The sequence below is a fragment of the Drosophila sechellia genome, unplaced genomic scaffold (genome assembly GCF_004382195.2).
Source record: "Drosophila sechellia strain sech25 unplaced genomic scaffold, ASM438219v1 Y_423, whole genome shotgun sequence".
In the NCBI taxonomy this organism is placed as follows: Eukaryota; Metazoa; Arthropoda; class Insecta; order Diptera; family Drosophilidae; genus Drosophila; species Drosophila sechellia.
Genome location: NW_022611424.1, coordinates 1 through 64,877, shown reverse-complemented (window position 1 = coordinate 64,877; position 64,877 = coordinate 1). Strand labels below are relative to the sequence as shown.

At 41.5% G+C, this 64,877-nt stretch overlaps 5 non-coding genes and 3 pseudogenes across 5 annotated transcripts; all 8 read right to left on the bottom strand.

The window, feature by feature from the left end:
* Positions 1–7,162: 7,162 nt before the first annotated feature.
* Positions 7,163–14,717, bottom strand: LOC116803506 (annotated as a pseudogene).
* Positions 14,718–15,111: 394 nt separating this feature from the next.
* On the bottom strand, positions 15,112–15,290 carry LOC116803510. The gene has a single exon (XR_004363629.1). It is a non-coding gene; the product is annotated as a 5.8S ribosomal RNA (ribosomal RNA).
* Positions 15,291–15,977: 687 nt separating this feature from the next.
* On the bottom strand, positions 15,978–17,972 carry LOC116803512. The gene has a single exon (XR_004363631.1). It is a non-coding gene; the product is annotated as a small subunit ribosomal RNA (ribosomal RNA).
* An 18,778-nt stretch (positions 17,973–36,750) lies between these two features.
* Positions 36,751–39,498, bottom strand: LOC116803508 (annotated as a pseudogene).
* Positions 39,499–39,892: 394 nt separating this feature from the next.
* On the bottom strand, positions 39,893–40,071 carry LOC116803509. The gene has a single exon (XR_004363628.1). It is a non-coding gene; the product is annotated as a 5.8S ribosomal RNA (ribosomal RNA).
* Positions 40,072–40,758: 687 nt separating this feature from the next.
* On the bottom strand, positions 40,759–42,753 carry LOC116803511. The gene has a single exon (XR_004363630.1). It is a non-coding gene; the product is annotated as a small subunit ribosomal RNA (ribosomal RNA).
* Positions 42,754–52,950: 10,197 nt separating this feature from the next.
* Positions 52,951–62,334, bottom strand: LOC116803507 (annotated as a pseudogene).
* Positions 62,335–62,727: 393 nt separating this feature from the next.
* Positions 62,728–62,905, bottom strand: LOC116803505. Its single transcript, XR_004363627.1, has one exon. It is a non-coding gene; the product is annotated as a 5.8S ribosomal RNA (ribosomal RNA).
* Positions 62,906–64,877: the final 1,972 nt, after the last annotated feature.

Here is a 64,877-nt window from a genome sequence, read left to right as displayed (position 1 = left end):
CAATAAACATTTTACTGCCACCATGAATGAAGGCTACATAAGCTTCAGCACCATAATCCTGAAGATATCTATTTAATATATTTGAGTCTCGTTCGTTATCGGAATTAACCAGACAAATCACTCCACGAACTAAGAACGGCCATGCACCACCACCCATAGATTGAGAAAGAGCTATCAATCTGTCTTACACACTTATGTCGGACCTGGTAAGTTTTCCCGTGTTGAGTCAAATTAAGCCGCAGGCTCCACTCCTGTGGTGCCCTTCCGTCAATTCCTTTAAGTTTCAGCTTTGCAACCATACTTCCCCCGGAGCCCAAAAGCTTTGGTTTCCCGGGAAGCGACTGAGAGAGCCATAAAAGTAGCTACACCCAATTGCTAGCTGGCATCGTTTATGGTTAGAACTAGGGCGGTATCTGATCGCCTTCGAACCTCTAACTTTCGTTCTTGATTAATGAAAACATCTTTGGCAAATGCTTTCGCTTAAGTTAGTCTTACGACGGTCCAAGAATTTCACCTCTCGCGTCGTAATACTAATGCCCCCAAACTGCTTCTATTAATCATTACCTCTTGATCTGAAAACCAATGAAAGCAGAACAGAGGTCTTATTTCATTATCCCATGCACAGAATATTCAGGCATTTGAAGCCTGCTTTAAGCACTCTAATTTGTTCAAAGTAATAGTACCGGCCCACAATAACACTCGTTTAAGAGCACTAGTGCAGGTTTTTAAATAGGAGGAACATATGAAAAAATACAAGTATTTAATCACATATAAGAACTCCACCGGTAATACGCTTACATACATAAAGGTATAGTACTAACCACAATTGTAAGTTGTACTACCCGTATGAAGCACAAGTTCAACTACGAACGTTTTAACCGCAACAACTTTAATATACGCTATTGGAGCTGGAATTACCGCGGCTGCTGGCACCAGACTTGCCCTCCAATTGGTCCTTGTTAAAGGATTTAAAGTGTACTCATTCCAATTACAGGGCCTCGGATATGAGTCCTGTATTGTTATTTTTCGTCACTACCTCCCCGAGCTGGGAGTGGGTAATTTACGCGCCTGCTGCCTTCCTTAGATGTGGTAGCCGTTTCTCAGGCTCCCTCTCCGGAATCGAACCCTGATTCCCCGTTACCCGTTGCAACCATGGTAGTCCTAGATACTACCATCAAAAGTTGATAGGGCAGACATTTGAAAGATCTGTCGTCGGTACAAGACCATACGATCTGCATGTTATCTAGAGTTCAACCAATATAACGATCTTGCGATCGCTTGGTTTTAGCCTAATAAAAGCACATGTCCCATAAGGTTCATGTTTTAATTGCATGTATTAGCTCTAGAATTACCACAGTTATCCAAGTAACTGTTAACGATCTAAGGAACCATAACTGATATAATGAGCCTTTTGCGGTTTCACTTTTAATTCGTGTGTACTTAGACATGCATGGCTTAATCTTTGAGACAAGCATATAACTACTGGCAGGATCAACCAGAATAATGTTTTTCCTTCATATTCCATTCATATTTTTTGAATCGAAATAAGCAATATAATAGATATATAGATTTTTCACTTTATATAATTCCATGATTTTTATTATATTGAATAAAATTCAATATTTCGCCTTTGGGTAAAATTTTAAATATATAAATATAAGTAAAAAATCTATTCGATTACGGCCATTTTTATATAGCATTCGTAATCCATATTTTCATTTTTAATTTATACTTGTTTTACCAATATAACAAGAATTTCATATAATTATTGTAATATATATGTTTCTATAATTTTATCTTTTTATATATACATATTTCATTATAAAATATCATTTTATTTCCAACATACATAATTATTGTATCCACACATGTACAATTTTTGTTTAACCAATATAAATATTAAGTTAAATCATTTGCATTTTGAAGATAAATTTAAAATTTATCTCTTTTCATATATCTCTCTGGTAATATATAACATAAAACCAAGCGCATATGATAATATTTCCACATTTAATATATAATTTTATATTTCTTTCATAAGAATCCATATTTGTATTATACCGTAACGATATAATAATCCAACTATACGGCAGGTAATAAATTAATATTTGCCTGCCTCCAAAAATTAACGATAATATATGGAAACGATTTGTTATTCTATATATAATAGAAACTTGACTTTTGTTTCAACGATATTATCTAAAAAGCGTATATTCCTATTATCCGCGGAGCCAAGTCCCGTGTTCTATAGAACTGAGAAACAAATTTGTACGGATAATAATATACTTTATTTTATGTAACCAATATAAACATAATCCGAAATAAATATTTCGAATAATGCGGGAGGTCGGCAACCACTGCCTACCTATAGTAGTTTTTGAACCCGCTGTCCTCAAAGCGGGTATTTTCAATTCCGTTTGCCACCCAACATACGGTCTATTCTCTTATATATTAAGAGATTATAGGAACATTTCATTTTTTTTCCATTATTCATATATAATATGATTATTTTTTTTTTATACATATAATAAATATTAATTTTTATATGTTTATTATTTAATTTACTCATATAATTGCCAAATTCATATGAATACATAAGTTTTGAACAATATGAGAGGTCGGCAACCACTGCCTACCTATAGTAGTTTTTGAACCCTCTGTCGTAATTCCGGTCGTTTACACTACTATACCCTCTCACTATAATGGCTTTTCTCTATAATACTAAGAGAATATGGGAATATCTCAGCATTTTTTCCCATATACATATAATAATTAACCATTTTCATATGTATATTATTTAATTTAATCATATAATTGCCAAAATCATATGAATACATAAGTTTTGAACAATATGAGAGGTCGGCAACCACTGCCTACCTATAGTAGTTTTTGAACCCTCTGTCGTAATTCCGGTCGTTTACACTACTATACCCTCTCACTATAATGGATTTTCTCTATAATACTAAGAGAATGTGGGAATATTTCAGCATTTTTTCCCTTATACATATAATAATTAATCATTTTCATATGTATATTATTTAATTTACTCATACAATTGCCAAAATCATATGAATACATAAGTTTTGAACAATATGAGAGGTCGGCAACCACTGCCTACCTATAGTAGTTTTTGAACCCTCTGTCGTAATTCCGGTCGTTTACACTACTATACCCTCTCACTTAAATGGCTTTTCTCTATAATACTAAGAGAATATGGGAATATCTCAGCATTTTTTCCCATATACATATAATAATTAACCATTTTCATATGTATATTATTTAATTTAATCATATAATTGCCAAAATCATATGAATACATAAGTTTTGAACAATATGAGAGGTCGGCAACCACTGCCTACCTATAGTAGTTTTTGAACCCTCTGTCGTAATTCCGGTCGTTTACACTACTATACCCTCTCACTATAATGGATTTTCTCTATAATACTAAGAGAATGTGGGAATATTTCAGCATTTTTTCCCTTATACATATAATAATTAATCATTTTCATATGTATATTATTTAATTTACTCATACAATTGCCAAAATCATATGAATACATAAGTTTTGAACAATATGAGAGGTCGGCAACCACTGCCTACCTATAGTAGTTTTTGAACCCTCTGTCGTAATTCCGGTGGTTTACACTACTATACCCTCTCACTTAAATGGCTTTTCTCTATAATACTAAGAGAATATGGGAATATCTCTGCATTTTTTCCCATATACATATAATAATTAATCATTTTCTATGTATATTATTTAATTTACTCATACAATTGCCAAAATCATATGAATACATAAGTTTTGAACAATATGAGAGGTCGGCAACCACTGCCTACCTATAGTAGTTTTTGAACCCTCTGTCGTAATTCCGGTCGTTTACACTACTATACCCTCTCACTTAAATGGCTTTTCTCTATAATACTAAGAGAATATGGGAATATCTCTGCATTTTTTCCCATATACATATAATAATTAACCATTTTCATATGTATATTATTTAATTTAATCATATAATTGCCAAAATCATATGAATACATAAGTTTTGAACAATATGAGAGGTCGGCAACCACTGCCTACCTATAGTAGTTTTTGAACCCTCTGTCGTAATTCCGGTCGTTTACACTACTATACCCTCTCACTATAATGGATTTTCTCTATAATACTAAGAGAATGTGGAATATTTCAGCATTTTTTCCCTTATACATATAATAATTAATCATTTTCATATGTATATTATTTAATTTACTCATATAATTGCCAAATTCATATGAATACATAAGTTTTAACAATATGAGAGGTCGGCAACCACTGCCTACCTATAGTAGTTTTTGAACCCTCTGTCGTAATTCCGGTCGTTTACACTACTATACCCTCTCACTATAATGGATTTTCTCTATAATACTAAGAGAATGTGGGAATATTTCAGCATTTTTTCCCTTATACATATAATAATTAATCATTTTCATATGTATATTATTTAATTTACTCATAAATTGCCAAAATCATATGAATACATAAGTTTTGAACAATATGAGAGGTCGCAACCACTGCCTACCTATAGTAGTTTTTGAACCCTCTGTCGTAATTCCGGTCGTTTACACTACTATATTACTATAATGTTTTTTATATTTTTTTTTTTTTTTTTTTTTTTTTTTTTTTTTTTTTTTTTTTTTTTTTTTTTTTTTTTTTTTTTTTTTTTTTTTTTTTTTTTTTTTTTTTTTTTTTTTTTTTTTTTTTTTGAACAATATGAGAGGTCGGCAACCACTGCCTACCTATAGTAGTTTTTGAACCCTCTGTCGTAATTCCGGTCGTTTACACTACTATACCCTCTCACTATAATGGATTTTCTCTATAATACTAAGAGAATGTGGGAATATTTCAGCATTTTTTCCCTTATACATATAATAATTAATCATTTTCATATGTATATTATTTAATTTACTCATACAATTGCCAAAATCATATGAATACATAAGTTTTGAACAATATGAGAGGTCGGCAACCACTGCCTACCTATAGTAGTTTTTGAACCCTCTGTCGTAATTCCGGTCGTTTACACTACTATACCCTCTCACTTAAATGGCTTTTCTCTATAATACTAAGAGAATATGGGAATATCTTAGCATTTTTTCCCATATACATATAATAATTAACCATTTTCATATGTATATTTTTTAATTTACTCATATAATTGCCAAAATCATATAAATACATAAGTTTGAACAATATCAGAGGTCGGCAACGGTCTTTCCTCTATAATACTAAGATAATATGGGAATATTTCATCATTTTTTCCCTTATACATATAATAATTAATCATTTTCATATGTATATTATTTAATTTACTCGTATAATTGTCAAAATCCTATGAACACATAAGAGAATACAATATGAGAGGTCGGCGCAACCATAATATAGTAGTTGATGACGAGGTGTTTGGCAACTTGACACATTCATTAAATTTATATTTTATATTAATTATATGCGTATATTGATGAGAGTGTTTGATTGATAATTTTTAAAGTCTTTATAAAATTATATATAAAATATCATATGGTCACTAATTGATGACGAGGTGTTTGGCAACTTGACACAATCCATTAAAGTCTTTATATTAATTATATGATAGGGACAATATCATATGCGTCACTAAATTGATGACGAGGTGTTTGGCAACTTGATACAATTCTTTAAAGTCTTTATATCAAAAATTATATGATAGGGACAATATCATATGCGTCACTAAATTGATGACGAGGTGTTTGGCAACTTGACACAATTCATTAGAGTCTGTATATTAATTATATGATAGGGACAATATCATATGCGTCACTAAATTGATGACGAGGTGTTTGGCAACTTGATACAATTCTTTAAAGTCTTTATATCAAAAATTATATAATAAGGACAATATCATATGCGTCACTAAATTGATGACGAGGTGTTTGGCAACTTGACACAATCCATTAAAGTCTTTATATTAATTATATGATAGGGACAATATCATATGCGTCACTAAATTGATGACGAGGTGTTTGGCAACTTGATACAATTCTTTAAAGTCTTTATATCAAAAATTATATGATAGGGACAATATCATATGCGTCACTAAATTGATGACGAGGTGTTTGGCAACTTGACACAATTCATTAAAGTCTGTATATTAATTATATGATAGGGACAATATCATATGCGTCACTAAATTGATGACGAGGTGTTTGGCAACTTGATACAATTCTTTAAAGTCTTTATATCAAAAATTATATGATAAGGACAATATCATATGCGTCACTAAATTGATGACGAGGTGTTTGGCAACTTGACACAATCCATTAAAGTCTTTATATTAATTATATGATAGGGACAATATCATATGCGTCACTAAATTGATGACGAGGTGTTTGGCAACTTGATACAATTCTTTAAAGTCTTTATATCAAAAATTATATGATAAGGACAATATCATATGCGTCACTAAATTGATGACGAGGTGTTTGGCAACTTGACACAATTCATTAAAGTCTTTATATTAATTATATGATAGGGACAATATCATATGCGTCACTAAATTGATGACGAGGTGTTTGGCAACTTGACACAATCCATTAAAGTCTTTATATTAATTATATGATAGGGACAATATCATATGCGTCACTAAATTGATGACGAGGTGTTTGGCAACTTGATTCAATTCTTTAAAGTCTTTATATCAAAAATTATATGATAAGGACAATATCATATGCGTCACTAAATTGATGACGAGGTGTTTGGCAACTTGACACAATTCATTAAAGTCTGTATATTAATTATATGATAGGGACAATATCATATGCGTCACTAAATTGATGACGAGGTGTTTGGCAACTTGATACAATTCTTTAAAGTCTTTATATCAAAAATTATATGATAGGGACAATATCATATGCGTCACTAAATTGATGACGAGGTGTTTGGCAACTTGACACAATTCATTAAAGTCTTTATATTAATTATATGATAGGGACAATATCATATGCGTCACTAAATTGATGACGAGGTGTTTGGCAACTTGACACAATCCATTAAAGTCTTTATATTAATTATATGATAGGGACAATATCATATGCGTCACTAAATTGATGACGAGGTGTTTGGCTACAGGAAAAAATCATTTATTTATCGAATCATCAAGCAAAGGATAAGCTTCAGTGGATCGCAGTATGGCAGCTGCTCAACCACTTACAACACCTTGCCTGTTACAAAAGTCGTTTACAATTGATTCTAGGCTTTGTCATTGTATTAAATAATGCTTTTATATGTAACTAGCGCGGCATCAGGTGATCGAAGATCCTCCTAATTTACTATGTTACAAATTACATTGGCATCACATCCATTGTCGTTTATAAAATAAATTATAAACTTTAAATGGTTTAGAAGCCATACAATGCAAATTGCCCCTTATTTATCATTGCAGTCCAGCACGGATACGACCTTAGAGGCGTTCAGGCATAATCCAACGGACGTAGCGTCATACCACTGTTCGCTCGAACAAGTATTGTGCCATTGGTCCGTACCTGCGGTTCCTCTCGTACTACGCAGGAATGCTGTCGCAACAACGTTTTGTCATTAGTAGGGTAAAACTAACCTGTCTCACGACGGTCTAAACCCAGCTCACGTTCCCTTGCATGGGTGAACAATCCAACGCTTGGTGAATTTTGCTTCACAATGATAGGAAGAGCCGACATCGAAGGATCAAAAAGCGACGTCGCTATGAACGCTTGGCCGCCACAAGCCAGTTATCCCTATGGTAACTTTTCTGACACCTCTTGTTAAAAACTCTTTAAACCAAAAGGATCGATAGGCCGAGCTTTTGCTGTCCCTGTGTGTACTGAACACCGAGATCAAGTCAGCATTTGCCCTTTTGCTCTATGTGTGGTTTCTGTCCGCACTGAGCTGGCCTTGGGACACCTCCGTTATTATTTGAGAGATGTACCGCCCCAGTCAAACTCCCTACCTGGCAATGTCCTTGAATTGGATCATACCTGAGTAATTGGAGTTATACCAAATTTTCAAATCAAAAATACATAAATGCATCGTTTTATTAAAGAATTTGTTTGCGATTATATAACAAACTCGTGATACTTTGATCAAGAAGCTTGCATCAAAACCCAATACCATAAGATATAATAAATATATCCGTATAATGGCTAGGAAATGATACACGTTCCATTTAATCAAGTAAGTAAGGAAACAATAAGAGTAGTGGTATTTCATTGACGATACCAAACCGAGGTCTAATATCTCCCACTTATTCTACACCTCTTATGTCTCCTTACACTGCCAGATTAGAGTCAAGCTCAAAAGGGTCTTCTTTCCCCGCTAATTATTCCAAGCCCGTTCCCTTGGCTGTGGTTTCGCTAGATAGTAGATAGGGACAGTAGGAATCTCGTTAATCCATTCATGCGCGTCACTAATTAGATGACGAGGCATTTGGCTATTTTTTTTTTTTTTTTTTTTGATCGCGGAGGTATGGAAATCTATCGAAAGATACTAGGTCTGTCAACACTTCAGTTTCCTAGCATGCACGATTCATTGCTCTATCTGAACCGAAGTTCCGCAACGCCTACGTACTAAAACCATCCTCATAGCCAATTTATATATTACCATTATTTGCGATGTTTATGCCTTTATTGATGTTATGCCAAGACAGCAAGCAAATGTTTTGAACCAAACGTTTTAGCTAAGTCCAATCTCGGGAAAACCCGCTCAGGTACATGAACTGTTTAAAACAACCGAGACTGCCTCTCATAACCTGGACGCTAATGATATGACTATCATATTTGCTGAGGAGACCCTTCGCTATCAATCTTTTAACGGATTGACCACTCCAGATCCCCCTCCAGTTCAGGGTGGCAGAATGGAATTCAATGTCACCTGCGGCTTCGAATCTGCGACGCAACTCAGTTCGTATGTCCGGTCTGTCGTATCTATTGATTTTGCGCTGGTGTGCATCATCCATAGAGTGTCCGTCTGTCACAATTTGTATGTCGATCACATCAATGTGATTTTGTCGTAGTGCCACCAGGTCTGGTTTATTAAGACCGGATTCGCACTGCAGACTTGGTTCAACAATGACTACGCAGCCTCTCTCCTCAAGTCCCCGCTTGATTCGATTTACTACGCAGTTGTGTCTAGCTATGCGCCTCCCATGCGATCGGTAACATTTTTGCATAATATGGTTTGTTGTTTCGGGAGCGTCACATCCTGCACGACACTGTCGTTCCAATTCGTGCCTTCCCCTTGTAGTACGAGACTTCGTGGGTAGGGCATTTATCCGCAGACGAATACCGTCTATATATTCCTTTCCTGTTAGTAAACGCGTGGGTTGATTAACCCACCCGTGTTGCGGGCCCCAATGGCCTGCTTCACGGAGTCCGCTACCATCAACTGAGAGGTACAATTTGTTCGCCCAATATTTTTCTATTGCCGGACGCGATAACAATTCATTTTGTTCTGCTAATAATCTATCTCGGGCCCGTTGTTTTTCTGCTTCGAGGAAAGAGCTGGCTACCTCGTTTTGCGTGAGGTGAGGCCATTTAATATTACTCAAACGTCTTAGCCTTAACATTGGAGCTACCCATCTAAGTGATGGAATTCCGAGACCTCCACTTTTTGGGGGTGCGTGAATGAATGCTATCGGTATATCCAGCGGAAGATTTAGCCATCTTCGCACATAGTATCGTATTAGTTTGTCAGTTTTTCGTAGGATGCCTATCGCCACACTCCCAAGGGCTAACTTGTGATAGAGCTGTGGGATAAGGACAGTCCTAAGGGCGAACATCCTCTGTTGTGGTTTGAGGGGGGCCTTTGTCAATCTTTGTAGCTTCGGACCAATGTCCTCGGCCGGATTGCATCGAACCCTCCCGGTTGCAGTGAAGTTGATGCCTAAGTACTTCCACTCGTCCGTTCGCTTCAATGATGGAATCTCCCTTGAGCCTACGTAAAAGCTCTGTGCCTCTAGCACGGTACACTTCTGTTTCGGCTGGCCCTTAATGCCAACGGTAAAACATTTGTCGGCATTAAGTTTGAGGCCGACGAGAGATAGAAAATCCAACGTTCTGTCCAACAATACTTGAAGTCCCATTCGAGTTTCAGCAAATAGTACCAAATCATCTGCAAACGCGGCCGCGTTAGTAATGGCATTTCCGACTCTGGCACCAATTTCGCTGGGTAGGTTTCTAAGTAACCTGTCCATTACCAAGTTAAATAGAATAGGAGACAAAGGGTCACCCTGCTTCACTCCTCTAGCAGGGACGAATTCCTCTGAACTCCAACCGTCCCCATTGAGACTGGTACCGCCACCCTCGTACGTATTCTGTACGTAGTCAACGAAGCCCTTTGGCGCACCATAAGCACGTAAGGTGTCATATATAGATGCATGCGATAAAGAATCGAATGCCTTGCTTACATCTAAATTTGCAATGTAGCAAGATCTAAAGTGCTTATGGCTATGCCTCAAGACTAAGTCAACTATCGTCGCGTTATCGGCACATCCGTCGGTAGGTAAGAAGCCCCGCTGGCGCGGGTCCCAATTGATTGATGAGTTCAACCGGGTTGCCAATATTGCATTTAGCTGTCTTACCAGGACTGAAGGCACCGATATTGGACGAAAGTCTTGCGGTCGCTTCGCCGTCACCGTCTTCGGGATGAAGACGGTTCTGGCCAGTCGGATAGAGTGTGGTAGATTGCCGCACCATAGAATTAGGTTCATTATTCGCAACATAATACCTGACGGCACCTCCCTGGCTGTTTTTGGAGTTATCCCGTCAGGCCCCGGAGATGAAGATAATGAGATTCTTGATGCCCGAAGGTCGTGCTCTGTAATAGCAGACCAAACCCTCTCAAGCGAGTGATCCATTTGTATCACTTCTCTACTGCAAGAGCTTGGGCTAGGCTGAGTCATTACTTCTCTCCAGTAAGGAACCATTACTTCTTGGCTTGGCATTACCGACTCATCAGTTCCATTTAGCAAGGACTTGATGCATCTTCCTTTATGCTTATCCCAGTTACGCTGGACGACAGCATACTGCTGCCTTCTGCTTTCTCTCCTATTTCGAGGCCTCCGAGGAGGTCTCGTCAGAGTGTGACGTACACCCTGTGCCGGAAAAATTCCTAGGAGATATAGCGATAAGCATTGGAGAGTGGTTTCCTTTCCCTCGAGCTCTGCCCTGTCAATGATCGTTTGTAGCTCTTGGGCTCTCCATTTGGAATGGCATTCTACGGGGCTATACCCACGCAGTGTCCGCAAAATTTCCCTGTTCGACTGTTCGAAGGGTGTGATTGGAGTTGTTTCTGATGTTGTTACTTGGTGGTTTTGCTCACTTCTACTAGGGCGGCGCCTTATGGTTAGATTTGCAACTTCCGGGACGAGAGCTGATTGCCTTCTTATCTGCTCTATTTTCTCCTTATAATCGCCCCTTTGTCTTAGCTTTTTGATGGCTTCGACGCTGCGGTTTGCAAAATACACCGCTAGTTGCTTGTTTATGTGTTTATGTCCATTTGCTGTGAGCTCAACCTCCTTTCTCGCCATCATCCACTTCTCTTCCTCACTCCACCTTGCCTTTATATCGACACGTCGACGTTCTTCATCAAGTTCGTCTGGGTGCCGAGATCGCATGTGAACACCGAGTCCTCTCTTGCTGTTAAAGGACCGGCCACATACTGTGCAGGGTACCCTAGATAGAGTAGCCGCTGCGTTTGGTTCATATTGGTCCTCCGGGAAGATGTCCACGGAGGGTCGGGTCGTCATCAGATTGCGTAAATTGCTCCGAGGCTCGTTATTTCTATTTGTAGTTCCAATATGAATAAATTTCCTCTGGGGAACCAACCCATCGGAAAAGTTTTGCCGCTCAAATTAGCTGCTAAACAAGTTTAGCATTACCGGGGACCACCACGAGGAGGTTTTGAGTCGACTTGAGTAAAGGAGAGACTTGTGAGTTACAGAGTAAAATTCCCCTTCCGCACACCATATGATATGACTTACGAATTACAGAAAAATACTCCCCCTCTGCTCGCAATTACCCCTGATCCCCTTAAGAGAGTCATAGTTACTCCCGCCGTTGACCCGCGCTTACTTGAATTTCTTCACTTTGACATTCAGAGCACTGGGCAGAAATCACATTGTGTCAACACCCGCTAGGGCCATCACAATGCTTTGTTTTAATTAGACAGTCGGATTCCCCAAGTCCGTGCCAGTTCTGAATTGATTGTTAATTGATAATCGTTATAATTGATAAGAACTAATTGGTTTAACCCAAATAGTATTCTTAAAAATTTTAGCAAGAAAGTTCCACAATTGGCTACGTAACTAAACTATCCGGGGAACAAGTAACTAACATAAATGCTAGAAACTCTATTTACCCAGAACGAGCACATAAACCATGTTATTGTTTCCCAATCAAGCCCGACTATCTCAATCTTCAGAGCCAATCCTTATCCCGAAGTTACGGATCTAATTTGCCGACTTCCCTTACCTACATTATTCTATCGACTAGAGACTCTTCACCTTGGAGACCAGCTGCGGATATTGGTACGGCCTGTTGAGAAGTTTGCGTGTCCCCACCATAAATTTTCAAGGTCCGAGGAGAAAATATCGACACAACAGTATATGTCATGCTCTTCTAGCCCATCTACCATATCTCTCTGCGAAAGACTTCCATGGTAGTACGGCTATAAAACAGAAAAGAAAACTCTTCCGATATCTCTCGACGGCTTCTTTATGGTCGTTCCTGTTGCCAGGATGAGCACGAGGCCCATATTTAATAACAAACGGATACTCAACAGGTTACGGAATTGGAACCGTATTCCCTTTCGTTCAAAATTATTCAAGTGTATTATATTCGCTTTGTTTATATAGTTAGGCATTTTTGTTTTACTTGAAAATTTTCGGCTTTCGCCTTGAACTTAGGACCGACTAACTCGTGATCAACCACTGTTCACACGAAACCCTTCTCCACTTCAGTCCTCCAAGGTCTCATTCGATTATTTGCTACTACCACCAAGATCTGTACCAATGGCAGCTCCATGCAGGCTTACGCCAAACACTTCTACGCATACCATTGTACCTTCCTACTCACTAAAGTTTCAAAATTTATATCACAAGTAATATAAATCATCTACTTTAGCGGTAATGTATAGGTATACAACTTAAGCGCCATCCATTTTAAGGGCTAGTTGCTTCGGCAGGTGAGTTGTTACACACTCCTTAGCGGATTTCGACTTCCATGATCACCGTCCTGCTGTTTTAAGCAACCAACGCCTTTCATGGTATCTGCATGAGTTGTTAATTTGGGCACCGTAACATTACGTTTGGTTCATCCCACAGCGCCAGTTCTGCTTACCAAAAGTGGCCCACTGGGCACATTATATCATAACCTTGAACTTCATATCAAGAAAGTTAAGGTTCTTACCCATTTAAAGTTTGAGAATAGGTTAAGATCGTTTCGACCCTAAGGCCTCTAATCATTCGCTTTACCAGATAAGATTATTTTATATAATATTAAAATGCACCAGCTATCCTGAGGGAAACTTCGGAAGGAACCAGCTACTAGATGGTTCGATTGGTCTTTCGCCCCTATACTCAATTCTGACAATCGATTTGCACGTCAGAACTGTTTCGGTCTTCCATCAGGGTTTCCCCTGACTTCAACCTGATCAAGTATAGTTCACCATCTTTCGGGTCACAGCATATATGCTCAAGGTACGTTCCAGTTAGAGGCATAAATAATATAAATATACATTATACATAACTATATAGAACGCCCCGGGATTGTGTTAATTAGCTATAAATAGCTAAAAAACTAATCCCATTATTAGTCAAGTTAATTACGCTATTAGGTTTACATCCCAATAACTTGCACATATGTTAGACTCCTTGGTCCGTGTTTCAAGACGGGTCCCGAAGGTATCCTGAATCTTTCGCATTGTTAATCATACAAGAGCATATAATAAACACAAAAATCAATGATAATTATGCCATTATATAATTCCGAAAAATTAACGCTCTGTAATAATATAAATCTATCAGCACTTTATCAAATTAATAACATTTATTCTGTGTTAAAATGCAAGCAATTTAATTGGAATAAACTATAAGTTATATTTTATGATAAATTTGGGATATGCTAATAGATTACAATGTCCTTATATGGAAAAAATGCACATTATTCTTAATAATATTATTTAAATATTACAATTTTAATGATGAATTTTCCATAACGGATATTCAGGTTCATCGGGCTTAACCTCTAAGCAGTTTCACGTACTGTTTAACTCTCTATTCAGAGTTCTTTTCAACTTTCCCTCACGGTACTTGTTTACTATCGGTCTCATGGTTATATTTAGTTTTAGATGGAGTTTACCACCCACTTAGTGCTGCACTATCAAGCAACACGACTCTTTGGAAACATCATCTAGCAATCATTAACGTTATACGGGCCTGGCACCCTCTATGGGTAAATGGCCTCATTTAAGAAGGACTTAAATCATTAATTTCTCATACTAGAATATTGACGCTCCATACACTGCATCTCACATTTGCCATATAGACAAAGTGACTTAGTGCTGAACTGTTTTCTTTTCGCTCGCCGCTACTAAGAAAATCCTTGTTAGTTTCTTTTCCTCCCCTAATTAATATGCTTAAATTCAGGGGGTAGTCCCATATGAGTTGAGGTTGTATATATAACTATATTTTGCCATAAATTCTTTATATATAAATGATAAAACAATCAATTAAATTCGTTATAAATAGTTCCAATAGTTCTTGTAAGCAAAGTCATTTTTATCCATTTAACGAACCAACGAAGAATAATAACAAAACCAAGATTTTTCTTTTTCCGAATCATTAATAAGAGACAATTCTAGATGAAAAATATTTCAATTTTTTATGCTAGACATTTCTCAGTATTATTTGATTGAAAAAGAAAATATTTCTCTTCGTTTTTCACATTCAAATGTGAGATAATGTTTTTCATTTCTTTTTTAATATTATGAATAAAATCATTATTTAATCCAATAATATACCATATGCTTATAAAAAATTTATAAACAACTTAATTAGCATAGTCTTACAACCCTCAACCATATGTAGTCCAAGCAGCACTATAAAATTAATTAAAGTACATAACAGCATGGACTGCGATATGCGTTCAAAATGTCGATGTTCATGTGTCCTGCAGTTCACACGATGACGCACAGTTTGCTGCGTTCTTCATCGACCCATGAGCCGAGTGATCCACCGCTTAGAGTTTTATAATTCAATTTTATATAATGTCAATATTGTTTTTATTGAAAGAAATTAAAAATACACCATTTTACTGGCATATATCAATTCCTTCAATAAATTTATTTTTATACCTAAAATAAATGTTGCGAAATGTCTTAGTTTCATATAAGCATTATGTATCATAATAATCTGGTTATGGTTTGCTATTTTGGGTGACACATACTGCAAAATTTATATAAAACATTAACCTGATGGATGACAGGTACAAACATTGTATATTTTAGGTTGTTGCATTAGCCAACGTATGCTCATAACATAGATGAACAATACATATTCGCAACGCGTGTATATTATGGTCCATATACACACACACTTATTTTGATTACCACACATTCAAAATTATTTTTATTTTAATTCGACTTCTACTTTCGAATTTAGTTTAGTTTCTTCGATTTCCATTTTCGAGAATTTGTTTTTATAGGAAACGCCGTTGTTGTAGTAAGTACTGCCACAAATACGCACAGCAACATTAATAATGTTAAAGTCTTTTTATGAGGTTGCCAAGCCCCACATATAAAATAAAAGCCATCTTCATTTTATTTTGACTTTAACTTTTGATTCCGTGGAATCATTTTGTAATATTTTTATTTTGGTAAATTGTATTTATTTGTATTATAACAAATATTTATTAACGATAAGGATATTATACAATAATGATCCTTCCGCAGGTTCACCTACGGAAACCTTGTTACGACTTTTACTTCCTCTAAATAATCAAGTTCGGTCAACTTTTGCGAAACAACCGTAACACGCAAGGCGTCACAGTGATCACGTCCGGAGACCTCACTAAATAATTCAATCGGTAGTAGCGACGGGCGGTGTGTACAAAGGGCAGGGACGTAATCAATGCGAGTTAATGACTCACACTTACTGGGAATTCCAAGTTCATGTGAACAGTTTCAGTTCACAATCCCAAGCATGAAAGTGGTTCAGCGGTTTACCCGGACCTCTCGGTCTAGGAAATACACGTTGATACTTTCATTGTAGCGCGCGTGCAGCCCAGGACATCTAAGGGCATCACAGACCTGTTATTGCTCAATCTCATTATTGCTAGACGCAATTTGTCCATTTAAGAAGCTAGTGTCCTTATAATGGGACAAACCAACAGGTACGGCTCCACTTACATAAACACATTCAAACACAATAAACATTTTACTGCCACCATGAATGAAGGCTACATAAGCTTCAGCACCATAATCCTGAAGATATCTATTTAATATATTTGAGTCTCGTTCGTTATCGGAATTAACCAGACAAATCACTCCACGAACTAAGAACGGCCATGCACCACCACCCATAGATTCGAGAAAGAGCTATCAATCTGTCTTACACACTTATGTTCGGACCTGGTAAGTTTTCCCGTGTTGAGTCAAATTAAGCCGCAGGCTCCACTCCTGGTGGTGCCCTTCCGTCAATTCCTTTAAGTTTCAGCTTTGCAACCATACTTCCCCCGGAGCCCAAAAGCTTTGGTTTCCCGGGAAGCGACTGAGAGAGCCATAAAAGTAGCTACACCCAATTGCTAGCTGGCATCGTTTATGGTTAGAACTAGGGCGGTATCTGATCGCCTTCGAACCTCTAACTTTCGTTCTTGATTAATGAAAACATCTTTGGCAAATGCTTTCGCTTAAGTTAGTCTTACGACGGTCCAAGAATTTCACCTCTCGCGTCGTAATACTAATGCCCCCAAACTGCTTCTATTAATCATTACCTCTTGATCTGAAAACCAATGAAAGCAGAACAGAGGTCTTATTTCATTATCCCATGCACAGAATATTCAGGCATTTGAAGCCTGCTTTAAGCACTCTAATTTGTTCAAAGTAATAGTACCGGCCCACAATAACACTCGTTTAAGAGCACTAGTGCAGGTTTTTAAATAGGAGGAACATATGAAAAAATACAAGTATTTAATCACATATAAGAACTCCACCGGTAATACGCTTACATACATAAAGGTATAGTACTAACCACAATTGTAAGTTGTACTACCCGTATGAAGCACAAGTTCAACTACGAACGTTTTAACCGCAACAACTTTAATATACGCTATTGGAGCTGGAATTACCGCGGCTGCTGGCACCAGACTTGCCCTCCAATTGGTCCTTGTTAAAGGATTTAAAGTGTACTCATTCCAATTACAGGGCCTCGGATATGAGTCCTGTATTGTTATTTTTCGTCACTACCTCCCCGAGCTGGGAGTGGGTAATTTACGCGCCTGCTGCCTTCCTTAGATGTGGTAGCCGTTTCTCAGGCTCCCTCTCCGGAATCGAACCCTGATTCCCCGTTACCCGTTGCAACCATGGTAGTCCTAGATACTACCATCAAAAGTTGATAGGGCAGACATTTGAAAGATCTGTCGTCGGTACAAGACCATACGATCTGCATGTTATCTAGAGTTCAACCAATATAACGATCTTGCGATCGCTTGGTTTTAGCCTAATAAAAGCACATGTCCCATAAGGTTCATGTTTTAATTGCATGTATTAGCTCTAGAATTACCACAGTTATCCAAGTAACTGTTAACGATCTAAGGAACCATAACTGATATAATGAGCCTTTTGCGGTTTCACTTTTAATTCGTGTGTACTTAGACATGCATGGCTTAATCTTTGAGACAAGCATATAACTACTGGCAGGATCAACCAGAATAATGTTTTTCCTTCATATTCCATTCATATTTTTTGAATCGAAATAAGCAATATAATAGATATATAGATTTTTCACTTTATATAATTCCATGATTTTTATTATATTGAATAAAATTCAATATTTCGCCTTTGGGTAAAATTTTAAATATATAAATATAAGTAAAAAATCTATTCGATTACGGCCATTTTTATATAGCATTCGTAATCCATATTTTCATTTTTAATTTATACTTGTTTTACCAATATAACAAGAATTTCATATAATTATTGTAATATATATGTTTCTATAATTTTATCTTTTTATATATACATATTTCATTATAAAATATCATTTTATTTCCAACATACATAATTATTGTATCCACACATGTACAATTTTTGTTTAACCAATATAAATATTAAGTTAAATCATTTGCATTTTGAAGATAAATTTAAAATTTATCTCTTTTCATATATCTCTCTGGTAATATATAACATAAAACCAAGCGCATATGATAATATTTCCACATTTAATATATAATTTTATATTTCTTTCATAAGAATCCATATTTGTATTATACCGTAACGATATAATAATCCAACTATACGGCAGGTAATAAATTAATATTTGCCTGCCTCCAAAAATTAACGATAATATATGGAAACGATTTGTTATTCTATATATAATAGAAACTTGACTTTTGTTTCAACGATATTATCTAAAAAGCGTATATTCCTATTATCCGCGGAGCCAAGTCCCGTGTTCTATAGAACTGAGAAACAAATTTGTACGGATAATAATATACTTTATTTTATGTAACCAATATAAACATAATCCGAAATAAATATTTCGAATAATGCGGGAGGTCGGCAACCACTGCCTACCTATAGTAGTTTTTGAACCCGCTGTCCTCAAAGCGGGTATTTTCAATTCCGTTTGCCACCCAACATACGGTCTATTCTCTTATATATTAAGAGATTATAGGAACATTTCATTTTTTTTCCATTATTCATATATAATATGATTATTTTTTTTTTTATACATATAATAAATATTAATTTTTATATGTTTATTATTTAATTTACTCATATAATTGCCAAATTCATATGAATACATAAGTTTTGAACAATATGAGAGGTCGGCAACCACTGCCTACCTATAGTAGTTTTTGAACCCTCTGTCGTAATTCCGGTCGTTTACACTACTATACCCTCTCACTATAATGGCTTTTCTCTATAATACTAAGAGAATATGGGAATATCTCAGCATTTTTTCCCATATACATATAATAATTAACCATTTTCATATGTATATTATTTAATTTAATCATATAATTGCCAAAATCATATGAATACATAAGTTTTGAACAATATGAGAGGTCGGCAACCACTGCCTACCTATAGTAGTTTTTGAACCCTCTGTCGTAATTCCGGTCGTTTACACTACTATACCCTCTCACTATAATGGATTTTCTCTATAATACTAAGAGAATGTGGGAATATTTCAGCATTTTTTCCCTTATACATATAATAATTAATCATTTTCATATGTATATTATTTAATTTACTCATACAATTGCCAAAATCATATGAATACATAAGTTTTGAACAATATGAGAGGTCGGCAACCACTGCCTACCTATAGTAGTTTTTGAACCCTCTGTCGTAATTCCGGTCGTTTACACTACTATACCCTCTCACTTAAATGGCTTTTCTCTATAATACTAAGAGAATATGGGAATATCTCAGCATTTTTTCCCATATACATATAATAATTAACCATTTTCATATGTATATTATTTAATTTAATCATATAATTGCCAAAATCATATGAATACATAAGTTTTGAACAATATGAGAGGTCGGCAACCACTGCCTACCTATAGTAGTTTTTGAACCCTCTGTCGTAATTCCGGTCGTTTACACTACTATACCCTCTCACTATAATGGATTTTCTCTATAATACTAAGAGAATGTGGGAATATTTCAGCATTTTTTCCCTTATACATATAATAATTAATCATTTTCATATGTATATTATTTAATTTACTCATACAATTGCCAAAATCATATGAATACATAAGTTTTGAACAATATGAGAGGTCGGCAACCACTGCCTACCTATAGTAGTTTTTGAACCCTCTGTCGTAATTCCGGTGGTTTACACTACTATACCCTCTCACTTAAATGGCTTTTCTCTATAATACTAAGAGAATATGGGAATATCTCTGCATTTTTTCCCATATACATATAATAATTAATCATTTTCATATGTATATTATTTAATTTACTCATACAATTGCCAAAATCATATGAATACATAAGTTTTGAACAATATGAGAGGTCGGCAACCACTGCCTACCTATAGTAGTTTTTGAACCCTCTGTCGTAATTCCGGTCGTTTACACTACTATACCCTCTCACTTAAATGGCTTTTCTCTATAATACTAAGAGAATATGGGAATATCTCTGCATTTTTTCCCATATACATATAATAATTAACCATTTTCATATGTATATTATTTAATTTAATCATATAATTGCCAAAATCATATGAATACATAAGTTTTGAACAATATGAGAGGTCGGCAACCACTGCCTACCTATAGTAGTTTTTGAACCCTCTGTCGTAATTCCGGTCGTTTACACTACTATACCCTCTCACTATAATGGATTTTCTCTATAATACTAAGAGAATGTGGGAATATTTCAGCATTTTTTCCCTTATACATATAATAATTAATCATTTTCATATGTATATTATTTAATTTATCATATAATTGCCAAAATCATATGAATACATAAGTTTTGAACAATATGAGAGGTCGGCAACCACTGCCTACCTATAGTAGTTTTTGAACCCTCTGTCGTAATTCCGGTCGTTTACACTACTATACCCTCTCACTATAATGGATTTTCTCTATAATACTAAGAGAATGTGGGAATATTTCAGCATTTTTTCCCTTATACATATAATAATTAATCATTTTCATATGTATATTATTTAATTTACTCATACAATTGCCAAAATCATATGAATACATAAGTTTTGAACAATATGAGAGGTCGGCAACCACTGCCTACCTATAGTAGTTTTTGAACCCTCTGTCGTAATTCCGGTCGTTTACACTACTATACCCTCTCACTTAAATGGCTTTTCTCTATAATACTAAGAGAATATGGGAATATCTCAGCATTTTTTCCCATATACATATAATAATTAACCATTTTCATATGTATATTATTTAATTTAATCATATAATTGCCAAAATCATATGAATACATAAGTTTTGAACAATATGAGAGGTCGGCAACCACTGCCTACCTATAGTAGTTTTTGAACCCTCTGTCGTAATTCCGGTCGTTTACACTACTATACCCTCTCACTATAATGGATTTTCTCTATAATACTAAGAGAATGTGGGAATATTTCAGCATTTTTTCCCTTATACATATAATAATTAATCATTTTCATATGTATATTATTTAATTTACTCATACAATTGCCAAAATCATATGAATACATAAGTTTTGAACAATATGAGAGGTCGGCAACCACTGCCTACCTATAGTAGTTTTTGAACCCTCTGTCGTAATTCCGGTGGTTTACACTACTATACCCTCTCACTTAAATGGCTTTTCTCTATAATACTAAGAGAATATGGGAATATCTCTGCATTTTTTCCCATATACATATAATAATTAATCATTTTCATATGTATATTATTTAATTTACTCATACAATTGCCAAAATCATATGAATACATAAGTTTTGAACAATATGAGAGGTCGGCAACCACTGCCTACCTATAGTAGTTTTTGAACCCTCTGTCGTAATTCCGGTCGTTTACACTACTATACCCTCTCACTTAAATGGCTTTTCTCTATAATACTAAGAGAATATGGGAATATCTCTGCATTTTTTCCCATATACATATAATAATTAACCATTTTCATATGTATATTATTTAATTTAATCATATAATTGCCAAAATCATATGAATACATAAGTTTTGAACAATATGAGAGGTCGGCAACCACTGCCTACCTATAGTAGTTTTTGAACCCTCTGTCGTAATTCCGGTCGTTTACACTACTATACCCTCTCACTATAATGGATTTTCTCTATAATACTAAGAGAATGTGGGAATATTTCAGCATTTTTTCCCTTATACATATAATAATTAATCATTTTCATATGTATATTATTTAATTTACTCATATAATTGCCAAATTCATATGAATACATAAGTTTTGAACAATATGAGAGGTCGGCAACCACTGCCTACCTATAGTAGTTTTTGAACCCTCTGTCGTAATTCCGGTCGTTTACACTACTATACCCTCTCACTATAATGGATTTTCTCTATAATACTAAGAGAATGTGGGAATATTTCAGCATTTTTTCCCTTATACATATAATAATTAATCATTTTCATATGTATATTATTTAATTTACTCATACAATTGCCAAAATCATATGAATACATAAGTTTTGAACAATATGAGAGGTCGGCAACCACTGCCTACCTATAGTAGTTTTTGAACCCTCTGTCGTAATTCCGGTCGTTTACACTACTATACCCTCTCACTTAAATGGCTTTTCTCTATAATACTAAGAGAATATGGGAATATCTTAGCATTTTTTCCCATATACATATAATAATTAACCATTTTCATATGTATATTTTTTAATTTACTCATATAATTGCCAAAATCATATAAATACATAAGTTTGAACAATATCAGAGGTCGGCAACGGTCTTTCCTCTATAATACTAAGATAATATGGGAATATTTCATCATTTTTTCCCTTATACATATAATAATTAATCATTTTCATATGTATATTATTTAATTTACTCGTATAATTGTCAAAATCCTATGAACACATAAGAGAATACAATATGAGAGGTCGGCGCAACCATAATATAGTAGTTGATGACGAGGTGTTTGGCAACTTGACACAATTCATTAAAGCCTTTATATTAATTATATGATAGGGACAATATCATATGCGTCACTAAATTGATGACGAGGTGTTTGGCAACTTGATACAATTCTTTAAAGTCTTTATATCAAAAATTATATGATAAGGACAATATCATATGCGTCACTAAATTGATGACGAGGTGTTTGGCAACTTGACACAATCCATTAAAGTCTTTATATTAATTATATGATAGGGACAATATCATATGCGTCACTAAATTGATGACGAGGTGTTTGGCAACTTGATACAATTCTTTAAAGTCTTTATATCAAAAATTATATGATAGGGACAATATCATATGCGTCACTAAATTGATGACGAGGTGTTTGGCAACTTGACACAATTCATTAGAGTCTGTATATTAATTATATGATAGGGACAATATCATATGCGTCACTAAATTGATGACGAGGTGTTTGGCAACTTGATACAATTCTTTAAAGTCTTTATATCAAAAATTATATAATAAGGACAATATCATATGCGTCACTAAATTGATGACGAGGTGTTTGGCAACTTGACACAATCCATTAAAGTCTTTATATTAATTATATGATAGGGACAATATCATATGCGTCACTAAATTGATGACGAGGTGTTTGGCAACTTGATACAATTCTTTAAAGTCTTTATATCAAAAATTATATGATAGGGACAATATCATATGCGTCACTAAATTGATGACGAGGTGTTTGGCAACTTGACACAATTCATTAAAGTCTGTATATTAATTATATGATAGGGACAATATCATATGCGTCACTAAATTGATGACGAGGTGTTTGGCAACTTGATACAATTCTTTAAAGTCTTTATATCAAAAATTATATGATAAGGACAATATCATATGCGTCACTAAATTGATGACGAGGTGTTTGGCAACTTGACACAATCCATTAAAGTCTTTATATTAATTATATGATAGGGACAATATCATATGCGTCACTAAATTGATGACGAGGTGTTTGGCAACTTGATACAATTCTTTAAAGTCTTTATATCAAAAATTATATGATAAGGACAATATCATATGCGTCACTAAATTGATGACGAGGTGTTTGGCAACTTGACACAATTCATTAAAGTCTTTATATTAATTATATGATAGGGACAATATCATATGCGTCACTAAATTGATGACGAGGTGTTTGGCAACTTGACACAATCCATTAAAGTCTTTATATTAATTATATGATAGGGACAATATCATATGCGTCACTAAATTGATGACGAGGTGTTTGGCAACTTGATTCAATTCTTTAAAGTCTTTATATCAAAAATTATATGATAAGGACAATATCATATGCGTCACTAAATTGATGACGAGGTGTTTGGCAACTTGACACAATTCATTAAAGTCTGTATATTAATTATATGATAGGGACAATATCATATGCGTCACTAAATTGATGACGAGGTGTTTGGCAACTTGATACAATTCTTTAAAGTCTTTATATCAAAAATTATATGATAGGGACAATATCATATGCGTCACTAAATTGATGACGAGGTGTTTGGCAACTTGACACAATTCATTAAAGTCTTTATATTAATTATATGATAGGGACAATATCATATGCGTCACTAAATTGATGACGAGGTGTTTGGCAACTTGACACAATCCATTAAAGTCTTTATATTAATTATATGATAGGGACAATATCATATGCGTCACTAAATTGATGACGAGGTGTTTGGCTACAGGAAAAAATCATTTATTTATCGAATCATCAAGCAAAGGATAAGCTTCAGTGGATCGCAGTATGGCAGCTGCTCAACCACTTACAACACCTTGCCTGTTACAAAAGTCGTTTACAATTGATTCTAGGCTTTGTCATTGTATTAAATAATGCTTTTATATGTAACTAGCGCGGCATCAGGTGATCGAAGATCCTCCTAATTTACTATGTTACAAATTACATTGGCATCACATCCATTGTCGTTTATAAAATAAATTATAAACTTTAAATGGTTTAGAAGCCATACAATGCAAATTGCCCCTTATTTATCATTGCAGTCCAGCACGGATACGACCTTAGAGGCGTTCAGGCATAATCCAACGGACGTAGCGTCATACCACTGTTCGCTCGAACAAGTATTGTGCCATTGGTCCGTACCTGCGGTTCCTCTCGTACTACGCAGGAATGCTGTCGCAACAACGTTTTGTCATTAGTAGGGTAAAACTAACCTGTCTCACGACGGTCTAAACCCAGCTCACGTTCCCTTGCATGGGTGAACAATCCAACGCTTGGTGAATTTTGCTTCACAATGATAGGAAGAGCCGACATCGAAGGATCAAAAAGCGACGTCGCTATGAACGCTTGGCCGCCACAAGCCAGTTATCCCTATGGTAACTTTTCTGACACCTCTTGTTAAAAACTCTTTAAACCAAAAGGATCGATAGGCCGAGCTTTTGCTGTCCCTGTGTGTACTGAACACCGAGATCAAGTCAGCATTTGCCCTTTTGCTCTATGTGTGGTTTCTGTCCGCACTGAGCTGGCCTTGGGACACCTCCGTTATTATTTGAGAGATGTACCGCCCCAGTCAAACTCCCTACCTGGCAATGTCCTTGAATTGGATCATACCTGAGTAATTGGAGTTATACCAAATTTTCAAATCAAAAATACATAAATGCATCGTTTTATTAAAGAATTTGTTTGCGATTATATAACAAACTCGTGATACTTTGATCAAGAAGCTTGCATCAAAACCCAATACCATAAGATATAATAAATATATCCGTATAATGGCTAGGAAATGATACACGTTCCATTTAATCAAGTAAGTAAGGAAACAATAAGAGTAGTGGTATTTCATTGACGATACCAAACCGAGGTCTAATATCTCCCACTTATTCTACACCTCTTATGTCTCCTTACACTGCCAGATTAGAGTCAAGCTCAAAAGGGTCTTCTTTCCCCGCTAATTATTCCAAGCCCGTTCCCTTGGCTGTGGTTTCGCTAGATAGTAGATAGGGACAGTGACTTTCGGACCTCTCCGAACTTGTTTTACGTGGCGTGTTCCACACTGAAGGGATTACAACCACGACACCCTGAACACCCACAAGTGGTGCATGTATCAACATGGTGCATGAGTCTGGATACGCCAGACAAACGTCCCGGACTGGAAGCTATAGCTATGTACATAGCGACCACCCCGGTAGCAATTCGAGTACTTGCTTGCCGGGCAAGCACTCCCCCTTGCTGAGGAGCGAGATCTACCTAAAATCTCTACTGATCTCTGGGTCACAGCACCCGAGTTTTGCGCAACTAGCACCGTAACTCAAACGTCGAACACGAAGGCTCTACCCGCGATATGGGTATCAACCACAGCCACCACGATACTCCCACCAGGGGGCCTACCTCAATGTGCTGTCTTGGAGCAGCACAACCCGTGGTACCGAAAGAGAGGCTCGGTGGGCCTCCTCCTTTTGCTCCGACAAGCATGGTTAGAGGAACCAGTCGCTATATTAGTCGCCTCTTACGACAAGCAATAGCGGGCTGTGGAAGTATTCTCGCCCGCTAACCACACGGCGAAGTTTTGGGCTAAATACCCCTCCTCCTACGGAACACCTCGTCCGCAAACGCTGCCAGCCGTTGAATCCTCTGCTGATCTTCCAGGATTCTATTGAAGGTCCAGTTTTCGCCAAGGCGCTGCACTCCAAGTCCATCGAGGTTTCGCAAATCTGCATATAGAGGACAAGCGCACAATATGTGCATCCAGTCCTCATATGGATCACCACAAGCGCAAGCAGTGGTATCGCTGAGGGCTCTCCCTTGCAAAAATGCGTTAAACGACCCGTGACCTGTCAGCAGGAAAGACGTCCTCATCGAGAATCCAAAGCTTGGATCTCGATAGGCGAGAGTGACGTATGGGATGAACTTGTGCGTCACCCGTCCTGGTTCGCTGTCGTCATCCCATCTGTTTTGCCAATTCTGCAGCAAGCACTCCTCTAGGCGAGTCTTCCTCTGCTTCCAGCTTAGACACGTAGTGTCCTCGCCGTATAGCCAGTCGTTCTCCTCCAGCGGGTATCCACGCTTCAGCTTGTACTTGACCGCTAAAAACTTAGCAGCCAAGTCAAGCGGGGGAGCTCCGCCAAGTACCTGCAGTGCCACTGTGGACACTGTTCGGCATACCGAAAGGCATCCAAGCAGGATTAGCCTCTGGCAGGAGGCTAGTCGTCTCCGGGCGGCTACCTGTTCGGCGGTGTCATACCATACCGGGGCACCAAACAGCACACAAGGTGCCATGAGTCCGTCATATATGGTCCGCCTGGCTCGAGGACTGAAGCCCCAGTCGGCTCGAAGCACACGCGCCAATGCTCCAACGACTCCGGTCATCCGCTGGCGAAGCGAAGCTATGTGCGTGAGGAATTTCATTCCTTCACTGACCGTGATGCCAAGGTACCGACAGCTACGCACATACGGAAGGTTCGCTCCAGCAAACCTCACCGTAGGCGCACGTCTCAAGGCACCTTTCAGCAGCATTATTACCGTCTTGCTGGTCGAGACGGTAACGCCAACTTCCGCTCCCCACGCTTCTACGATGGACATCAGCTCTGCACCTTTTTCCTCTAGCTCAGCTCGGGAATTTCCCTCGACGAGAAGCAGCAAGTCATCCGCGTATGCACTCAGCTGGCAATACGGCTGGAGACGCTGAAGCAGTACATCCATCAGTATGTCCCAGATAAATGGGCCACTGATTGACCCCTGCGGGCAGCCTCTAGTTACCGGTACATCCACAGTACCGGAACTGCTTCGGATCACTGCTCTTCGGCCGGAGAAAAAGCTCTGCCACAAGCCCATCTCCCGGCATCCCAAGTCGGCTAGTCGGCGGAGTGCAGCACTCCATTCGACGTTGTCGAATGCTCCTTTGAAGTCCACGAATGTGCCGAGCACGTATTGCGCCGGGCTGGCACAAACACTGCTCTTCACGTGCCTCCAAGCATCCTCCACACATCGTCCTTGGCGAAATCCAAATTGCCATCTGCAGCCTTCCGGAAGAACTTCTCTCACACGATTCACCATGATGGCCTCGAGCACCTTACCAAAGACTGGTAGCAAGCATATTCCTCTATATGAGGAGGGCTCACATTTGTCCTTATCTGGCCCTTTGAGCAGCGAGACAACTCGTGGGCACTTCCACTCAGCGGGAAAGTATCCTAATCGGATGCATCGGGAAAACAACGATGCAAGGTGCTCGGGTATGGCGCGCCAGACTGCCTTGCAGATAGTGCCATTAATGCCGTCCAAGCCGGGAGAGCGCCTGCTCTTCAACCGGGCAACACATGCATAAACCTCGAATACTTCGAGGGCCGGTGGGACTTCCTCCGCGATGGCAGTCGGTGCTTCGGACTCCGCAACTGGGAAGAAATTGCGGAGGAGCACTCGTGCACAGTCACCCCAATCGGTGATCATCTCGCCATTCACGCGGAGGCACCCAATCTCCGTGCACTTCCTGCGGCCTCGGCAAATCTTATAGACGCGCCCCCATGGGTCGTCGGCATGATCTCCCACGAAGCGTTTCCACTCATCCATTTTCGCCCTCCAAATGAGCTTCTTGTAGTTGGCTGAGGCCCGCCTCAGGTCGACCAATACACGCTCTATTGCGGCATCATCATCATGACGCCTTCCATTCTGAAGTAGGCGACGAAGTCTCCGGACTTCGCGCCTTGCATCACAGAGGTCGGCAGTCCACCAACGTGCTCTCCTGTTGGGCAATCGGATGGACTTTCTTCCCAGCGCAATATCACATACATTATGTACTATACTGCGCAGGGTCGAAACTTGCTGGTCCAACGGCGACTCTGAGAAGTTTTCCGGAAGTTCGGCTGCTCTACTCACCATTTCCTCCTTGAACAATCGCCAACGTGCATTGGAGAAGTTCCAGGACGGCACAGGAGCTATGCTCTCAACTGCGCGCGCGGTAGTTGGTTCGGCCACAACAGTAATGATGTTGTGGTCACTCAATTCCCACTCGTCCACTCTCCACTCATATGTGGCCCACATAGATGCTGCCTCATTGACGATTGTCACGTCGATATCGCTTGTAGCTCTGTAATTATCGAACGTGTACACCTCTGTTGACTGGTTTAGGGCGGCGACTCTTGCCTCCAGCATCCACTCTGACAGCAGCTCACCCCGTCTGTAGTTAGCTTGCCCCTCGGCATGACGAGAGAGTTTGCTAAGCCACATGGGGGACACTGCATTCGCGTCGAGGCCCAGGATTGCGGGGGTTCTGCTGGCCTGCAGCAGGACCGCATCCATGTACCGGATGTACGGTTCCAGAGGTGCATCATACTGGCAGTATGCGGCGCAAAGGAAGATTGAGCCAAAACTCCCTTTCACGACCAGACATACGCCATAATCTGTGGTGAGGGTCTCCACTGGCATACAGATGGCTTCCTGGTGATCCACTAGGATGGCTGCCTTCCCTCGCCGATCGATGAAAATTCTCATTCCTTCAGGCAGCACATCCATTCCGTCCCCGCCGAGATACGGCTCCTGCACCAGCGCGAACATAGACTCCGATCTCCTGAGTCGGACTCCGAGCTCGATGGTCGCAGCTCGGCCTCGGCCACAGTTCGCTTGGATGAAGCTAAACATTAGTGTCTAGCTTGCACCCTCGCCAGCAACGCCCCGTATATCGGGCAAACGCTCGAGAGCATGTAATGCCCGAGGGTTGCCCTCTGTGGCGGCAGTTCCGGCAGTCCACCGGGTTTTGGCACTTTGCCGCAGTGTGGCCTTGTTGCCCGCACTGGCGACAGACACTATCCTTCTGCCGGCATTCGCTGACCTTGTGGTCGAAACCCACACATCTGTGGCAGGCGTATGTGCGGACCTGTGACCGGCATCGGAATGAGAACCACTTGATGTAGACACGACCTACATCAAGCTTCGCCATCGCCCGGTCGTCAACCTCCAGCGTCACATTTACTGTGGCGCCGTCAGCTACCGACCACGCCTTGGTCACCAGGTGCACTGACTTCTTAAACTGGGCCAGATTCATTTCGCTGTCGAAGTTGTTTTCGTGGAGCTCCTTCATAAACTCCTCAGGGCCGATAGCTGTGTCGACGTCATATACGACGACCTTCGGCTTCTCGGCCGCATTCCGTGCCACATTTAGGCCAACCTCGGCGAATCTTTTTGAAGCGACCACCTTCTGCAGCTCTCCCACCGAAGGAGTGCGAATGATCGCACCACCACCTCGACGGAGCTCACGGACCTCGTGTACTCTGACTCCGAGAGAGGGTGCAACCATCGTTCGCACCTTTTCCGCTATGTCTTTCCCCGATAGCGCAGGGTCGTCGCACTTCACCACCGCTGACCACGTCTCGCGGACCTTGGTAGTCCGCGGGGCAGCGATGGGTGCAACCTGCTGCATCTGGGGAGCATTGGCGGCCGTATTTTTCAACAGATTCAACGACGGCGGCGGCGGTGGCGGCATAGCAAGCCGCGTCTCCAGCTCTCCGCACCGGAGCATTAGCGCCAACACCAGCTCATCGTAGCGGCTGATAGCATATGAGAGCTCTTCCGTGTCCACTTCTCCTAGTCTGCGGAAGCTGCTTCTCACCATGCGCTGTGTGGCCGACAGCTCTGCCATCATGGCTGCTTGCCCAGCACGGGCGGCAGCGGTGGCGGCAGTGGCAGTGATGGCAACAATTTTAGCAGCAGTGAAAACGGCGGAGGCAGCAGTGTGGTCGGCAGCAGGGGCAGCAGTAGGATCAGCAGCGGTGGCAGCAGCGTTGGGGGGGGCAGCATCAATGGCAGCGTTCTCCGTAGCCGCCCGGGCGTCCTCCAGCGACGAAAACGGCTCCTCCAGTACCCCAACGGGTTCTGGCACTCCATTCGATGCCAGGGCAACCAATTTCGCCTGCGTTGGCGCCGAGCTCTTAGATGCCAGATGGCTTCTGCGCCTGCCTCGTCTGGACTTCATCGAGGCACTACTTCCGCTCAAGGCACTCGCGCTGCTGTCGCTCTCCATCGGCATAAATACGATGGTGGCTCCACCTACCGTCGACGCCAGCAACCGTATGCTCGTTTACTCGCTGACAAAAGGTAGTTGCTCTGGAACTCGAGCTCCACCTATCGGTAGAGTCTGGTAGCACTAAAACTCTCCCTAGACACAAACCTTAGCAGTGACTCCCACCAATAAGCTTTGTGACAGCTGATCAAAAGCTTACTCGAAAAACTTACTCGTAAGTTCGCCTTCAGCACGTGCTAAGTGGAAAATTCCCAACAATTAATTGTTAATTACTTCCAAACCGCTTGTTTATAACACACGAAAATTAGCACACGACTTTCGCGGAGCACTAATTCACCGATTTTATTACTTTCCAAACACGGAAAACCAAGTTCTTCGCAATCTGTACACGAGCGCAACGAAAACACGTCCGTCGTTAATCCATTCATGCGCGTCACACCATGTTCATGTTCATAGGGACAGTGACTTTCGGACCTCTCCGAACTTGTTTTACGTGGCGTGTTCCACACTGAAGGGATTACAACCACGACACCCTGAACACCCACAAGTGGTGCATGTATCAACATGGTGCATGAGTCTGGATACGCCAGACAAACGTCCCGGACTGGAAGCTATAGCTATGTACATAGCGACCACCCCGGTAGCAATTCGAGTACTTGCTTGCCGGGCAAGCACTCCCCCTTGCTGAGGAGCGAGATCTACCTAAAATCTCTACTGATCTCTGGGTCACAGCACCCGAGTTTTGCGCAACTAGCACCGTAACTCAAACGTCGAACACGAAGGCTCTACCCGCGATATGGGTATCAACCACAGCCACCACGATACTCCCACCAGGGGGCCTACCTCAATGTGCTGTCTTGGAGTAGCACAACCCGTGGTACCGAAAGAGAGGCTCGGTGGGCCTCCTCCTTTTGCTCCGACAAGCATGGTTAGAGGAACCAGTCGCTATATTAGTCGCCTCTTACGACAAGCAATAGCGGGCTGTGGAAGTATTCTCGCCCGCTAACCACACGGCGAAGTTTTGGGCTAAATACCCCTCCTCCTACGGAACACCTCGTCCGCAAACGCTGCCAGCCGTTGAATCCTCTGCTGATCTTCCAGGATTCTATTGAAGGTCCAGTTTTCGCCAAGGCGCTGCACTCCAAGTCCATCGAGGTTTCGCAAATCTGCATATAGAGGACAAGCGCACAATATGTGCATCCAGTCCTCATATGGATCACCACAAGCGCAAGCAGTGGTATCGCTGAGGGCTCTCCCTTGCAAAAATGCGTTAAACGACCCGTGACCTGTCAGCAGGAAAGACGTCCTCATCGAGAATCCAAAGCTTGGATCTCGATAGGCGAGAGTGACGTATGGGATGAACTTGTGCGTCACCCGTCCTGGTTCGCTGTCGTCATCCCATCTGTTTTGCCAATTCTGCAGCAAGCACTCCTCTAGGCGAGTCTTCCTCTGCTTCCAGCTTAGACACGTAGTGTCCTCGCCGTATAGCCAGTCGTTCTCCTCCAGCGGGTATCCACGCTTCAGCTTGTACTTGACCGCTAAAAACTTAGCAGCCAAGTCAAGCGGGGGAGCTCCGCCAAGTACCTGCAGTGCCACTGTGGACACTGTTCGGCATACCGAAAGGCATCCAAGCAGGATTAGCCTCTGGCAGGAGGCTAGTCGTCTCCGGGCGGCTACCTGTTCGGCGGTGTCATACCATACCGGGGCACCAAACAGCACACAAGGTGCCATGAGTCCGTCATATATGGTCCGCCTGGCTCGAGGACTGAAGCCCCAGTCGGCTCGAAGCACACGCGCCAATGCTCCAACGACTCCGGTCATCCGCTGGCGAAGCGAAGCTATGTGCGTGAGGAATTTCATTCCTTCACTGACCGTGATGCCAAGGTACCGACAGCTACGCACATACGGAAGGTTCGCTCCAGCAAACCTCACCGTAGGCGCACGTCTCAAGGCACCTTTCAGCAGCATTATTACCGTCTTGCTGGTCGAGACGGTAACGCCAACTTCCGCTCCCCACGCTTCTACGATGGACATCAGCTCTGCACCTTTTTCCTCTAGCTCAGCTCGGGAATTTCCCTCGACGAGAAGCAGCAAGTCATCCGCGTATGCACTCAGCTGGCAATACGGCTGGAGACGCTGAAGCAGTACATCCATCAGTATGTCCCAGATAAATGGGCCACTGATTGACCCCTGCGGGCAGCCTCTAGTTACCGGTACATCCACAGTACCGGAACTGCTTCGGATCACTGCTCTTCGGCCGGAGAAAAAGCTCTGCCACAAGCCCATCTCCCGGCATCCCAAGTCGGCTAGTCGGCGGAGTGCAGCACTCCATTCGACGTTGTCGAATGCTCCTTTGAAGTCCACGAATGTGCCGAGCACGTATTGCGCCGGGCTGGCACAAACACTGCTCTTCACGTGCCTCCAAGCATCCTCCACACATCGTCCTTGGCGAAATCCAAATTGCCATCTGCAGCCTTCCGGAAGAACTTCTCTCACACGATTCACCATGATGGCCTCGAGCACCTTACCAAAGACTGGTAGCAAGCATATTCCTCTATATGAGGAGGGCTCACATTTGTCCTTATCTGGCCCTTTGAGCAGCGAGACAACTCGTGGGCACTTCCACTCAGCGGGAAAGTATCCTAATCGGATGCATCGGGAAAACAACGATGCAAGGTGCTCGGGTATGGCGCGCCAGACTGCCTTGCAGATAGTGCCATTAATGCCGTCCAAGCCGGGAGAGCGCCTGCTCTTCAACCGGGCAACACATGCATCAACCTCGAATACTTCGAGGGCCGGTGGGACTTCCTCCGCGATGGCAGTCGGTGCTTCGGACTCCGCAACTGGGAAGAAATTGCGGAGGAGCACTCGTGCACAGTCACCCCAATCGGTGATCATCTCGCCATTCACGCGGAGGCACCCAATCTCCGTGCACTTCCTGCGGCCTCGGCAAATCTTATAGACGCGCCCCCATGGGTCGTCGGCATGATCTCCCACGAAGCGTTTCCACTCATCCATTTTCGCCCTCCAAATGAGCTTCTTGTAGTTGGCTGAGGCCCGCCTCAGGTCGACCAATACACGCTCTATTGCGGCATCATCATCATGACGCCTTCCATTTTGAAGTAGGCGACGAAGTCTCCGGACTTCGCGCCTTGCATCACAGAGGTCGGCAGTCCACCAACGTGCTCTCCTGCTGGGCAATCGGATGGACTTTCTTCCCAGCGCAATATCACATACATTATGTACTATACTGCGCAGGGTCGAAACTTGCTGGTCCAACGGCGACTCTGAGAAGTTTTCCGGAAGTTCGGCTGCTCTACTCACCATTTCCTCCTTGAACAATCGCCAACGTGCATTGGAGAAGTTCCAGGACGGCACAGGAGCTATGCTCTCAACTGCGCGCGCGGTAGTTGGTTCGGCCACAACAGTAATGATGTTGTGGTCACTCAATTCCCACTCGTCCACTCTCCACTCATATGTGGCCCACATAGATGCTGCCTCATTGACGATTGTCACGTCGATATCGCTTGTAGCTCTGTAATTATCGAACGTGTACACCTCTGTTGACTGGTTTAGGGCGGCGACTCTTGCCTCCAGCATCCACTCTGACAGCAGCTCACCCCGTCTGTAGTTAGCTTGCCCCTCGGCATGACGAGAGAGTTTGCTAAGCCACATGGGGGACACTGCATTCGCGTCGAGGCCCAGGATTGCGGGGGTTCTGCTGGCCTGCAGCAGGACCGCATCCATGTACCGGATGTACGGTTCCAGAGGTGCATCATACTGGCAGTATGCGGCGCAAAGGAAGATTGAGCCAAAACTCCCTTTCACGACCAGACATACGCCATAATCTGTGGTGAGGGTCTCCACTGGCATACAGATGGCTTCCTGGTGATCCACTAGGATGGCTGCCTTCCCTCGCCGATCGATGAAAATTCTCATTCCTTCAGGCAGCACATCCATTCCGTCCCCGCCGAGATACGGCTCCTGCACCAGCGCGAACATAGACTCCGATCTCCTGAGTCGGACTCCGAGCTCGATGGTCGCAGCTCGGCCTCGGCCACAGTTCGCTTGGATGAAGCTAAACATTAGTGTCTAGCTTGCACCCTCGCCAGCAACGCCCCGTATATCGGGCAAACGCTCGAGAGCATGTAATGCCCCGAGGGTTGCCCTCTGTGGCGGCAGTTCCGGCAGTCCACCGGGTTTTGGCACTTTGCCGCAGTGTGGCCTTGTTGCCCGCACTGGCGACAGACACTATCCTTCTGCCGGCATTCGCTGACCTTGTGGTCGAAACCCACACATCTGTGGCAGGCGTATGTGCGGACCTGTGACCGGCATCGGAATGAGAACCACTTGATGTAGACACGACCTACATCAAGCTTCGCCATCGCCCGGTCGTCAACCTCCAGCGTCACATTTACTGTGGCGCCGTCAGCTACCGACCACGCCTTGGTCACCAGGTGCACTGACTTCTTAAACTGGGCCAGATTCATTTCGCTGTCGAAGTTGTTTTCGTGGAGCTCCTTCATAAACTCCTCAGGGCCGATAGCTGTGTCGACGTCATATACGACGACCTTCGGCTTCTCGGCCGCATTCCGTGCCACATTTAGGCCAACCTCGGCGAATCTTTTTGAAGCGACCACCTTCTGCAGCTCTCCCACCGAAGGAGTGCGAATGATCGCACCACCACCTCGACGGAGCTCACGGACCTCGTGTACTCTGACTCCGAGAGAGGGTGCAACCATCGTTCGCACCTTTTCCGCTATGTCTTTCCCCGATAGCGCAGGGTCGTCGCACTTCACCACCGCTGACCACGTCTCGCGGACCTTGGTAGTCCGCGGGGCAGCGATGGGTGCAACCTGCTGCATCTGGGGAGCATTGGCGGCCGTATTTTTCAACAGATTCAACGACGGCGGCGGCGGTGGCGGCATAGCAAGCCGCGTCTCCAGCTCTCCGCACCGGAGCATTAGCGCCAACACCAGCTCATCGTAGCGGCTGATAGCATATGAGAGCTCTTCCGTGTCCACTTCTCCTAGTCTGCGGAAGCTGCTTCTCACCATGCGCTGTGTGGCCGACAGCTCTGCCATCATGGCTGCTTGCCCAGCACGGGCGGCAGCGGTGGCGGCAGTGGCAGTGGTGGCAACAATTTTAGCAGCAGTGAAAACGGCGGAGGCAGCAGTGTGGTCGGCAGCAGGGGCAGCAGTAGGATCAGCAGCGGTGGCAGCAGCGTGGGGGGGGGCAGCATCAATGGCAGCGTTCTCCGTAGCCGCCCGGGCGTCCTCCAGCGACGAAAACGGCTCCTCCAGTACCCCAACGGGTTCTGGCACTCCATTCGATGCCAGGGCAACCAATTTCGCCTGCGTTGGCGCCGAGCTCTTAGATGCCAGATGGCTTCTGCGCCTGCCTCGTCTGGACTTCATCGAGGCACTACTTCCGCTCAAGGCACTCGCGCTGCTGTCGCTCTCCATCGGCATAAATACGATGGTGGCTCCACCTACCGTCGACGCCAGCAACCGTATGCTCGTTTACTCGCTGACAAAAGGTAGTTGCTCTGGAACTCGAGCTCCACCTATCGGTAGAGTCTGGTAGCACTAAAACTCTCCCTAGACACAAACCTTAGCAGTGACTCCCACCAATAAGCTTTGTGACAGCTGATCAAAAAGCTTACTCGAAAAACTTACTCGTAAGTTCGCCTTCAGCACGTGCTAAGTGGAAAATTCCCAACAATTAATTGTTAATTACTTCCAAACCGCTTGTTTATAACACACGAAAATTAGCACACGACTTTCGCGGAGCACTAATTCACCGATTTTATTACTTTCCAAACACGGAAAACCAAGTTCTTCGCAATCTGTACACGAGCGCAACGAAAACACGTCCGTCGTTAATCCATTCATGCGCGTCACTAATTAGATGACGAGGCATTTGGCTACCTTAAGAGAGTCATAGTTACTCCCGCCGTTGACCCGCGCTTACTTGAATTTCTTCACTTTGACATTCAGAGCACTGGGCAGAAATCACATTGTGTCAACACCCGCTAGGGCCATCACAATGCTTTGTTTTAATTAGACAGTCGGATTCCCCAAGTCCGTGCCAGTTCTGAATTGATTGTTAATTGATAATCGTTATAATTGATAAGAACTAATTGGTTTAACCCAAATAGTATTCTTAAAAATTTTAGCAAGAAAGTTCCACAATTGGCTACGTAACTAAACTATCCGGGGAACAAGTAACTAACATAAATGCTAGAAACTCTATTTACCCAGAACGAGCACATAAACCATGTTATTGTTTCCCAATCAAGCCCGACTATCTCAATCTTCAGAGCCAATCCTTATCCCGAAGTTACGGATCTAATTTGCCGACTTCCCTTACCTACATTATTCTATCGACTAGAGACTCTTCACCTTGGAGACCAGCTGCGGATATTGGTACGGCCTGTTGAGAAGTTTGCGTGTCCCCACCATAAATTTTCAAGGTCCGAGGAGAAAATATCGACACAACAGTATATGTCATGCTCTTCTAGCCCATCTACCATATCTCTCTGCGAAAGACTTCCATGGTAGTACGGCTATAAAACAGAAAAGAAAACTCTTCCGATATCTCTCGACGGCTTCTTTATGGTCGTTCCTGTTGCCAGGATGAGCACGAGGCCCATATTTAATAACAAACGGATACTCAACAGGTTACGGAATTGGAACCGTATTCCCTTTCGTTCAAAATTATTCAAGTGTATTATATTCGCTTTGTTTATATAGTTAGGCATTTTTGTTTTACTTGAAAATTTTCGGCTTTCGCCTTGAACTTAGGACCGACTAACTCGTGATCAACCACTGTTCACACGAAACCCTTCTCCACTTCAGTCCTCCAAGGTCTCATTCGATTATTTGCTACTACCACCAAGATCTGTACCAATGGCAGCTCCATGCAGGCTTACGCCAAACACTTCTACGCATACCATTGTACCTTCCTACTCACTAAAGTTTCAAAATTTATATCACAAGTAATATAAATCATCTACTTTAGCGGTAATGTATAGGTATACAACTTAAGCGCCATCCATTTTAAGGGCTAGTTGCTTCGGCAGGTGAGTTGTTACACACTCCTTAGCGGATTTCGACTTCCATGATCACCGTCCTGCTGTTTTAAGCAACCAACGCCTTTCATGGTATCTGCATGAGTTGTTAATTTGGGCACCGTAACATTACGTTTGGTTCATCCCACAGCGCCAGTTCTGCTTACCAAAAGTGGCCCACTGGGCACATTATATCATAACCTTGAACTTCATATCAAGAAAGTTAAGGTTCTTACCCATTTAAAGTTTGAGAATAGGTTAAGATCGTTTCGACCCTAAGGCCTCTAATCATTCGCTTTACCAGATAAGATTATTTTATATAATATTAAAATGCACCAGCTATCCTGAGGGAAACTTCGGAAGGAACCAGCTACTAGATGGTTCGATTGGTCTTTCGCCCCTATACTCAATTCTGACAATCGATTTGCACGTCAGAACTGTTTCGGTCTTCCATCAGGGTTTCCCCTGACTTCAACCTGATCAAGTATAGTTCACCATCTTTCGGGTCACAGCATATATGCTCAAGGTACGTTCCAGTTAGAGGCATAAATAATATAAATATACATTATACATAACTATATAGAACGCCCCGGGATTGTGTTAATTAGCTATAAATAGCTAAAAAACTAATCCCATTATTAGTCAAGTTAATTACGCTATTAGGTTTACATCCCAATAACTTGCACATATGTTAGACTCCTTGGTCCGTGTTTCAAGACGGGTCCCGAAGGTATCCTGAATCTTTCGCATTGTTAATCATACAAGAGCATATAATAAACACAAAAATCAATGATAATTATGCCATTATATAATTCCGAAAAATTAACGCTCTGTAATAATATAAATCTATCAGCACTTTATCAAATTAATAACATTTATTCTGTGTTAAAATGCAAGCAATTTAATTGGAATAAACTATAAGTTATATTTTATGATAAATTTGGGATATGCTAATAGATTACAATGTCCTTATATGGAAAAAATGCACATTATTCTTAATAATATTATTTAAATATTACAATTTTAATGATGAATTTTCCATAACGGATATTCAGGTTCATCGGGCTTAACCTCTAAGCAGTTTCACGTACTGTTTAACTCTCTATTCAGAGTTCTTTTCAACTTTCCCTCACGGTACTTGTTTACTATCGGTCTCATGGTTATATTTAGTTTTAGATGGAGTTTACCACCCACTTAGTGCTGCACTATCAAGCAACACGACTCTTTGGAAACATCATCTAGCAATCATTAACGTTATACGGGCCTGGCACCCTCTATGGGTAAATGGCCTCATTTAAGAAGGACTTAAATCATTAATTTCTCATACTAGAATATTGACGCTCCATACACTGCATCTCACATTTGCCATATAGACAAAGTGACTTAGTGCTGAACTGTTTTCTTTTCGCTCGCCGCTACTAAGAAAATCCTTGTTAGTTTCTTTTCCTCCCTAATTAATATGCTTAAATTCAGGGGGTAGTCCCATATGAGTTGAGGTTGTATATATAACTATATTTTGCCATAAATTCTTTATATATAAATGATAAAACAATCAATTAAATTCGTTATAAATAGTTCCAATAGTTCTTGTAAGCAAAGTCATTTTTATCCATTTAACGAACCAACGAAGAATAATAACAAAACCAAGATTTTTCTTTTTCCGAATCATTAATAAGAGACAATTCTAGATGAAAAATATTTCAATTTTTTATGCTAGACATTTCTCAGTATTATTTGATTGAAAAAGAAAATATTTCTCTTCGTTTTTCACATTCAAATGTGAGATAATGTTTTTCATTTCTTTTTTAATATTATGAATAAAATCATTATTTAATCCAATAATATACCATATGCTTATAAAAAATTTATAAACAACTTAATTAGCATAGTCTTACAACCCTCAACCATATGTAGTCCAAGCAGCACTATAAAATTAATTAAAGTACATAACAGCATGGACTGCGATATGCGTTCAAAATGTCGATGTTCATGTGTCCTGCAGTTCACACGATGACGCACAGTTTGCTGCGTTCTTCATCGACCCATGAGCCGAGTGATCCACCGCTTAGAGTTTTATAATTCAATTTTATATAATGTCAATATTGTTTTTATTGAAAGAAATTAAAAATACACCATTTTACTGGCATATATCAATTCCTTCAATAAATTTATTTTTATACCTAAAATAAATGTTGCGAAATGTCTTAGTTTCATATAAGCATTATGTATCATAATAATCTGGTTATGGTTTGCTATTTTGGGTGACACATACTGCAAAATTTATATAAAACATTAACCTGATGGATGACAGGTACAAACATTGTATATTTTAGGTTGTTGCATTAGCCAACGTATGCTCATAACATAGATGAACAATACATATTCGCAACGCGTGTATATTATGGTCCATATACACACACACTTATTTTGATTACCACACATTCAAAATTATTTTTATTTTAATTCGACTTCTACTTTCGAATTTAGTTTAGTTTCTTCGATTTCCATTTTCGAGAATTTGTTTTTATAGGAAACGCCGTTGTTGTAGTAAGTACTGCCACAAATACGCACAGCAACATTAATAATGTTAAAGTCTTTTTATGAGGTTGCCAAGCCCCACATATAAAATAAAAGCCATCTTCATTTTATTTTGACTTTAACTTTTGATTCCGTGGAATCATTTTGTAATATTTTTATTTTGGTAAATTGTATTTATTTGTATTATAACAAATATTTATTAACGATAAGGATATTATACAATAATGATCCTTCCGCAGGTTCACCTACGGAAACCTTGTTACGACTTTTACTTCCTCTAAATAATCAAGTTCGGTCAACTTTTGCGAAACAACCGTAACACGCAAGGCGTCACAGTGATCACGTCCGGAGACCTCACTAAATAATTCAATCGGTAGTAGCGACGGGCGGTGTGTACAAAGGGCAGGGACGTAATCAATGCGAGTTAATGACTCACACTTACTGGGAATTCCAAGTTCATGTGAACAGTTTCAGTTCACAATCCCAAGCATGAAAGTGGTTCAGCGGTTTACCCGGACCTCTCGGTCTAGGAAATACACGTTGATACTTTCATTGTAGCGCGCGTGCAGCCCAGGACATCTAAGGGCATCACAGACCTGTTATTGCTCAATCTCATTATTGCTAGACGCAATTTGTCCATTTAAGAAGCTAGTGTCCTTATAATGGGACAAACCAACAGGTACGGCTCCACTTACATAAACACATTCAAACACAATAAACATTTTACTGCCACCATGAATGAAGGCTACATAAGCTTCAGCACCATAATCCTGAAGATATCTATTTAATATATTTGAGTCTCGTTCGTTATCGGAATTAACCAGACAAATCACTCCACGAACTAAGAACGGCCATGCACCACCACCCATAGATTCGAGAAAGAGCTATCAATCTGTCTTACACACTTATGTTCGGACCTGGTAAGTTTTCCCGTGTTGAGTCAAATTAAGCCGCAGGCTCCACTCCTGGTGGTGCCCTTCCGTCAATTCCTTTAAGTTTCAGCTTTGCAACCATACTTCCCCCGGAGCCCAAAAGCTTTGGTTTCCCGGGAAGCGACTGAGAGAGCCATAAAAGTAGCTACACCCAATTGCTAGCTGGCATCGTTTATGGTTAGAACTAGGGCGGTATCTGATCGCCTTCGAACCTCTAACTTTCGTTCTTGATTAATGAAAACATCTTTGGCAAATGCTTTCGCTTAAGTTAGTCTTACGACGGTCCAAGAATTTCACCTCTCGCGTCGTAATACTAATGCCCCCAAACTGCTTCTATTAATCATTACCTCTTGATCTGAAAACCAATGAAAGCAGAACAGAGGTCTTATTTCATTATCCCATGCACAGAATATTCAGGCATTTGAAGCCTGCTTTAAGCACTCTAATTTGTTCAAAGTAATAGTACCGGCCCACAATAACACTCGTTTAAGAGCACTAGTGCAGGTTTTTAAATAGGAGGAACATATGAAAAAATACAAGTATTTAATCACATATAAGAACTCCACCGGTAATACGCTTACATACATAAAGGTATAGTACTAACCACAATTGTAAGTTGTACTACCCGTATGAAGCACAAGTTCAACTACGAACGTTTTAACCGCAACAACTTTAATATACGCTATTGGAGCTGGAATTACCGCGGCTGCTGGCACCAGACTTGCCCTCCAATTGGTCCTTGTTAAAGGATTTAAAGTGTACTCATTCCAATTACAGGGCCTCGGATATGAGTCCTGTATTGTTATTTTTCGTCACTACCTCCCCGAGCTGGGAGTGGGTAATTTACGCGCCTGCTGCCTTCCTTAGATGTGGTAGCCGTTTCTCAGGCTCCCTCTCCGGAATCGAACCCTGATTCCCCGTTACCCGTTGCAACCATGGTAGTCCTAGATACTACCATCAAAAGTTGATAGGGCAGACATTTGAAAGATCTGTCGTCGGTACAAGACCATACGATCTGCATGTTATCTAGAGTTCAACCAATATAACGATCTTGCGATCGCTTGGTTTTAGCCTAATAAAAGCACATGTCCCATAAGGTTCATGTTTTAATTGCATGTATTAGCTCTAGAATTACCACAGTTATCCAAGTAACTGTTAACGATCTAAGGAACCATAACTGATATAATGAGCCTTTTGCGGTTTCACTTTTAATTCGTGTGTACTTAGACATGCATGGCTTAATCTTTGAGACAAGCATATAACTACTGGCAGGATCAACCAGAATAATGTTTTTCCTTCATATTCCATTCATATTTTTTGAATCGAAATAAGCAATATAATAGATATATAGATTTTTCACTTTATATAATTCCATGATTTTTATTATATTGAATAAAATTCAATATTTCGCCTTTGGGTAAAATTTTAAATATATAAATATAAGTAAAAAATCTATTCGATTACGGCCATTTTTATATAGCATTCGTAATCCATATTTTCATTTTTAATTTATACTTGTTTTACCAATATAACAAGAATTTCATATAATTATTGTAATATATATGTTTCTATAATTTTATCTTTTTATATATACATATTTCATTATAAAATATCATTTTATTTCCAACATACATAATTATTGTATCCACACATGTACAATTTTTGTTTAACCAATATAAATATTAAGTTAAATCATTTGCATTTTGAAGATAAATTTAAAATTTATCTCTTTTCATATATCTCTCTGGTAATATATAACATAAAACCAAGCGCATATGATAATATTTCCACATTTAATATATAATTTTATATTTCTTTCATAAGAATCCATATTTGTATTATACCGTAACGATATAATAATCCAACTATACGGCAGGTAATAAATTAATATTTGCCTGCCTCCAAAAATTAACGATAATATATGGAAACGATTTGTTATTCTATATATAATAGAAACTTGACTTTTGTTTCAACGATATTATCTAAAAAGCGTATATTCCTATTATCCGCGGAGCCAAGTCCCGTGTTCTATAGAACTGAGAAACAAATTTGTACGGATAATAATATACTTTATTTTATGTAACCAATATAAACATAATCCGAAATAAATATTTCGAATAATGCGGGAGGTCGGCAACCACTGCCTACCTATAGTAGTTTTTGAACCCGCTGTCCTCAAAGCGGGTATTTTCAATTCCGTTTGCCACCCAACATACGGTCTATTCTCTTATATATTAAGAGATTATAGGAACATTTCATTTTTTTTCCATTATTCATATATAATATGATTATTTTTTTTTTTATACATATAATAAATATTAATTTTTATATGTTTATTATTTAATTTACTCATATAATTGCCAAATTCATATGAATACATAAGTTTTGAACAATATGAGAGGTCGGCAACCACTGCCTACCTATAGTAGTTTTTGAACCCTCTGTCGTAATTCCGGTCGTTTACACTACTATACCCTCTCACTATAATGGCTTTTCTCTATAATACTAAGAGAATATGGGAATATCTCAGCATTTTTTCCCATATACATATAATAATTAACCATTTTCATATGTATATTATTTAATTTAATCATATAATTGCCAAAATCATATGAATACATAAGTTTTGAACAATATGAGAGGTCGGCAACCACTGCCTACCTATAGTAGTTTTTGAACCCTCTGTCGTAATTCCGGTCGTTTACACTACTATACCCTCTCACTATAATGGATTTTCTCTATAATACTAAGAGAATGTGGGAATATTTCAGCATTTTTTCCCTTATACATATAATAATTAATCATTTTCATATGTATATTATTTAATTTACTCATACAATTGCCAAAATCATATGAATACATAAGTTTTGAACAATATGAGAGGTCGGCAACCACTGCCTACCTATAGTAGTTTTTGAACCCTCTGTCGTAATTCCGGTCGTTTACACTACTATACCCTCTCACTTAAATGGCTTTTCTCTATAATACTAAGAGAATATGGGAATATCTCAGCATTTTTTCCCATATACATATAATAATTAACCATTTTCATATGTATATTATTTAATTTAATCATATAATTGCCAAAATCATATGAATACATAAGTTTTGAACAATATGAGAGGTCGGCAACCACTGCCTACCTATAGTAGTTTTTGAACCCTCTGTCGTAATTCCGGTCGTTTACACTACTATACCCTCTCACTATAATGGATTTTCTCTATAATACTAAGAGAATGTGGGAATATTTCAGCATTTTTTCCCTTATACATATAATAATTAATCATTTTCATATGTATATTATTTAATTTACTCATACAATTGCCAAAATCATATGAATACATAAGTTTTGAACAATATGAGAGGTCGGCAACCACTGCCTACCTATAGTAGTTTTTGAACCCTCTGTCGTAATTCCGGTCGTTTACACTACTATACCCTCTCACTTAAATGGCTTTTCTCTATAATACTAAGAGAATATGGGAATATCTCAGCATTTTTTCCCATATACATATAATAATTAACCATTTTCATATGTATATTATTTAATTTAATCATATAATTGCCAAAATCATATGAATACATAAGTTTTGAACAATATGAGAGGTCGGCAACCACTGCCTACCTATAGTAGTTTTTGAACCCTCTGTCGTAATTCCGGTCGTTTACACTACTATACCCTCTCACTATAATGGATTTTCTCTATAATACTAAGAGAATGTGGGAATATTTCAGCATTTTTTCCCTTATACATATAATAATTAATCATTTTCATATGTATATTATTTAATTTACTCATACAATTGCCAAAATCATATGAATACATAAGTTTTGAACAATATGAGAGGTCGGCAACCACTGCCTACCTATAGTAGTTTTTGAACCCTCTGTCGTAATTCCGGTGGTTTACACTACTATACCCTCTCACTTAAATGGCTTTTCTCTATAATACTAAGAGAATATGGGAATATCTCTGCATTTTTTCCCATATACATATAATAATTAATCATTTTCGTATGTATATTATTTAATTTACTCATACAATTGCCAAAATCATATGAATACATAAGTTTTGAACAATATGAGAGGTCGGCAACCACTGCCTACCTATAGTAGTTTTTGAACCCTCTGTCGTAATTCCGGTCGTTTACACTACTATACCCTCTCACTTAAATGGCTTTTCTCTATAATACTAAGAGAATATGGGAATATCTCTGCATTTTTTCCCATATACATATAATAATTAACCATTTTCATATGTATATTATTTAATTTAATCATATAATTGCCAAAATCATATGAATACATAAGTTTTGAACAATATGAGAGGTCGGCAACCACTGCCTACCTATAGTAGTTTTTGAACCCTCTGTCGTAATTCCGGTCGTTTACACTACTATACCCTCTCACTATAATGGATTTTCTCTATAATACTAAGAGAATGTGGGAATATTTCAGCATTTTTTCCCTTATACATATAATAATTAATCATTTTCATATGTATATTATTTAATTTACTCATATAATTGCCAAATTCATATGAATACATAAGTTTTGAACAATATGAGAGGTCGGCAACCACTGCCTACCTATAGTAGTTTTTGAACCCTCTGTCGTAATTCCGGTCGTTTACACTACTATACCCTCTCACTATAATGGATTTTCTCTATAATACTAAGAGAATGTGGGAATATTTCAGCATTTTTTCCCTTATACATATAATAATTAATCATTTTCATATGTATATTATTTAATTTACTCATACAATTGCCAAAATCATATGAATACATAAGTTTTGAACAATATGAGAGGTCGGCAACCACTGCCTACCTATAGTAGTTTTTGAACCCTCTGTCGTAATTCCGGTCGTTTACACTACTATACCCTCTCACTTAAATGGCTTTTCTCTATAATACTAAGAGAATATGGGAATATCTTAGCATTTTTTCCCATATACATATAATAATTAACCATTTTCATATGTATATTTTTTAATTTACTCATATAATTGCCAAAATCATATAAATACATAAGTTTGAACAATATCAGAGGTCGGCAACGGTCTTTCCTCTATAATACTAAGATAATATGGGAATATTTCATCATTTTTTCCCTTATACATATAATAATTAATCATTTTCATATGTATATTATTTAATTTACTCGTATAATTGTCAAAATCCTATGAACACATAAGAGAATACAATATGAGAGGTCGGCGCAACCATAATATAGTAGTTGATGACGAGGTGTTTGGCAACTTGACACAATCCATTAAAGTCTTTATATTAATTATATGAAAGGGACAATATCATATGCGTCACTAAATTGATGACGAGGTGTTTGGCAACTTGATACAATTCTTTAAAGTCTTTATATTTTTTTTTTTTTTTTTTTTTTTTTTTTTTTTTTTTTTTTTTTTTTTTTTAAGTCTTTATATCAAAAATTATATAATAAGGACAATATCATATGCGTCACTAAATTGATGACGAGGTGTTTGGCAACTTGACACAATCCATTAAAGTCTTTATATTAATTATATGATAGGGACAATATCATATGCGTCACTAAATTGATGACGAGGTGTTTGGCAACTTGATACAATTCTTTAAAGTCTATATATCAAAAATTATATGATAGGGACAATATCATATGCGTCACTAAATTGATGACGAGGTGTTTGGCAACTTGACACAATTCATTAAAGTCTGTATATTAATTATATGATAGGGACAATATCATATGCGTCACTAAATTGATGACGAGGTGTTTGGCAACTTGATACAATTCTTTAAAGTCTTTATATCAAAATTATATGATAAGGACAATATCATATGCGTCACTAAATTGATGACGAGGTGTTTGGCAACTTGACACAATCCATTAAAGTCTTTATATTAATTATATGATAGGGACAATATCATATGCGTCACTAAATTGATGACGAGGTGTTTGGCAACTTGATACAATTCTTTAAAGTCTTTATATCAAAAATTATATGATAAGGACAATATCATATGCGTCACTAAATTGATGACGAGGTGTTTGGCAACTTGACACAATTCATTAAAGTCTTTATATTAATTATATGATAGGGACAATATCATATGCGTCACTAAATTGATGACGAGGTGTTTGGCAACTTGACACAATCCATTAAAGTCTTTATATTAATTATATGATAGGGACAATATCATATGCGTCACTAAATTGATGACGAGGTGTTTGGCAACTTGATTCAATTCTTTAAAGTCTTTATATCAAAAATTATATGATAAGGACAATATCATATGCGTCACTAAATTGATGACGAGGTGTTTGGCAACTTGACACAATTCATTAAAGTCTGTATATTAATTATATGATAGGGACAATATCATATGCGTCACTAAATTGATGACGAGGTGTTTGGCAACTTGATACAATTCTTTAAAGTCTTTATATCAAAAATTATATGATAGGGACAATATCATATGCGTCACTAAATTGATGACGAGGTGTTTGGCAACTTGACACAATTCATTAAAGTCTTTATATTAATTATATGATAGGGACAATATCATATGCGTCACTAAATTGATGACGAGGTGTTTGGCAACTTGACACAATCCATTAAAGTCTTTATATTAATTATATGATAGGGACAATATCATATGCGTCACTAAATTGATGACGAGGTGTTTGGCAACTTGATACAATTCTTTAAAGTCTATATATCAAAAATTATATGATAGGGACAATATCATATGCGTCACTAAATTGATGACGAGGTGTTTGGCAACTTGACACAATTCATTAAAGTCTGTATATTAATTATATGATAGGGACAATATCATATGCGTCACTAAATTGATGACGAGGTGTTTGGCAACTTGATACAATTCTTTAAAGTCTTTATATCAAAAATTATATGATAAGGACAATATCATATGCGTCACTAAATTGATGAGTCGCGATCGAACACTCGACGAGTGCAGACGTGCCTGCGGATCGACAGCAAATTGTTAGCAAATTGTTAGCAAATTGTTCACAGTTGTAAGTCCCGTTACTTGTGCCCAGCCACTTCGCGTCGCGTGATCTTGTCGCGCGTTTTGATTGGCCCAGCCAACGTACCTAACGGTAGTTCGCACTAACACCATCGCACACCCGAGTGTGCGTGTTATCAGCGCAAAAAACCCAGTGCTCGAAGCAGCGGTATAATTGCAAAGCAGCAGCCACGTGCTGCCTGGCTCACCGGCTTACGGTGCCCAGCTTCCCCCCCCCCCCCCTCCTCACTCCTTATCAACTTTGGAGAAGATGGACTGGCAGGCCCCCCGCGCACCCACAAGCTTGGAACAACACCACGCAAAAAGGCTCTGAGAACACGCAAGAGCAGCTCCAGCAGCGAGGGAAGCACCTCGCATACAGAGCCGGGCGAGATAAAGCGAAAACCGGCAAAGAAAGCACAGGGAGAGGAGCTGGAAGATAAGCCAAGCACTAGCGCAGCTCTGCGCAAGAAGCTCGCCAACAACGCCTTCGCTTTACTCTCGACCGAAGAAGACGAGTACGACCAAGAGAGCTCTGATGACGAACCCGGACCTAAAGACGATTCCAAGCCCAAGACCCCCGAGAAACCAAAGCCCACCCCGAAGACCATCAAGCCACCTCCGATTTTTATCCCCGATGTGACCAACATCTCGGCACTCGTCAAGATGATCACGACTCTTGTAGGCCCGAAGAACAATTTTACCTACAAGACCGTGAATGGCAACAACGTACGTGTCATGATGCCGGACAAAGAGTCCTATACAGCTCTGCGTCTCCAACTTGTGGCCCAAAACAAGAGGCATCGGACTTTCCAGCCGAAAGATGAACGTGCATACAAGGTTGTCATCAAAGGACTCCACCACTCCACCGATCGTGAGGAAATCATTGAAGACCTTCGCAGACAAGGGCACGCTGTTAGAGATCTGCACAATCCCATTGGCAGAAGAACTAAAGAACCGCTGGGAATATTCTTCGCCAACCTGGAGCCTTCCAGCAACAACAAAGACGTCTACCAAGTCAAGCGGATCTGCAGGTCGGTAGTAACCATTGAACCGCCGCAGAAGTTCAACGACGTGCCTCAATGCTTCAGGTGCCAAGGATTCGGTCATACACAGCGTTACTGCTTCCTGGAATACCGATGTGTAAAGTGTGGAGGCCCTCACGAATCGAGGGCATGTGAGAAGAGGGAGGACGACAAAGCGTGCTGCTTCCACTGCCAGGCGGACCATCCTGCGTCTTTCAAGGGATGCCCTGCATACAAAAGGGCCAAAGCACTCGCTGCTCCGAAAACAAGGCCCGTCGCTAATGCTAACAAGGCGCCGCCCGTGGCATCACCAAACGTCACCTCTGGCAGGAGCTACCGAGACGCCCTCAACGGAGTGCACGCAGCACCGCAGAATCCCACAACCCCAGTCCAAACCCAAACAGAAACCCCACACTCCGGTCAGATAGAAGCGATGTTCGCTCGCATGGAAGGAATGATGGAAAGGATGATGGAGCGCATGTTCACCCAGATGACACAGCTGGTGGCCACCATTCTCAACAGCAAGTCATGCAACTAAAGCTCCACCTAGTCGTCTGGAATGCGAACGGCCTGCAGAACAGCAAGGCCATAGTCGAGCACCATCTGAAGACCCACCAGATCGATATCCTACTCGTAGCCGAAACCCACTTCTCCCCCAGATCCCACTTTAATATCAGCGGATATGACCTCATCCATGCAGACCATCCTTCTGGCAGAGCACGCGGTGGAGCAGCCATCCTCATCAGGAGCGGTATTCAATACCTAGAGCTGCCCGCGTTTCAGCAAGACTGGGCACAATGTCCTGTCATCAGGATTGTCAGCCCGCAAGGAGATTTAGACATTGGAGCGGTCTACTTTCCCCCCAGATACCGCATAACAGCATCTCACCTCAGTGAGTTCTTCGAGCATTTTGGGCCCCGCTTCATAGCAGCTGGAGATTATAACGCCAAACATTCTTGGTGGGGATCGCGCGCCAACAACCCCAAAGGGAAAACTCTGTTTGGGTACCTGCAACGCCACCGACTGGACTGCCACTCCACTGGCGAGCCCACTCACTGGCCAACGAATCCCCTCAAGACTCCAGACCTACTGGACTTTGCTGTGTCGAAAGGCATAGGGCATGCGAAGATCAGCTGCACAACAAATGCTGATCTCCTGTCAGACCACTGTGCAATAAACGTGCTAATCAACACGCCAGTCCTCAGGAAAACCCCGCTCAGAAGGCTCACTGGAAAATATACCGACGCCGCCAAGTTCGCGTCCTGGATGCTCTCCACCGTCAATCCGAACCCCATCCTCAACACACCCAGGAACATTGATGAAGCTATCGGGAATCTCACCAGGCAGATGCAAAACGCTGCGGAATTCGCAAGCCCACCGCCACCAAAGACTGCGAGAACACCTAGCAGGGACCTCCACCTCTGGTCCCCGGAAATTGCGGCACTCGTGACTGAGAAGAGGCGTCTCAGGAGAGTTTGGTTCTTGACGCGCAATCCAAGAGACAAAACAGCGCTCAATCACGCCACAAAGGAGTTGAAGGACAAGATCTCCAGCCTACGCCAGGACTCCTTCCTCAGATTCCTCGAGGAACTCTCTCCCGGGGACCCAGACCACAATCTGTGGAACGTCACCCGCCACATTAAACGACCAGCCAAAAAGGTTTCCGCAGTGCGCAAAGCAGATGGATCCTGGTGCCTTTCGGATGCTGAAAGAGCAGAAGCTTTCGCCGAACACCTTTACAACGCCTTCTCTCCGTTCGACTGCTGCACTGCCGAAGAACATGCTGAAACAGCCCGGTTTCTCAATAGCCCAAGCTCTCCCGGTCCCCCGTTGGAACCAGTCGACCCTGAGGAAGTTGCGCAGGAGATTGCTCTACTGAAGAACAACAAATCTCCAGGCCTGGATCGTATAGATGCGGCGGCCCTAAAAATGCTCCCATTCCGCTGCACACAAATGCTGGCCAGCATTTACAACAGCTGCTTCCGGCTAGGGTACTTCCCGGAAGAGTGGAAAAGAGCAGAGGTTATTGTCCTCCTCAAGCCTGGTAAGCCTGAAGCCAATCTCGCCTCCTATCGTCCGATTAGTTTGCTGGCAATCCTCTCCAAAATACTCGAAAGAGTATTTTTGCGCAGAGTATTGCCAGTACTGGATGAGGCTGGTTTGATCCCCGATCACCAGTTTGGCTTCAGGCGCTCCCACGGAACACCAGAGCAATGCCACCGGCTAGTCGAACGGATCCTCGAGGCATTCGAGCAAAAGAAATACTGCTGCGCTGTAATGCTCGACGTGAAGCAGGCATTCGACAGAGTTTGGCATCCTGGACTCCTCCATAAACTCAAATCCTACCTCCCAAGCCCCCATTTTACCCTCCTCAAATCCTACACTGAGGGAAGAGCATTCCAAGTCAGATGCGGAAGTGCAATAAGCCTACCCAGACTGATCAGAGCTGGAGTTCCGCAAGGCAGTGTGCTCGGACCAATACTGTACACCCTTTACACCGCAGACCTTCCCATAATCCCCTCCAGGAACCTAACTATAGCGACTTATGCAGATGACACGGCTTTCCTCGCCTCCTCATCCGACCCACGAGAAGCCTCCGAAACAATCCAAAGGCAAATGGACGCGCTACATCCCTGGCTCAGCAGGTGGAACATCGTAGTGAACGCGGAAAAATCTACCCAAACAACATTTGCACTAAGGAGAGGAGACTGCCCACCGGTCACGCTAAACGGAGTCATCATTCCCAACGCACCCGCACCCAAGTACCTAGGACTTACCCTGGACCGCAGGCTCACTTGGCGTCCCCACATCGTCAGCAAACGCATACAGGCCGATGCGCGTCTGAGGCAGATGCATTGGCTTATTGGGAGAGGGTCCAAGCTAAGGCAGAACCACAAAATCCTGGTGTACAAGGCAATTCTCAAGCCCATCTGGACCTACGGGATACAGCTATGGGGCACGGCAAGCCACACGAATCGCCTGCGTATACAGCGGTTCCAGAATAGGTGCTTGAGAATTGCCTGTAATGCGCATCCCTACCACGAGAATGTCGCCATACATAGGGAACTTGGAATCCCACAAGTCGCTGATGAAATCTCCAGGCTCAGCGAGAGATACCTGAAAAGGCTCGAAAACCACCCTAACCACCTCGCCACCAACCTGTTAGACAATAGCCAAACAAGCAGACGTCTCATGAGGAGACACCCTCTCGATCTTCCACAACAATAGACAACACATATAAAACCCGCCACAAATACATGTACAATAGTATCCCTTAAGCTAATGTTCCCCCGCAAAACCATTTAATTATTGTCCACTAGGACAGATTTTAAATAAATAAACGCACGCTAAAAAAAAAAAAAAAAAAAAAAAAAAAAAAAAAAACTAAATTGATGACGAGGTGTTTGGCTACAGGAAAAAATCATTTATTTATCGAATCATCAAGCAAAGGATAAGCTTCAGTGGATCGCAGTATGGCAGCTGCTCAACCACTTACAACACCTTGCCTGTTACAAAAGTCGTTTACAATTGATTCTAGGCTTTGTCATTGTATTAAATAATGCTTTTATATGTAACTAGCGCGGCATCAGGTGATCGAAGATCCTCCTAATTTACTATGTTACAAATTACATTGGCATCACATCCATTGTCGTTTATAAAATAAATTATAAACTTTAAATGGTTTAGAAGCCATACAATGCAAATTGCCCCTTATTTATCATTGCAGTCCAGCACGGATACGACCTTAGAGGCGTTCAGGCATAATCCAACGGACGTAGCGTCATACCACTGTTCGCTCGAACAAGTATTGTGCCATTGGTCCGTACCTGCGGTTCCTCTCGTACTACGCAGGAATGCTGTCGCAACAACGTTTTGTCATTAGTAGGGTAAAACTAACCTGTCTCACGACGGTCTAAACCCAGCTCACGTTCCCTTGCATGGGTGAACAATCCAACGCTTGGTGAATTTTGCTTCACAATGATAGGAAGAGCCGACATCGAAGGATCAAAAAGCGACGTCGCTATGAACGCTTGGCCGCCACAAGCCAGTTATCCCTATGGTAACTTTTCTGACACCTCTTGTTAAAAACTCTTTAAACCAAAAGGATCGATAGGCCGAGCTTTTGCTGTCCCTGTGTGTACTGAACACCGAGATCAAGTCAGCATTTGCCCTTTTGCTCTATGTGTGGTTTCTGTCCGCACTGAGCTGGCCTTGGGACACCTCCGTTATTATTTGAGAGATGTACCGCCCCAGTCAAACTCCCTACCTGGCAATGTCCTTGAATTGGATCATACCTGAGTAATTGGAGTTATACCAAATTTTCAAATCAAAAATACATAAATGCATCGTTTTATTAAAGAATTTGTTTGCGATTATATAACAAACTCGTGATACTTTGATCAAGAAGCTTGCATCAAAACCCAATACCATAAGATATAATAAATATATCCGTATAATGGCTAGGAAATGATACACGTTCCATTTAATCAAGTAAGTAAGGAAACAATAAGAGTAGTGGTATTTCATTGACGATACCAAACCGAGGTCTAATATCTCCCACTTATTCTACACCTCTTATGTCTCCTTACACTGCCAGATTAGAGTCAAGCTCAAAAGGGTCTTCTTTCCCCGCTAATTATTCCAAGCCCGTTCCCTTGGCTGTGGTTTCGCTAGATAGTAGATAGGGACAGTGACTTTCGGACCTCTCCGAACTTGTTTTACGTGGCGTGTTCCACACTGAAGGGATTACAACCACGACACCCTGAACACCCACAAGTGGTGCATGTATCAACATGGTGCATGAGTCTGGATACGCCAGACAAACGTCCCGGACTGGAAGCTATAGCTATGTACATAGCGACCACCCCGGTAGCAATTCGAGTACTTGCTTGCCGGGCAAGCACTCCCCCTTGCTGAGGAGCGAGATCTACCTAAAATCTCTACTGATCTCTGGGTCACAGCACCCGAGTTTTGCGCAACTAGCACCGTAACTCAAACGTCGAACACGAAGGCTCTACCCGCGATATGGGTATCAACCACAGCCACCACGATACTCCCACCAGGGGGCCTACCTCAATGTGCTGTCTTGGAGCAGCACAACCCGTGGTACCGAAAGAGAGGCTCGGTGGGCCTCCTCCTTTTGCTCCGACAAGCATGGTTAGAGGAACCAGTCGCTATATTAGTCGCCTCTTACGACAAGCAATAGCGGGCTGTGGAAGTATTCTCGCCCGCTAACCACACGGCGAAGTTTTGGGCTAAATACCCCTCCTCCTACGGAACACCTCGTCCGCAAACGCTGCCAGCCGTTGAATCCTCTGCTGATCTTCCAGGATTCTATTGAAGGTCCAGTTTTCGCCAAGGCGCTGCACTCCAAGTCCATCGAGGTTTCGCAAATCTGCATATAGAGGACAAGCGCACAATATGTGCATCCAGTCCTCATATGGATCACCACAAGCGCAAGCAGTGGTATCGCTGAGGGCTCTCCCTTGCAAAAATGCGTTAAACGACCCGTGACCTGTCAGCAGGAAAGACGTCCTCATCGAGAATCCAAAGCTTGGATCTCGATAGGCGAGAGTGACGTATGGGATGAACTTGTGCGTCACCCGTCCTGGTTCGCTGTCGTCATCCCATCTGTTTTGCCAATTCTGCAGCAAGCACTCCTCTAGGCGAGTCTTCCTCTGCTTCCAGCTTAGACACGTAGTGTCCTCGCCGTATAGCCAGTCGTTCTCCTCCAGCGGGTATCCACGCTTCAGCTTGTACTTGACCGCTAAAAACTTAGCAGCCAAGTCAAGCGGGGGAGCTCCGCCAAGTACCTGCAGTGCCACTGTGGACACTGTTCGGCATACCGAAAGGCATCCAAGCAGGATTAGCCTCTGGCAGGAGGCTAGTCGTCTCCGGGCGGCTACCTGTTCGGCGGTGTCATACCATACCGGGGCACCAAACAGCACACAAGGTGCCATGAGTCCGTCATATATGGTCCGCCTGGCTCGAGGACTGAAGCCCCAGTCGGCTCGAAGCACACGCGCCAATGCTCCAACGACTCCGGTCATCCGCTGGCGAAGCGAAGCTATGTGCGTGAGGAATTTCATTCCTTCACTGACCGTGATGCCAAGGTACCGACAGCTACGCACATACGGAAGGTTCGCTCCAGCAAACCTCACCGTAGGCGCACGTCTCAAGGCACCTTTCAGCAGCATTATTACCGTCTTGCTGGTCGAGACGGTAACGCCAACTTCCGCTCCCCACGCTTCTACGATGGACATCAGCTCTGCACCTTTTTCCTCTAGCTCAGCTCGGGAATTTCCCTCGACGAGAAGCAGCAAGTCATCCGCGTATGCACTCAGCTGGCAATACGGCTGGAGACGCTGAAGCAGTACATCCATCAGTATGTCCCAGATAAATGGGCCACTGATTGACCCCTGCGGGCAGCCTCTAGTTACCGGTACATCCACAGTACCGGAACTGCTTCGGATCACTGCTCTTCGGCCGGAGAAAAAGCTCTGCCACAAGCCCATCTCCCGGCATCCCAAGTCGGCTAGTCGGCGGAGTGCAGCACTCCATTCGACGTTGTCGAATGCTCCTTTGAAGTCCACGAATGTGCCGAGCACGTATTGCGCCGGGCTGGCACAAACACTGCTCTTCACGTGCCTCCAAGCATCCTCCACACATCGTCCTTGGCGAAATCCAAATTGCCATCTGCAGCCTTCCGGAAGAACTTCTCTCACACGATTCACCATGATGGCCTCGAGCACCTTACCAAAGACTGGTAGCAAGCATATTCCTCTATATGAGGAGGGCTCACATTTGTCCTTATCTGGCCCTTTGAGCAGCGAGACAACTCGTGGGCACTTCCACTCAGCGGGAAAGTATCCTAATCGGATGCATCGGGAAAACAACGATGCAAGGTGCTCGGGTATGGCGCGCCAGACTGCCTTGCAGATAGTGCCATTAATGCCGTCCAAGCCGGGAGAGCGCCTGCTCTTCAACCGGGCAACACATGCATCAACCTCGAATACTTCGAGGGCCGGTGGGACTTCCTCCGCGATGGCAGTCGGTGCTTCGGACTCCGCAACTGGGAAGAAATTGCGGAGGAGCACTCGTGCACAGTCACCCCAATCGGTGATCATCTCGCCATTCACGCGGAGGCACCCAATCTCCGTGCACTTCCTGCGGCCTCGGCAAATCTTATAGACGCGCCCCCATGGGTCGTCGGCATGATCTCCCACGAAGCGTTTCCACTCATCCATTTTCGCCCTCCAAATGAGCTTCTTGTAGTTGGCTGAGGCCCGCCTCAGGTCGACCAATACACGCTCTATTGCGGCATCATCATCATGACGCCTTCCATTTTGAAGTAGGCGACGAAGTCTCCGGACTTCGCGCCTTGCATCACAGAGGTCGGCAGTCCACCAACGTGCTCTCCTGCTGGGCAATCGGATGGACTTTCTTCCCAGCGCAATATCACATACATTATGTACTATACTGCGCAGGGTCGAAACTTGCTGGTCCAACGGCGACTCTGAGAAGTTTTCCGGAAGTTCGGCTGCTCTACTCACCATTTCCTCCTTGAACAATCGCCAACGTGCATTGGAGAAGTTCCAGGACGGCACAGGAGCTATGCTCTCAACTGCGCGCGCGGTAGTTGGTTCGGCCACAACAGTAATGATGTTGTGGTCACTCAATTCCCACTCGTCCACTCTCCACTCATATGTGGCCCACATAGATGCTGCCTCATTGACGATTGTCACGTCGATATCGCTTGTAGCTCTGTAATTATCGAACGTGTACACCTCTGTTGACTGGTTTAGGGCGGCGACTCTTGCCTCCAGCATCCACTCTGACAGCAGCTCACCCCGTCTGTAGTTAGCTTGCCCCTCGGCATGACGAGAGAGTTTGCTAAGCCACATGGGGGACACTGCATTCGCGTCGAGGCCCAGGATTGCGGGGGTTCTGCTGGCCTGCAGCAGGACCGCATCCATGTACCGGATGTACGGTTCCAGAGGTGCATCATACTGGCAGTATGCGGCGCAAAGGAAGATTGAGCCAAAACTCCCTTTCACGACCAGACATACGCCATAATCTGTGGTGAGGGTCTCCACTGGCATACAGATGGCTTCCTGGTGATCCACTAGGATGGCTGCCTTCCCTCGCCGATCGATGAAAATTCTCATTCCTTCAGGCAGCACATCCATTCCGTCCCCGCCGAGATACGGCTCCTGCACCAGCGCGAACATAGACTCCGATCTCCTGAGTCGGACTCCGAGCTCGATGGTCGCAGCTCGGCCTCGGCCACAGTTCGCTTGGATGAAGCTAAACATTAGTGTCTAGCTTGCACCCTCGCCAGCAACGCCCCGTATATCGGGGCAAACGCTCGAGAGCATGTAATGCCCCGAGGGTTGCCCTCTGTGGCGGCAGTTCCGGCAGTCCACCGGGTTTTGGCACTTTGCCGCAGTGTGGCCTTGTTGCCCGCACTGGCGACAGACACTATCCTTCTGCCGGCATTCGCTGACCTTGTGGTCGAAACCCACACATCTGTGGCAGGCGTATGTGCGGACCTGTGACCGGCATCGGAATGAGAACCACTTGATGTAGACACGACCTACATCAAGCTTCGCCATCGCCCGGTCGTCAACCTCCAGCGTCACATTTACTGTGGCGCCGTCAGCTACCGACCACGCTTGGTCACCAGGTGCACTGACTTCTTAAACTGGGCCAGATTCATTTCGCTGTCGAAGTTGTTTTCGTGGAGCTCCTTCATAAACTCCTCAGGGCCGATAGCTGTGTCGACGTCATATACGACGACCTTCGGCTTCTCGGCCGCATTCCGTGCCACATTTAGGCCAACCTCGGCGAATCTTTTTGAAGCGACCACTTCTGCAGCTCTCCACCGAAGGAGTGCGAATGATCGCACCCACCTCGACGGAGCTCACGGACCTCGTGTACTCTGACTCGAGAGAGGGTGCAACCATCGTTCGCACCTTTTCCGCTATGTCTTTCCCGATAGCGCAGGGTCGTCGCACTTCACCACCGCTGACCACGTCTCGCGGACCTTGGTAGTCCGCGGGCAGCGATGGGTGCAACCTGCTGCATCTGGGAGCATTGGCGGCCGTATTTTTCAACAGATTCAACGACGGCGGCGGCGGTGGGGCATAGCAAGCCGCGTCTCATGCTCTCCGCACCGGAGCATTAGCGCAACACCAGCTCATCGTAGCGGCTGATAGCATATGAGAGCTCTTCCGTGTCCACTTCTCCTAGTCTGCGGAAGCTGCTTCTCACCATGCGCTGTGTGGCCGACAGCTCTGCCATCATGGCTGCTTGCCCAGCACGGGCGGCAGCGGTGGCGGCAGTGGCAGTGGTGGCAACAATTTTAGCAGCAGTGAAAACGGCGGAGGCAGCAGTGTGGTCGGCAGCAGGGGCAGCAGTAGGATCAGCAGCGGTGGCAGCAGCGTGGGGGGGGCAGCATCAATGGCAGCGTTCTCCGCAGCCGCCGGGCGTCCTCCAGCGACGAAAACGGCTCCTCCAGTACCCCAACGGGTTCTGGCACTCCATTCGATGCCAGGGCAACCAATTTCGCCTGCGTTGGCGCCGAGCTCTTAGATGCCAGATGGCTTCTGCGCCTGCCTCGTCTGGACTTCATCGAGGCACTACTTCCGCTCAAGGCACTCGCGCTGCTGTCGCTCTCCATCGGCATAAATACGATGGTGGCTCCACCTACCGTCGACGCCAGCAACCGTATGCTCGTTTACTCGCTGACAAAAGGTAGTTGCTCTGGAACTCGAGCTCCACCTATCGGTAGAGTCTGGTAGCACTAAAACTCTCCCTAGACACAAACCTTAGCAGTGACTCCCACCAATAAGCTTTGTGACAGCTGATCAAAAAGCTTACTCGAAAAACTTACTCGTAAGTTCGCCTTCAGCACGTGCTAAGTGGAAAATTCCCAACAATTAATTGTTAATTACTTCCAAACCGCTTGTTTATAACACACGAAAATTAGCACACGACTTTCGCGGAGCACTAATTCACCGATTTTATTACTTTCCAAACACGGAAAACCAAGTTCTTCGCAATCTGTACACGAGCGCAACGAAAACACGTCCGTCGTTAATCCATTCATGCGCGTCTAAGCAGTAGATCTGTAATCATTCATGCGTCACTATGATGACGGGCATTTGGCTACCTTAAGAGAGTCATAGTTACTCCCGCCGTTGACCCGCGCTTACTTGAATTTCTTCACTTTGACATTCAGAGCACTGGGCAGAAATCACATTGTGTCAACACCCGCTAGGGCCATCACAATGCTTTGTTTTAATTAGACAGTCGGATTCCCCAAGTCCGTGCCAGTTCTGAATTGATTGTTAATTGATAATCGTTATAATTGATAAGAACTAATTGGTTTAACCCAAATAGTATTCTTAAAAATTTTAGCAAGAAAGTTCCACAATTGGCTACGTAACTAAACTATCCGGGGAACAAGTAACTAACATAAATGCTAGAAACTCTATTTACCCAGAACGAGCACATAAACCATGTTATTGTTTCCCAATCAAGCCCGACTATCTCAATCTTCAGAGCCAATCCTTATCCCGAAGTTACGGATCTAATTTGCCGACTTCCCTTCATACATTATTCTATCGACTAGAGACTCTTCACCTTGGAGACCAGCTGCGGATATTGGTACGGCCTGTTGAGAAGTTTGCGTGTCCCCACCATAAATTTTCAAGGTCCGAGGAGAAAATATCGACACAACAGTATATGTCATGCTCTTCTAGCCCATCTACCATATCTCTCTGCGAAAGACTTCCATGGTAGTACGGCTATAAAACAGAAAAGAAAACTCTTCCGATATCTCTCGACGGCTTCTTTATGGTCGTTCCTGTTGCCAGGATGAGCACGAGGCCCATATTTAATAACAAACGGATACTCAACAGGTTACGGAATTGGAACCGTATTCCCTTTCGTTCAAAATTATTCAAGTGTATTATATTCGCTTTTGTTAATATTGTTATACATTTTGTTTTGATTTTACTTGAAAATTTTCGCTTTCGCCTTGAACTTAGGACCGACTAACTCGTGATCAACCACTGTTCACACGAAACCCTTCTCCACTTCAGTCCTCCAAGGTCTCATTCGATTATTTGCTACTACCACCAAGATTGTACCAATGGCAGCTCCATGCAGGCTTACGCCAAACACTTCTACGCATACCATTGTACCTTCCTACTCACTAAAGTTTCAAAATTTATATCACAAGTAATATATAATCATCTACTTTAGCGGTAATGTATAGGTATACAACTTAAGCGCCATCCATTTTAAGGGCTAGTTGCTTCGGCAGGTGAGTTGTTACACACTCCTTAGCGGATTTCGACTTCCATGATCACCGTCCTGCTGTTTTAAGCAACCAACGCCTTTCATGGTATCTGCATGAGTTGTTAATTTGGGCACCGTAACATTACGTTTGGTTCATCCCACAGCGCCAGTTCTGCTTACCAAAAGTGGCCCACTGGGCACATTATATCATAACCTTGAACTTCATATCAAGAAAGTTAAGGTTCTTACCCATTTAAAGTTTGAGAATAGGTTAAGATCGTTTCGACCCTAAGGCCTCAATCATTCGCTTTACCAGATAAGATTATTTTATATAATATTAAAATGCACCAGCTATCCTGAGGGAAACTTCGGAAGGAACCAGCTACTAGATGGTTCGATTGGTCTTTCGCCCCTATACTCAATTCTGACAATCGATTTGCACGTCAGAACTGTTTCGGTCTTCCATCAGGGTTTCCCTGACTTCAACCTGATCAAGTATAGTTCACCATCTTTCGGGTCACAGCATATATGCTCAAGGTACGTTCCAGTTAGAGGCATAAATAATATAAATATACATTATACATAACTATATAGAACGCCCCGGGATTGTGTTAATTAGCTATAAATAGCTAAAAAACTAATCCCATTATTAGTCAAGTTAATTACGCTATTAGGTTTACATCCCAATAACTTGCACATATGTTAGACTCCTTGGTCCGTGTTTCAAGACGGGTCCCGAAGGTATCCTGAATCTTTCGCATTGTTAATCATACAAGAGCATATAATAAACACAAAAATCAATGATAATTATGCCTTATATAATTCCGAAAAATTAACGCTCTGTAATAATATAAATCTATCAGCACTTTATCAAATTAATAACATTTATTCTGTGTTAAAATGCAAGCAATTTAATTGGAATAAACTATAAGTTATATTTTATGATAAATTTGGGATATGCTAATAGATTACAATGTCCTTATATGGAAAAAATGCACATTATTCTTAATAATATTATTTAAATATTACAATTTTAATGATGAATTTTCCATAACGGATATTCAGGTTCATCGGCTTAACCTCTAAGCAGTTTCACGTACTGTTTAACTCTCTATTCAGAGTTCTTTTCAACTTTCCCTCACGGTACTTGTTTACTATCGGTCTCATGGTTATATTTAGTTTTAGATGGAGTTTACCACCCACTTAGTGCTGCATATCAAGCAACACGACTCTTTGGAAACATCATCTAGCAATCATTAACGTTATACGGGCCTGGCACCCTCTATGGGTAAATGGCCTCATTTAAGAAGGACTTAAATCATTAATTTCTCATACTAGAATATTGACGCTCCATACACTGCATCTCACATTTGCCATATAGACAAAGTGACTTAGTGCTGAACTGTTTTCTTTTCGCTCGCCGCTACTAAGAAAATCCTTGTTAGTTTCTTTTCCTCCCCTAATTAATATGCTTAAATTCAGGGGGTAGTCCCATATGAGTTGAGGTTGTATATATAACTATATTTTGCCATAAATTCTTTATATATAAATGATAAAACAATCAATTAAATTCGTTATAAATAGTTCCAATAGTTCTTGTAAGCAAAGTCATTTTTATCCATTTAACGAACCAACGAAGAATAATAACAAAACCAAGATTTTTCTTTTTCCGAATCATTAATAAGAGACAATTCTAGATGAAAAATATTTCAATTTTTTATGCTAGACATTTCTCAGTATTATTTGATTGAAAAAGAAAATATTTCTCTTCGTTTTTCACATTCAAATGTGAGATAATGTTTTTCATTTCTTTTTTAATATTATGAATAAAATCATTATTTAATCCAATAATATACCATATGCTTATAAAAATTTATAAACAACTTAATTAGCATAGTCTTACAACCCTCAACCATATGTAGTCCAAGCAGCACTATAAATTAATTAAAGTACATAACAGCATGGACTGCGATATGCGTTCAAAATGTCGATGTTCATGTGTCCTGCAGTTCACACGATGACGCACAGTTTGCTGCGTTCTTCATCGACCCATGAGCCGAGTGATCCACCGCTTAGAGTTTTATAATTCAATTTTATATAATGTCAATATTGTTTTTATTGAAAGAAATTAAAAATACACCATTTTACTGGCATATATCAATTCCTTCAATAAATTTATTTTTATACCTAAAATAAATGTTGCGAAATGTCTTAGTTTCATATAAGCATTATGTATCATAATAATCTGGTTATGGTTTGCTATTTTGGGTGACACATACTGCAAAATTTATATAAAACATTAACCTGATGGATGACAGGTACAAACATTGTATATTTTAGGTTGTTGCATTAGCCAACGTATGCTCATAACATAGATGAACAATACATATTCGCAACGCGTGTATATTATGGTCCATATACACACACACTTATTTTGATTACCACACATTCAAAATTATTTTTTATTTAATTCGACTTCTACTTTCGAATTTAGTTTAGTTTCTTCGATTTCCATTTTCGAGAATTTGTTTTTAAGGAAACGCCGTTGTTGTAGTAAGTACTGCCACAAAACGCACAGCAACATTAATAATGTTAAAGTCTTTTTATGAGGTTGCCAAGCCCCACATATAAAATAAAAGCCATCTTCATTTTATTTTGACTTTAACTTTTGATTCCGTGGAATCATTTTGTAATATTTTTATTTTGGTAAATTGTATTTATTTGTATTATAACAAATATTTATTAACGATAAGGATATTATACAATAATGATCCTTCCGCAGGTTCACCTACGGAAACCTTGTTACGACTTTTACTTCCTCTAAATAATCAAGTTCGGTCAACTTTTGCGAAACAACCGTAACACGCAAGGCGTCACAGTGATCACGTCCGGAGACCTCACTAAATAATTCAATCGGTAGTAGCGACGGGCGGTGTGTACAAAGGGCAGGGACGTAATCAATGCGAGTTAATGACTCACACTTACTGGGAATTCCAAGTTCATGTGAACAGTTTCAGTTCACAATCCCAAGCATGAAAGTGGTTCAGCGGTTTACCCGGACCTCTCGGTCTAGGAAATACACGTTGATACTTTCATTGTAGCGCGCGTGCAGCCCAGGACATCTAAGGGCATCACAGACCTGTTATTGCTCAATCTCATTATTGCTAGACGCAATTTGTCCATTTAAGAAGCTAGTGTCCTTATAATGGGACAAACCAACAGGTACGGCTCCACTTACATAAACACATTCAAACACAATAAACATTTTACTGCCACCATGAATGAAGGCTACATAAGCTTCAGCACCATAATCCTGAAGATATCTATTTAATATATTTGAGTCTCGTTCGTTATCGGAATTAACCAGACAAATCACTCCACGAACTAGAACGGCCATGCACACCACCCATAGATTCGAGAAAGAGCTATCAATCTGTCTTACACACTTATGTTCGGACCTGGTAAGTTTTCCCGTGTTGAGTCAAATTAAGCCGCAGGCTCCACTCCTGGTGGTGCCCTTCCGTCATTCCTTTAAATTTCAGCTTTGCAACCATACTTCCCCGGAGCCCAAAAGCTTTGGTTTCCCGGGAAGCGACTGAGAGAGCCATAAAGTAGCTACACCCATTGCTAGCTGGCATCGTTTATGGTTAGAACTAGGGCGGTATCTGATCGCCTTCGAACCCTAACTTTCGTTCTTGATTAATGAAAACATCTTTGGCAAATGCTTTCGCTTAAGTTAGTCTTACGACGGTCCAAGAATTTCACCTCTCGCGTCGTAATACTAATGCCCCAAAACTGCTTCTATTAATCATTACCTCTTGATCTGAAAACCAATGAAAGCAGAACAGAGGTCTTATTTCATTATCCCATGCACAGAATATTCAGGCATTTGAAGCCTGCTTTAAGCACTCTAATTTGTTCAAGTAATAGTACCGGCCCACAATAACACTCGTTTAAGAGCACTAGTGCAGGTTTTAAATAGGAGGAACATATGAAAAAATACAAGTATTTAATCACATATAAGAACTCCACCGGTAATACGCTTACATACA